This window comes from Salvia miltiorrhiza, chromosome 1 (assembly GCF_028751815.1).
Source record: "Salvia miltiorrhiza cultivar Shanhuang (shh) chromosome 1, IMPLAD_Smil_shh, whole genome shotgun sequence".
NCBI lineage: Eukaryota > Viridiplantae > Streptophyta > Magnoliopsida > Lamiales > Lamiaceae > Salvia > Salvia miltiorrhiza.
In genome coordinates, this window is record NC_080387.1 from 34,442,242 (window position 1) to 34,514,330 (window position 72,089).

A 72,089-nucleotide genomic window follows, 5' to 3' on the forward strand; every position below is an offset into this window, starting at 1 on the left:
CGCCGCCGCTGACTCGAAGCCGAGTCGAGCAGAGCAGTCAGTTGTTTCCTTGGACTCGACTGAACAGGGCGGTCAGCCATTACTCTTCTAACAAGCTAAGTTATCTACTTTCATTCTTCTTCTACTTCAGTTTCTAGTTGTTAAGCGTGGGGGTTCTCATGATTCGCTGTTCTAAGGTGTAGAGTATAACAATGTATGAATCCTCGACTTGTTGAGAAAAGTTATCGATCAAGTATGCATATTTCTCATCCTATGTTTCGAATTTCTTTTATATGAAGTGAGGGAAGTGAAATGCATATATGAAGATAGTGAACTGAAAATACCTTGAGGATATGGATGTGGTGTCTGTTTGCTGATGTGTTGAATGAAGCAGGAATTAACTTGAAGTTTTAGTAGAGAATGAATGGCAGCCCTTCCCCTTCGTTTATGGAGTATTGAATTAAGTGAACTGAAAATGAACGTATCTGTTGTTGCTTAATGATTGCAGGTGAATCAAGGTGGGGGTGGATGAATTAAACACAAGATCTCACCTTGAATGTGGGCAAAGCAATGAATGCAAGGCGAAGGCAGTTTCTCCTGCTCCTTGGTGTTTCTTGTTTCAAAATGGAAGATAATGAAGTTCTTTGCTTGCTGCGATGAAGAGGGTGAATGAGGATGGCTTTATACTGAACTTAAGGAGAGCTGATTAGTGTGAAAAGATGATGAATAGTACGGCTAAATTGTTGAGCGTGGTTGAAGAATTAATGAGGGAGCATTAATTGCTGTTGACATTCTTGAGATTAATGAGCGTGGTTGATGAATAGTACGCTCAACAATCCTAGGAGATTTGCTGAATTCTTTTTGACTATGTAAGAGTGGAAAAGAAAAGCTAAGCACGGGTGAGAATAGAGTGGCTGAGGGAGCATGGCGTGCTAAATTTAAAACGCGGAATAATATCTAAATTAATAACGTAGATTTAATTCTTCACAAGCCGGAATAAATTCACGACTCAAGAAATAATAATAAAAATAGAAAAATAATTCTACTGTGATTAATAAATAACATGACTTAGCTAAGTCAGTTATGAATCTGAAATGAATAATTATTGGTTTACTCAATAATTCTCATCGCGGTTTTATTTACGCGAAGCTACTGACTTGGTAATAAAATAATAATCCTGCTTAATTGAATATAATCCAGTGTCATATGCTGAATTTAAATCATAAATAATTACTGGGCTTGATTTACTGAAAGATGAAATAATAATTATCGTATTACTGGATTTAAATATAATAAAAGAGCGGGTTGTTACATATATTTCACAAGATAAAATAATTTAAGCACAAAATAATCATCAACCACTCAATTTCCTACAAAATTAACATCTTATGAACACTAAAAATCATGGAAACGTGAGTGTTATCATAGAGGAACCCTTCGATAGAGGTTATGGAAAGGAAAGCTATCGTTTTTTTCTAACGCCAAAAGCAATCGTTAATTTCTTTTTGCCCGAAAAAAAAAATGAGAAATTAAATGAAAGTAGAGATTTTTATTATTATTTAATATTATATGTGTAATTTAAAATTCATATATATTCCACGTCAGTGTTACGTGTAAAATTAAATCTATATCACTGCTATGTCATTTTTTCGGTCATCGGAAAAAAAATTATGGGGAAATTAAACAAATGTCAAAGTATTTGATAAAAAATAGAATTTTTAAAGATCGTGAAAAAAATAGATTTCGGGCAAAGTTCGTGATATTATATGCAATTAACCCTTTATTTTATTTTTGTATTACTTTATGTCACAATTACAAGGATATTTTAATTTTTTGAATACAAAATAACTAGTTGTTACTTGTGTAGTTCTCCAATAATTAATTTGGTTGGTTCGATTTGAGAAAAAAAAATTGTAGTTTAGGAGGTGATTGTTAATAGCCAGAAATGTCATAGCCCACGTCATTTTATTAGTAAAATAATAAATGTCGATGACGGAATTTGAACATACATTAAAGGAAGGGTTAATAGTTCTAAATAACCAATTTACTTTACAAAAAGTTAACTGTAACTATAGAATTAAAAATATATTAATTTTAATCAATTTTTGTGTAAATAGACTATATTACCCTTAAAAATATAGTAACAAAAATGAATGATAAAAAAGTGAAAAAAATAAAAAAGAAAAATATCAAAACAAAAATTAGAAAGAAAGTGGTGATGGCAGCGATTGCGGCACGAGCCTGTCCTAGTAGTCTGCTGGAGGTGGAAGGAGGGCAGCGGCTGGTGGCTATTTCTGTTCGGCCGGACTGCGGCAATGATTCTCGTCTCTGACGGACTAACCGAGAAGGGGGAGATGTTGAGCAGCAGCAAACGGCGGCGATGGTGGCTTTGTTACAGTTGCTCGGTGGGGACGAGGGGAAAACAGGTCGATGGTGGCGACTCCACCCGCTACTATTATGCGGAAGAGAAAGAAAGCGGGCGGCGACGTTGTTGCTGTCACAGCGACAATGTTGGCCGGAAATTGCGAGATATGAAAGAAGGAGATGTGAATCAAGATTTGAGAAAAGAGAGAGATGATGTTGCCGTCGAGAGGTAGACGATAGGGAACGACACGACATAGGGCGGTTGAAGGCTGCGGCCTATGACTGTTGTTGTTCACCGGAGTTTCTGAAGAGGAATCGGCAATTTGATGGAGGGGACGAAGTTGAAAAGGGGTGAGACCGTGAGGGGGAAGATTTGATTTTTTTTTCTTTTATTCAAATTTTAGTAAAATGAAATTCAAAATTTCAAAATTTAATATTGTTAAATTCAAATAATAAAAGGGTATATTTGTAAAAATGTACCTAATTAATATATTTTTATTTTTATGATCACTATCAACTTTTACTTAATCAAATTGGCTATTTTAATTTTTGCCACATAAAGGAAACCCATAGGAACAAATAAAATAAAGGAAACGCACCACAACAAAAAAAATTAAGGAGTGCCTCAATGGCCTCAACTTCTCAAAGAAGGTAAGTTCAACATTCCCATTTTTCAATATCAAGTCGAAAACATCTTTCTATAATAACCAAAAATGTCGAATTAATTTCATGCTTCACGTGACAATATATAGGCTCGAAGGAAATGTAGCCCTAATAACCGGCGCCGCCAGTGGCATCGGAGGCCAGATTGTTTTCCCGGCATGGAGCCAAGGTTGTAATAGCGGACATCCAAGACCAATTAGCACGCTATATATGCAAAGATTTGGGACCACCGTCGTCGGCCACGTTCGTCCACTGCGACGTGACCGAAGAATCCAACGTCGAGACCGCCGTGTACGGGAAACTAGACATCATGATCAACGACGCCGACATCATCGAAGGCTCCGACCTGGTCAAGATCCTGGGCTGCCAGCTGTCCGATTTCAAGCGCGTGAACCTCGTCAAGCACGCCGCCCGAGTGAGCGGAGCGGGAGCATCATCACGACAGCAAGCTGGCAGTTCGAAGCACGGGGTGGTGGGGTTGACGAGGAACATCGGTGTCGAAGGGCTACATGAAAATGGGATCCGAGGTATATTCTCCAACCTTAAAGGAGTGAGTCTGATGCCGGAAGACGTGGCAGAATGTTACGCCCCAAGATCAGAGTGCTGGGCTGGATTGTGCGGCCCAACCAGAGGTGTCTCAGGAAGTGAAGAAGCCCAACCGGAGGATCCAGCAGCCCAGTAGGTTTAAGGATTATGTTGTTGATTAGAGAGAGAAGAATGAGTGGTCCCAAGTTGCTAGGAGTCTGAGATTGTTGTCGCTGACTTTCAGCTGTCTTTTTCTGCTTTCCCAGAAGGTCGTTGGCCATATGTAGGACATCTCTTTATTCCATTCAGAATTATGAGAAATGAACTGAGAGTTTTATCCCTTTTTCCTTCAAGTTTTCCTCTGTTTTAGTTGGGAGTCTGTGCTCACTCGAAGAGCTCGTGTTTTGATCTTATCAACTGGCGCTTTCATTGATCTTCCTGCCATGTCCAACGCCGAAATCCTCGCCGCCATTGAATCCTTCGGACCCACCTGGAAAGCCAAATAACCGCCACCAATGCAACAGTAAAGGACTTTATGTCCTCCGTTGATTCTCATTTTGATACCCTCTACCTTCGCCAACCCCCACCTCACCCAGATCCTCCACCTCATTTCACAGACATTTCCCCTTTGCTGCGCTCCATGAAGATGGATGTTCCGCGCTTTGACGGATCTGATCCACATGGTTGGATTTTCCGGATTGAGGAATTTTTCGACTTCCACGGCACCCCCGACGAGATCCGACTGCGGATCGTTTCCTTTCATATGGAAGGTAAGGCGGCAGCTTGGTTTCAGTGGGCTAAGGCCAACAACCTCCTCTCCACATGGCCAGCCTTTCTTGCGGCTATCAAGGAGAGGTTTAGCTCATCCCTTTTCGCCGACCCTCAAGGAGCGCTATCAAAACTCACTCAACAGAGCTCGGTGGCGGATTTCCAAACCGAGTTCGAAGATTTAATGAATCAGGTTCAGGGCTTACCAGAGCACCTCTTAATCAGTTTCTTTGTGACCGGATTGAAGGCAGAGATCCGTCGTGAGTTTAGCATCTCCAAACCCTCATCTCTCATGGAGGCGTTTGCGCTTGCCCGTGCATATGAGGCCCGATTCGAAGAATCCCGACTCAACGTGGCTCCGCCTTCCCGGTGGCCTGTTAAAGCGACGCCGATCAATTATGCTCCACCATCTGCAAGCCCACCATCCCCTGCTCCGCCCACGACTCCGCCACTACTCATTACATCCTCTGCGTCTTCGTCCACCGTCCGACCACCCCGTCCCCCGCAGGTGACTCCCCACCAACTACCCATCAAACGCCTCAGTCCGGCTGAGTTTAAGGACAAACGCGAGCGGGGTTTGTGCTACAATTGCGACCAAAAGTGGTCCGCCAGCCACCGATGTCGCAACAAGTTCCTACTGCTTGTGGGTTCAGAGGAAGAGGACGACATCGACCCACCCGACGACACTTCAGGAGAAGTAGGTGACAATACCACAGTCGGAGACGTCTCAAGTCTACACTCACTCTTTGGCACTTCCTCCCCGCGATCTCTACAACTTCCCGGCGTTATTAGCGGTTCCCCAGTTCGAGTTCTTGTGGATAGTGGGAGTACTCATAATTTTCTACAGCCAACAATCGCTAAATCGCTGAACCTACCAATCCGGGACATTCCTTCTTTCCGAGTGTATGTGGGCAACGGCGATTTTCTAGTTTGCCGTCATATCTGCCCAGCAGTGCCTCTCCAAATTCAAAACCACACGTTTGTGGTAGATCTTCACGTCCTCGATGTTACGGGACCGGCGATTGTCTTGGGCATTCAGTGGTTACGACATCTTGGGCCAGTCACTCATCACTATGAAGAGCAGTTCATGGAGTTCGATCGTGCCGGTCAGCGGATCCAATTGCACGGCGACCCCGCTCCAGAGACTCCGATTCATACCGTCGCGCAATTGCAAACTCTCATAGCAGCCCATATTGACCAAATTTTTGAGATTCATATCCGGCCCATATGCGCCAAAGAGGAGCCCAACTTCCTAATGGGATTTGAGCCCAAGTCAAGTGACGATCCTAACATTGACCCAGGCCCAAATTTTCCGCCTCTTTCATGCCCTACTGAACTTCAGTCACTATTACAACAATATCGTCTGTTATTCCTGCCTCCGACGGGCCTCCCACCATATCGCTTCGTCGACCACCGGATCCACCTTCTTCCGAACTCCGCGCCGATTAACGGCCAAATTAGTGGCGGATATGCTAGCTCAAGGGGCCATTCGACCAAGCCGAAGCTCTTTCTCCTCCCCGATATTATTGGTCAGAAAAAAGGACGGCAGCTACAGGTTCTGCGTCGATTATCGCGCACTAAACGCAGTAACTGTACGCGATCATTTCCCTATCCCCACCATCGATGAACTCTTCGACGGCTTGGGGAGCGCGAGGGTCTTCTCCAAATTGGATCTACATTCGGGTTACCATAAAATCCGTCTACACAGCAGAGATATCCACAAAACGGCGTTCTGAACTGACGACGGCCATTACGAATTTCTGGTAATGCCCTTCGGCCTCTGTAATGCACCCTCCACCTTTCAATCTGCCATGAACCAGATGTACGCCCCATATTTGCACAGATTCGTTGTTGTGTTCTTCGATGACATCTTGGTCTTTAGTGAAACAATGCAGGAGCACCACTCACATCTCCAAGTGGTCTTCGATTGCTTATCTACTAACCAATTTTGTTTGAAGCTCTCCAAGTGTATTTTTGGCCAATCATCTGTCGCTTATTTAGGGCACATATTGGTTGAGGGGTGTATCCAAGCTGACCTGAGCAAGTTGTCCGCTATGGAGACGTGGCCTACTCCCAAGATCGTGCGACACATCAGGGCATTTCTAGGCCTGACCGGGTACTATCGGCGTTTCGTACGAGGATACGCCGCGATTGCAGCCCCACTCACGGACCTCTCCGCAAGGACTCCTTCCAGTGGTCTCCGGCGACGCAAGCGGCCTTCGAGTCTCTCAAGGCAGCCATGACTTCGGTGCCGTTTCTTCGCCTACCAAACTTTGACTTGGACTTTATTGTGGAGACTGATGCTTCCAATGTAACACCCTAATCTAATTAAGGAGTTAAATATAAAATTTAAATAAATATTTAATGCGGAAGTCTTTTAAAATAATTTAAAACTCACTTTTAAAACGATTTATAAGATATCAAGACTTTCAATAATGTATTCAAATATAAATCTTGATTTTTAAATCATAAATTTAACAACTTTATTTTCAAAGCACGACATGAAGATGTCAGAAAAATAATTAACTAATTAATAAAACTTGTACTAAGGAAAAACTCTAAATATAAAATAATATCTTTTTAGCAGCGGAAAATATAACAAAATAAAATCTTTATATAATTAAAAATTATATATGTATCCATGTATATATTTTCGTAAAGATATAAATTCTTAAATAAATATTTGAAATGAATTTAAATATAAATTAAACAAGTCATGACATTAAAATAATATAACAACATTTATTTAAATAAATCACACACAAATCTCAAATAGTATAGAATTTCAGAGTTTACATAACCAAAAGATATCACATGAAATAACATAATATGTTTTAAGAAACATTTATCTTTAAATAGATTCGACGCGCCCATTCGACTCTCCACGCGCCTCCAGTATCAATCACCTAAAACTGTTGAATATGGGATGAGCATACAAGGTACACTCAGTGTGGGAACATGCAATAATTGTCCATGTTAATAAAATGGTAACACATATTGTCATAACGTAACATAAATTCCATACGCACTGTGGCAATCCAAGGACTTTAATGTCCCGGACCCTATATGTGGGCCCCTGGCGACAATATAATGGTTGCAACCCTGTAACATGAAATCGCATTGTGGCATACCAAGGACGGTGAAGTCCTGGACCAATTATGCTGGCCCCTAGCGATAAATATTTTTACAACACATACGGTAAACACATAATATTAAAATGGACAAATATTAACCACGTGCATGTACTGAAATAAATCCCACACCTGAAAATATGGATTTGATAGATAACTTGAATAATTTCAGATCAACAGTTATGTCCTAGTCGCGCCGCACCTAGTCATATAAATTCAAATAATAATACATAAGGGCCTAATTGAATTTACAAAGTACTTTAATATAACTAAACTTGAGAAAATTATTTATAAAAGTTTTTAACAAAAAAATCTGAATTGAAAATGATAATTAAATAAATTATAATTGCTACTTAGAAGAGTAATTAAAATAAAAGCCCAACTTGTTTATTAAAATTAATGCCCAATCATTTAATAAATTAAGCCCATTCAAATGAAACTAACCTAAGCCCAAGCCCAAAGACTAATATCAACCCCTAATATAACACTCATTCACTCACTTACGCACAGCAACTGCTCCACTTCTCTCTCCTTCCCTCTCTCCCTCGGTCTCTTGCCTCTCCTCGCCGCGCCAAGCCGCGGCCGCGTCTCCTTCTCCGGCGACCTTCGCCACCACTACCGCCCTCTCGCGTCGACGGCGGCACAACCCAAGCGCCTCTCCCTCCGCCCTGACCGGAAGTACACAGCAGCGGCAGAGACCACGGTGCCGCTGCCCCTGTTTCCTCTCTCGCCGTACGCCGCCCCTGCCTCCTTCCGCCAGCCGCCGTGGCGCGTAGCGCCGGCGGCGCTGTTCAACAGTCATACACTCACCAACAATTTCCCCTCCCTTCTTCTATTTCTATTTTCTTTTTCATGTATTTAGTAAGATTTATTCTATTTGATTTCCTTATGGAAATTACAGTAAAAGGATGTGTGCATATTTTGATTTGAAAACAAAATTCTGTTGTAAAGTTTTGATTTTTGGCAGAAATGAGAAACCATGAAATAAATAAATAAATAAAAACTTTGCAAAAATAATTAAAATTTACCAGTTGGGATTCGTAGGGAGAATCTGCAGATTTTAGTTAAATGAACAGATGAAGAGGTGAGTTGGGGGTGAGGAATTGAGGTTTAAATAGATTGAATATACTCGTTCGTCAAAGATTTGAATGTGAAAGAAATCAAAAATTTGCTGCTTGTGGAAGAAAATCAAATCTTACGGAAAGGAAATTTAATTCAAGTTTGGCATGCTGTGATGTTTGTCAAATACTGCGAATACTGATATGTGTGGCTAAGGAGGAAATCGAATCGTGTTTTGTGTTTTATAAGTTTCAGAGGAAAAAGGATGGAGAGATTGAATTGAATATTTAAATACAAATGGAATTGAGAATAAAATATGGAATATGGATTGGAGTCTGCACAAGCAATTCTCATTCTTTTAGTTGATAAGTTATAAATATTTTAACTTAATAACTATTTTAGGTGCATCATAAAATTTGGACAATAATAAAAGGCCTAGTATTAAATAAGAATTATATAAATACTTTAAATATAAGGCCCAACAATTTAATAATTTTATGTAAATATTTGTCTATGGCTCAAATTAACTAGAAATACTTAAAACATAAATCTATATAGTATACATTTTTAGAAGATTTATAATTTAAAATCATACATCTAACTAGGAGCGCGATTAGATAATTCATGACATAGACTAAAATTTTAAATAACCTCACAATTTAAATATGAAATGCTTCAAAATAATTTAAATATGAAAAACAAAAATTTAAATGAATTATTTGGTTTCGGGCTGTCACATCCAACGTGGGTGTGGGAGCGGTGCTCATGCAATTGGAGTACCCAATTGCGTTTTTTAGTAAGAAGCTGGGCCCTCGTCTTCAAGCTGCATCAACATATACGAAGGAGCTTTACGCCATCACTGAATCAGTGAGAAAATGGCGACAATATTTGCTGGGAAGATTTTTCGTGGTCCGCACCAACCACAAAAGTATTCGGGAACTATTCCAGCAGACGATCCAGACTCCAGAGCAGCAGTGGTATGTTAGCAAGCTGCTGGGGTTTCATTTCCGAATCGAGTATCGCACGGGTAGTTCCAACCGCGCTGCCGATGCTCTTTCTCGGTTACCAGATGATCAGAGTGAATCTCCACCGCAGCTTCTTGCACTGACTCTTGCCAGCGTGCCTATATCCGAGCTCACGGACGTCCTTCGACTAGAAAACTCCACTCGGCTTGCTCTCGTCGACCTCCATAAATAATTCGAGGACCGAAAGCTGACTGCCGATTACTCAGCCCGCGATGGGATTCTGCTGTTCCGTAACCGTTTCTACATCAGTCCGGAGTCAGCCCTTATCCCTCGACTGCTCCACGAGGCCCATGCGACCCCCACTGCAGGCCACGGCGGTGTCAAACGCACCTTGGTTCGCTTGGCCACCACTTTCTTTTGGCCACGGATGAGAGCGACGGTAGAAAAATATGTCGCTGAGTGCATTACGTGCCAACACACCAAATATTCTACCTAACCACCTGCCGGGCTGCTTCAACCTCTCCCTCCGCCGAATCAAGTGTGGGAGGATATCACAATGGACTTCATCACGGGGTTGCCTCCGAGTCGCCACTACACATCCATTCTTGTGGTGGTTGATCGCCTCACCAAGTCAGCCCGTTTTGGGCCTCTTCCGGCGCACTTTACCGCGACATCCGTTGCCTCTCTCTTCATGGAGATTGTTGTCAAACATCATGGATTCCCGACGTCCATTATTTCAGATCGCGATCCCTTGTTTTTGAGTAAATTTTGGCACAAACTCTTCCAACTCTCCGGCACTACGCTGCACCATAGCACAGCCTACCACCCTCAGACGGATGGTCAAACGGAGGTGATTAATCGTGGTCTCGAACAGTACCTCCGTGCTTTTGCTCATATGAAACCAGCAGCTTGGGCCACATATTTGAGTTGGGCGGAATTCTCCTACAATACCTCCTATTGTACCAGCATTCGCATGACACCTTTTCAGGCGTTATATGGGCGACTTCCGCCGACCATTCCACCATATGTCCGGGGCACTTCCACAATTCAGGCTGTCGAAGACATTCTCCTGGAGCGAGACCAGTTATTGAGGCAGCTGAAAATCACCCTCCGGCAGTCACAAGCCCGAATGAAGCAGAATAGTGACCGTCGACGCCGCGAGTTTGAGTTTAATGTCGGCGATCAGGTCTTGGTGTGCCTCCAGCCCTATCGCCAAACCTCAATCTCTGGCCGGGTGATTCCCAAACTAGCACACCGTTATTATGGCCCTTATACTATATCGGAGCAAGTGGGACCAGTCGCTTATCGCCTCGAACTACCTCCCACCAGCCGCATCCATCCGGTATTTCATGTCTCGGCTCTCAAACCTTACAAAGGGGATAGCTCGGAGAAGCCCTGTGACCTGTCCCCGGATTCACATGACTCTCAGCCCGTCGCCACTCCCCTGGCTATTTGTTCCCAACGCCGCGTTTTGAGCAACGACGGGTTGCGCACTCAAGTTCTAGTTCAATGGATGGGAGAACCCCCCGAAGGTGCCACTTGGGAAGACTTAGAAGATCTCCGCACCGCATATCCTCAGTTCCACCTTGAGGACAAGGTGATTGCCGAAGCAGTGGGGAATATTACGCCCCAAGATTTGAGTGCTGGGCTGGATTGTGCGGCCCAACCAGAGGTGTCTTTGGAAGTGAAGAAGCCCAAGCGGAGGATCCAGCAGCCCAGTAGGTTTAAGGATTATGTTGTTGATTAGAGAGAGAAGAATGAGTGGTCCCAAGTTGTTAGGAGTCTGAGATTGTTGTCGCTGACTTTCAGCTGTCTTTTTCTGCTTTCCCAGAAGGCCGTTGGCCATATGTAGGACATCTCCTTGTTCCATTCAGCATTATGAGAAATGAACTGAGAGTTTTATCCTTTTTTCCTTCAAGTTTTCCTCTGTTTTAGTTGGGAGTCTGTGCTCACTCGAAGAGCTCGTGTTTTGATCTTATCACAGAAGCTTTTCTTTATTTGGGAAGTGATGAATGTAAGTATGTGAGTGGGCATAACCTCATGGTTGATGGACGAATTTCTATCATGAATCAAGCATGCAACATATTTGATTTCATCAATTCCTAATATGACTTGGTTTCCATCGATGGGGAGTCTTCATTTCATATGTCGCTACTGAACCACCCACGCATGCAATGCGTGAAATCTATTTTATAAATTAGGATATTAAATAAATTTAAAATATACTCCCTCCCATCAATTCCATTAGGCTTGTCTCATTTCTTTTGGGCACAATTGTTAATGAGAGTTAAATTAGTGTAATAAAAGTGTGTAAAGGTGATGGGTCATATATATTGTTTGTAGTGTAAAATTATTACGAAAAATAGAAACATTACAATATCAATGGGACAATCCAAAAAAGAAAACATGACAGAATCAATGGGACGAAGGGAGTATATAATAAATATTAGATAAATTTTAATATAATAATTTACTTAAATTAATTTAAATTTAAAATATATAATAAATATAAGATGATTTTTAATATAATAATTTACTTAAATTAATTTTTAAAAACAGAATGGTAAAAAATAAAAAATTGAAGTTACTATTATTTTGACAACTTGTAATCGTTATTACATACTCTCTTCACCCATAATATCGTTTCCACTTTTGCCATTTTGGTCCGTCCACGATATCGTTTCCACTTCGATTTATAGCAGAATGGTTCACAAACTCCACTCACAATAATAATGGGATCCAAAACTTCACTCACGATAATATCCATTACTATTAATTATTTTCTTAAAATTTATGCTGTTGATAAAGTGAAAATAATTTTGTGGACGGAAGGAGAGTATTATATATATAGATATATAAATGTTTCATGATATCAACATATGTGACGTGCATAACGTGTTTGGCATAATGAAGCATGGATATAGATATATCTTTGTTGTTATGTTGTATGTATATATACTCCAATGGATATTCAATTATTCACGTACATATGTATTTTATTTTGATGTTCGATACTAGGATGACACGCGCGTATCATTAATTCGACTATTATACATTATATATTGTTCTATATATATTTTAGATTATTGTTTTTTTATTTCACAAAAAAGAAAAAAGAAGATTTGGTTCGTCTTCAATTTGGTGTTTCTATTTCGTCATATTATATAATTCACAAAATTTCCAGTGCATTCGGGTGTACCGTATACCTGAATTGACTCGTATTCATATCTTGATCCACATATTAATCGAAACTCATATTTAATTTGACCCAAATCGTGTAAATGACAGTATTGTTTCATTTTTATATATCTAAAATCATCCCTAAAATTTAACGCTCCTAATAATTTTAATTTGTTTAAATCCTAGTTAATTAATATAGCTTTAAAGTCAATGCAAACAATTTTACAAAACAACTCTGACTAATTTTTTAGGCGCCTATACTATCAAATTGAGTGGGTTAGTGGAGGAATTGGAGCTAGGGATGGCAACGGCTGGATCCGGACCGGATCTCATTAATATCAGATTCAAATCCATTTTAATATTTTATTGGATCTAGATCCATCTTAGATTCAACGGATCTAAAAATTTGAGATTCAAATTCAGATTCGTGGGTCCACGGGTCCAGATCCATGAATATCTACTGTTTTTAAATAAATTTTTTAAAAAAAGTCGCAAAATCAACAACATTTAGTTTCCATCATAAAAATTATTGCACGAAACATATTTATGCAATAGAAAGTTTCAACATAGAAAAATAAGTCACTAAAAATTCAAAATAAACAAATCTCAATGCTCAAGTCAATGATAACAAGTCTTTCAAATTACATTTCTTAAGAAAAAAAGTCTCCATAGTGTATTGTTTTTAATTTTTAGTATATTTAATATTATTAATAAAATAAATATAAAATATTTCATATATATATCAAATAAAACGGATCCACGGGTCGGATCTGGGTTGAATTCAGATCTAAAAATTTCAAGATCCAGATCCAGATCCATTTTAAAAATTGAGATTCAGATCCGAATTCAGATCTGTTGGATCCAAAAAATTGAGATCCAGACCCTAAAAAACGGATCTGAATCCACGGATCTAAGCGGGCCAGCGTTTGTATATTCCAAGTTTCAACCAAACACCAACCGAAATTAAATATTTACAGTATAATTGAAATACTATGAATTTGGTACGTTAGGTAACTAGCTTAATTGATAGGTTAGGCCATTAGGGTTAGGTTCTAGGACAAGGATCCAAATCAAAAAAATCCAAGAGTGTTGATCTACCGGTGAAGTGATCAATAAAAGAAAACTCACGACAACAAAAAGAGACAAAACAAGCTAACGAAAGGGTGCGCCAATATGGCCTCAACTTCTCTAAGAAGGTAAGATTCACATTTAATTTTCAATAATCAATAATTTAGTCGAAACACAAAAGCATCATTGTATAATAACCAAAAATTAATGTTGTAATTAATTAATTTCATACTTCACGTGAGTTAGGCTTGAAGGGAAAGTAGCCTTAATAACCGGCGCCGCCAGCGGCATCGGAGAGGCCGCCGCCAGAATGTTTTCCCGGCATGGAGCCAAGGTTGTAATAGCGGACATCCAAGACGAATTATCACGCAATGTCTGCAAAGAATTGGGACCGCCGTCGTCGGCCACGTTCGTCCGCTGCGACGTGACTAAAGAATCCGACGTCGAGACCGCCGTGGACACGGCCGTCTCGACATACGGGAGGCTAGACATCATGTTCAACAACGCCGGCATCGCCGGTGCCCCCCAGATCAAGATCCGGGACTGCCAGCTGTCCGAGTTCAAGCGCGTCGTCGACGTGAACCTCGTCGGCGCGTTCCTCGGGACGAAGCACGCCGCCCGAGTGATGATCCCGCAGCGATACGGGAGCGTCATCACGACGGCGAGCGTGTGCTCCGCCGTGGGCGGCTCCTCCTCCCATGCCTACACCAGCTCGAAGCACGGCGTGGTGGGGTTGATGAGGAACGCCGCCGTGGAGCTCGGGAGGCACGGCGTGCGCGTGAACTGCGTGTCGCCGTATATTCTGCCTACGCCGCTGTCGAGGGATTTTGTGAAGGCTAACGACGATGGGATTCGAGGCCTTAATTCCAACCTTAAGGGAGTGAATTTGATGCCAGAAGATGTGGCGGCTGCTGCCCTATATTTGGCGAGCGATGAATCTAAGTATGTGAGTGGGCATAACCTTATGGTTGATGGAGGATTTTGTATCATGAATAAAGGACTCAACGTATTTGATATGATCATATGACTTTACTTTGAATCCATGGGTGGAGTATTTTGTCGGATCTTGTATTTCATGATATTAATAAATAAAATGAAGCATGAGTCAGTGCTTGAAAATTAACGTGTGTTTGGAAAATATCTATATATGCACGATTTCTTAATTTTTTTTAACTATTGTTGGGACAAATCTTTTTCGAGGGAACTCCTAATAGTATATTGTCAATTATGTAGATAAATTAAATTTTTGTTTCGAGGTTCTTTTCCGCCGCTGCGGGGGAGTGGGAGGGGGATAATGATATTTATGACAATTTCCTTTATGAAAAAAGATAGTGTACACAGTATGAGATATATCTGTATAAGAGCATTTGCAACGCTCTACTCGATCTCCCTTATTCGAGTAAGGGCGAGATTGAGTACGACAATGCAGTCGGCCTCTACTCGAGGGCTACGCGAACGATTGGGTGCTACTCGAAGGACGATGTAATTGGCGCGTGTTGTACACACGCTTCATGAAAAAAAAATCAAATTCAAATTTGAAACCAGCGGTTTTGTCCGATTTTTTTTTCCTTTTTTTTTGCCTTCAATGACTATTTTGCCGATTTTTTCCTTTTTCCTCTTTTTTTTTTTTTTAATTTCCTATCTATAAGTACCCCTAAACTCCTTCATTCACACAACAACAATTCTTCTCATTCACTCTTCTAATATTTATCTTTCAGTATTTTTTTTTTCAAAAAATGGCGGAACCGTTGCATGATTCTTCGTCTGATTCATCCGACGACGTAGCTTAAATGATCATGGACGAGATAGAGTTGCACAAACAATTGATGTCTCAAATCTACTCCCAACCGACGCCGGAACGTGTTAGACGTCCCCGGTCTTACGTCCACCATGATCGTGAGGATGCCCATCTACATCTTATGCAAGACTACTTCAATGACAATCCGACGTAAGGGCCTACATTTTTCTGACGTCATTTTCGAATGCAGAAGGAGTTGTTCTTGCGCATCGTGGAAGCTGTTCAAGGTGTCGATAGTTACTTCCAGATGAGCAGTGATGCAATAGGTTGGGACTCTCTCACGCCTTTGGAGTCCTTCAAGCTTGGTGGGGAATCATTCGAAGCCCGTCGTGTAATTGGTATGTGGAGCATCCCAAGGACATCATGATGTGTTGCATCATTATCCACAACATGATTGCGGAGCACGAATGTGAAGCGGCTACCAATTGGAGAGATGACGACGCAGGACACGGGGCGTCTAGCAGTGACTCGACGGAGAGTGCTCGAGCAACCCCGGTTTCCTTCGAGGAATACGTGCAAAGAGATACACTTCTCCGAGATAGACAGATACATGCTCAACTCCAACATGATTTGATGGAGCACGTTTGGGCACGTTTCGAACCTCTAGGGCCGGAATAGTTATTTTAGGAATTGTTTTTATTTTATTAAGTTTTATGTAATTTTTTAATGTAATTTTTAGGATTTTAGAATTAATGCAATTTAAATTTGAATTAAATTGTGTTATTTAAATTTGAGCAATTAAATTTAAATGAAAAACACAACAATGAAAATTAAAAATATCAAGTAAGCTATCAAGTAACCCCACCGTGGCATCCTTTACTCAATGTGGTCCCCTAGTATCAAGTAAGCTATCAAGTACGTTATCAAGTAAGCCCACTGTGGATGCTCTAAGGAAAAAAGTTTTACAACTTATATTGTCATCTTTGGTGTAGATTGAGTTGATATATGAATTATTCTATCCGTCCATAAAAAAAATAGTCTATTTTTATCATTTTAATTAGGATGTCCACAAAAACTAGTTCCTTTTCATTTTTGGAAACTATTTATCATATGGTTGGCCTAATTCTCCACTCAATACAATTAATTATCATTATAAACACTATTTTTAAGTGTTTTATTTTCTCCACTTACAATACAATAACTATTTTTATTAAAACTCGTACCGTCCATCTTTAGAACTATTTTTGGTGGACGGAGGAAGTATTATATCACGAAGATCTACTCAATAAGGAAAGTATATAAAAAAGTCATTATACAAGTTAAAGATCCATTTCAAGAAAATTATTTTCTTTGGCTGCAAGAGAAGATCTAGGGCTTGAAGACTATATAAGAAACAAACTTCCGCTCCAATGTAGTGTTGCGTGTCTTTTGTTCCTGCTAGGTGCTCTCCTAGACGTGTTACCCGTGTCATTCTTTCTAGTACTAATTCTTGTATTTGTTCTAGCAGTAGAATATTTTGAGAGATTAAACACTATTAAGTGCACATTGTTAAACAATTGTACACTCTTGTTTGTTGAGGGGTTAGGTGGTGAGTTCCAGTACACACGTCTAAATTGTGTGTGGTGCATGCACTTCTAGCATTTCATCATGGGTGTAAGGTTTGAAAAATTACTAGGCATAATAAGAAAAAGTCTTATTGTGTAAGTCATTAGTTTTTATATACAGTGAAGTGTTTTCTCTGGCGTGGCTAACGAGCTCTTTTTTTGTGCTCTAGTGCATCATTTAGGTCTAGACCGAGTCTTCTTTTTATGTGTTTTGTGTGTCTCGGCGGACACATTTTGGGAAATAGAACATGTGGACAAGATCTGATAACACTCATGTTTCCATGGTGTTTAGTGTTCATATGATGTTAATTTTATAGGAAATTGAGTGCTGGATGATTGTTTTGTGTTTAATTTGCTTTATCTTGTGAAACATGATTCTTACTCAAACTTTGAAGGAAATTTTAGGTTTATTTAGTTCGAATTTGGAAAACTTGTCTGAAATAGAAGTTGTAGATCGTCTCGATACGAGTTCGTGAGCTTAAACGGATCATAAATCGGAGTTTGGACGAGAAAGTTATGACCAAAACAAGAAAGTCGCGCGCAGCAGAGAAGACGACGGCGATCTGGCGGCGACCGCCGCCTGTAGAAGGATTTTTGGGAAGGAGCCGGCGACCGGGCGGCGACCACCGGGCAGCCCGCTGAGTTTTCGGCGCCAGTGGCGACCGCGCGGTGAGCGCCGTCCAATTGCCGCCAGACCGCCACGCCTCCGTATTTTTACGTTTTTTATGCGTTTTTCAAGTTCTTTTCGAGCTCAAATTCTGTATTTTACCCTGGTACTATAAATAGGTCTTCTTTTGACCTATTTTGAGTTTCGAACTTTATTTTTTTCCCAGACTTAATTTTTCAGTTTTATAGCTTTAGAATTTTATTGCTTTCCAGTTTTCAATGCTTGGATTAAGATTGAAGATTCAAGCCGCTACAATTGTTCTTATTCGGTTTTTATATAATTCAATTTTTCCAATTGCGTTCTTATTAATTATGTTTATGTTTTATTTCATTATGTCTGGCTAGTTTCGTTTAGCTGATTCTAGGGTTTGTAAATAGTTGATTGAATTTATGTGATTTATTTGTTAATATCTTTGTGCCTTTCAGTTTATGATTCATAATTCCTGGTGCTTGTTTTCTTGTGAATTATCTGATCAATAGTTTGCATGTGTAGCTATTCGGTTTGAGACCTAGCGAAGATAACTGTTTAGCGGATTCAGGGTTATATGTATGATATGATTTTAACCTTAAGACCTAGCGGAGATAGGTGGATCATAGAGAGCTATTCTTATGAGCTATTGGGAGTTAGTAGATTTTCTTGAGACCTAGCGGAGATAGAGAATTGACTAATCTACGATCGTTGCTGCTCTAGCGAGAGTGATTGATTAATTAAGTGATCTCTCATCATAACTGGATTAAACATGTACATAGGATTAATAGATTAATTGCGTAGTTTTAGTTAATGAATTTACTACCCTAGGATCAGTTGTCTTTAATATTTGATTTTTCTACGTGTTTTTATTTGTTGCTATTTGAGTTTAGTGTTAATCAAACCTTCTTTATTTTCGTTTGTCTGTCTACTGTTATAGTCTGTTTAGAGGATAGCTAAAGTTATTTCGTTGTGTCAGTCTATGTGGATACAATACTCGATTGTTGTTTATACTACGATTACACCGTGTTAGTTGTGATATTTTTATTGCTAATAAATTAGTGATCAGATCTTGCGCAAAACAGACTGCATTCCGCAAAAGAGACAAGGACTTGAGATCATTCATGGGCACAACAACACTCGTGCACCTTTAGCCTTGACCAAGTATCATGCGGGATTCATTTGTGTTCATTAGCAAAGCGGCGAGTTAGACTTTGAGCAAAAGCTGAGCAGAGACATGATGCTAACTTTGAGCAAAAAACTAGCGTTTAAGGGCAAAGCGCGCACCAATCAGCGAAAGGAAAGAAGAATACGGATATTCACTTACCTTTTTAGGAAGATCCGGCGTGATTACTTGCCAAAGTATAGGATGTGTATTTGATTAGGCTAAGTACACATGACAACAAATCTCAACAATCTTGACTAAACCCAAAAACGCTAGTCGTTGTGTCCAGAAACCCTTATTTGCATAGACCTGGCCCAAGGCTCACTGAAACCTCTATATAAAGATGTGCACCCTCTGCGGCCAGAACATCATCTTGATCATCTTACACTTTAGACACTTTACAATCTTCACATCTTTTACAATGTACTCGTTGGAGTACTTTAGGTAGTGTTGGGAACCTTGTGGAATATCCTAACCCTTGTTTTGATGATACCAAAATTCATAGGACTTAAATGTAATAGACTAGAATCGTTTTTGAACTCAAGTGTTAGAGTTCGTTTCTAGTTTAGTTGCGGTGTCAAAGACTGAAGACTGAAGACTGAAGAACGAAGACTGAAGACTGAAGACTGAAGACTGCAGTTACCAACTGAAGTATCAGTTGAAGAATCAGTTGAAGACTGATTATTTAATGCGCGCCATGGACTGATACTAAAGTCAAGTATCAGTTGAACATTCCTCCTAGGACTGATCTTCCAACGTTCAGAGGAAGCCACGTACGCTCAAGTACAGCCGCATTAAATGCAGAGATATCTCAATATCTTATCTCTGCAGAGGTCATTCCTATCTGGTGGTTACTTTTCAGAGATGTCACATCTCCTGTCCATCAAAGAGAGCCGTTTCCACACAGACAAGGAACCTCGAAGATTGAAGCCTCAGCCCAAATTCGAATTGCTCTCCAACGGAAGAAATCTTGAGGACGATTTACGCCAACGGATCTATTCAAGAGTTCTCCTACAAATAGCGCTCGAGGATCACTTCAATCTTCACCGATTCAACGACATAAGCTGAAGCTCTGCCGAAATAGCTACTCAGCCTAAAGCTTAAACCGCCCAAAGCTTGAATCGAAGAAGAGAATTCCAAAGCCAAAATCAGTCACTGCTGATTACTAGGGGTGAGCATTCGGTTATTCGGTCACCGAACCGAACCGAATAACAAAAACCAAATTAAAACCGAATTATATAATTAATATCCAAATCCGAACCGAACATGCTTAAAACCGAACAAAACCGAACCGAAATATTTCGGTTCGGTTTCGGTTAAAACCAAATAACCGAAATAAATACACAATATATTTTTTAAAGTTTAAATAACTAATTAACATTCAATATACAAGATTCGAAATCCCTAAAAAATAATAATCCAAATTTCAAAACATCTTAACCAAAGATTAAGAGTATAAATTAAGAGTAATTATTGAAAAGTTTATTTTTTTTTTAAATTGACCGAGATTAAGAGTAATTATTGACTATTTTATATAGTAGTAATAATAATCATTTTAATTTTTAAATAATATATATAAATTATTAAATTAATTATTATTTCGGTTCGGTTTTCGGTTAACCAAATATTTTTTCATAAAAACCATAACCGAACCGAAAAATCAAAAATTTCAAAATTCAAAACCAAACCCGAACCGAAAACCAAATTAACCGAACCGAATTAGTATTTCGGTTAGGTTCGGTTCGGATTTTCAGATTTAACCGGATTTTGCTCACTCCTACTGATTACATACATTCTCTTAGACCCTAGGCATATATTCTGTGTACCCAGAAGCCAAAGGTCAAACTTGCTTCAAAGAACTTGTTCTTTGTAAGTATAGTTGGCACTCGTTTAAACCTCTCCCCCATAAGAGTGTTTGAGTGACTCGGAGTTTCAGAAGGTGTTCTGAACTCTGATAGGGAAGTCTGAGCACGAGGTGTGCTTAGCAAGGAAATCCTGCGCGAGCTGTGTAGGTGCTGAAATCCTGCGCGAGGTGTGTAGGTAGGGAAACCCTACGCGAGGTGTGTAGGTGCTGAAGAGAAAGCTATCTTCAGTTCACGGTTTGCAGTGCACCCGGGAAGCACTTGCGGAGTGGATTGTTGGTCTGATCAACCAGCCGTGGATGTAGGAAAGAGTTTTTCCGAACCACGTAAAAGTCTCTGTGTTATTTACAGCTTTCAGTTTTATATTCATAACTGTGTTATTTCAATTGATAAAACTGAATGCTGACTAACTGAAAAGAGAAACCTTAATCCAACTATCTGCTCCACCGAGGCTATTCGAAACTAAGTTTAATTTCCGCTGCGTATGATATCAATCTGACTCACTATCCTCTGATAGTAAGGAAGAGAGATATCATCTTCATCTCTGCAAACACGACTGAAGCCCTTACGTGGATCAGTTAAGTTCCAGTGACTTAACTGATAACTCTTTACTGAAGAGCTTTCAGTATCAGTCGTCAACCCTGTTGGTCAACACTTATTTCGGTTAAACAGGTGTCTTGTTTGCGTGTAAAGTTTCGTTTCTATCTCTGACTGAGATCCCTCTGATTGAGGTTTGTAGATAGTCATAAAAATAGCCTATAGGTGTATTCCCCCCCCCCCATACACCTATTCGAGACCCCCCGGACCCAACAGGTAGCCATGGTTGCTGCCATGGCTTAGTTTAGTTTATCTTTATTTTTATTTTTTGATTTGCCCTGCCTAAAAGTTGGTTTTTGAAAGAGATCGCTCTCCGTTTTAACCTTTAACGTTAAATCCAAGTATGATATTTTATATCATTTTCTTTGCCTTTATTTTATATCATGTCTAGTTAAGTTTTCTTTCATGGTTTGAGCAAAATCGAGTTAAGTATAAGCATGTAAAATTACGAGGTCATATATGGGCATAATAGTTGTTCCTGTCTGTTCTAGAAGCATTAGGTCTGAATTAAAACAACTTGATAAAACTTAGAATATTAAGCGGTCGATAATGTTCTGGGCAAGATCAGGTAACAAACAATAGGCGGGCAAAAGTGTGGAGATCTCCCACTCCGTTTAGTGTGACTGATGTGGGTAGTGGTAGTGTGCATGTGACCATTTGGTTATGTTGGGCATTAATGTGTTCTAGACATACTCACGCGACTCAAGTTTTGACATGAAAAATCTACCAGGGCAGAGGGGAGAAACAAACTAATTCAACCCAAAACGTAGGGCGTGTATGAGGGCTGGATGAGCTTGTGCATGTGACACCATGACAATGAAGGCACGACTCATTGATCAAACGACCCATCACTAAGAGCATCCGCAGCGCAGGCTCACAAGCACCGCGTCGAAGCGACTGTGGGGGCGCACCGCGACGGTGCGTCCTCGGTATTTATCAGCGACCTGTGGCTTAGGGGGGGAGAGGGTATGCATGTTTAGACATAATCGAGAATTAAAAAAAATGAAAATTTACAAAAGAGATGAGAGATAGATTGCAGGCTGGAGTAAGAAGATGGGGGAAGAAGAAGATGAAAGAAAAGGGTAGGTGTGGAGGGGGTAGGTAGGATTGATTTTGACTTTTTTTTAATATTTTTAATATGTTTTGTTTTATTTATTGTTTTTGATTTTTTGAATTTTAAAATTTAGCATTTTTTTAATTTCTTTTAATTTTTTACCTAATTTTTAATTATTGTAATATTTTTATTTATTGTATTGTATTTAAATTAATGTAATATATATTGTTAATTTTAATTAAATATTAAATTTTAAAATTGAATGAGTAATTTTTCGTAATTTTTAGGATTTTTAATTTTTAGTGATTCTTTTAGTTATTTAAATAACAAAATTTTTTAAATTATTTAAATTATGTAATTTTTAATATAATGTTTAATTTTATTTTTAATGAACATTAAATATTTTAACATAGAAGTGTAGAAATTGGGATTTTGTGGAAATGAGGATTTAAACACCTCCATGAGCACCTATGCATTGAAGAGGGGAGGTGCTTAAGGTAGGGACCACCATTTAAGCACCTCCTTGAGCATCTCCCAGTGGGGATGCTCTAATGAGACATGGGCACAACGAATATCCTTGAACCTATGAGCAATGATTTTGCCATACCTAACATGATTGTGCCAGACGAGGTTATCTTTATTTTTTATATTTTTCTTTGTTTTATTTCAGTTTCTCGTTTATAGATAAAGTCTTTAGTTTCCAGTGCTCTGACCACCAACTCCTCGTGAGATCGACCATGTACATACCGCTAGCGGAACCTACCTGTGAATATAGGAAACTATAAATTTATTTGCGCGGAGTCTACAACGACGGACTCCGTCAGAGGCCCTTCAGACGTAAGTGGTTCATCAAATTGGGTTACCAAGTTTTCATGTTGATTTGTTGCTACGTAACATTCGTTGCAGCACACGTCTCACTACATATTCCACATATTATCCAATCATTCAAGAACAATTGTCGCGCAGTTGAATTAGCTAGAAAATAAATTAGAATATAATCAATTGATAGGTTTTTATAGATTTATAAATCTTGATTTCAAAAATCATTGCAAACGAGCACACAAAGCAATTGAATAACCAAGAGCAACACTTGTTAACATGAATCAAAATAAAAATAAACGATGCAAGATTTTACGTAGTTTTATTGCAAGATCTACACCTACGGAAGGTGAGCTTCACTTTCACTAACAATGGTAGAAGTAGAATTACAAGAATAGATCAAATCACATACAAAAGGAATGAAAAACAAACAACTTAATTTTACATTAAATAATTTATATATGTATCTTCCTTTCCAAGTAAAATGGATCTTAATCCCTTTTAATGAGATGGCTGAAAAATGCCACCCGCGAGCAAATGAGATCCCTTGTCCTATAATTTATTGTGTATTATTGTGTTCCACTCTTAATTTCTCGATTTTATAAGTGTTTGTTATAAAAATAAAAACACAAAATCTTGGGTACACCTGGGTGTACCGTACAACCGGGTTGACCCGTATTCATAATAATGTTATTTATATGGGTTGGGTCAGGATATGGATTCAAATCAGGATATGGGTCAAAATTTTAGTGAAGATATAACCCGGTTGTACGGTACACCCGGGTGTACCCAAGATCACCTCAAATAAAAAATATTACACCATCCATCCCTTTAAAAGTGACATGTATTCCATTTTTGGGTCGTCCCATTATAAATGACCTGTTTTCATAAATGAAAAAAATTTAATCCTTAAAAAAGTGTAGGCCCAACCACTTTTAATCAATTTATACATTCTCCTTAATTCTCGTGCTGAAAAGTTTTGAGTCGCTTATGGTGGGACAGAGGGGGTATTATATAATTAACTCTGATTAATATTTATCACTAAAAATTAAAATTTTAAAAATTATACAACTTTGAATTAATTAACCTATATATTTCATTATAAATTCAAATAAATATAAAAAATAATTATAAACCATAATTGGATGAATGAACCCTAGTTAATTATCTTAAAATTATATTAAAACATAATAAAGCAAAATTAAAGAAAAATAATAAAAAAAAATACAAGAAATTAAGAGTATAACACAGTGGTACACAATTAATTGTGGGACAGATAATCTCATCTGACCCACGAATGCGTGCTGGAGCCATAACAGAATTTGCAACTTCATAACTGATTTTGCAACTTAGTCTAGTCCCTCAAGATTATGAGGGTGTTTGGCTATAAGCTTATTTTAAAGAGCTTATAAGCTCCAACAACATATAAGATGTTTCAAGAGCTTATAAGATGTAGTTTCTCAATAGCTTATAAGTTGTCAAAGTGTTTGGATAATTGAGCTATTAAGGTAGAAAGATAATTTTTTTCCTAGAGAGAGAAAATATTTTTTAGAGCGAGAAAATTGAAGAGAAATAAATTGGAATGATGTATGATGAAAATAATAAATTATAGGTGAAAAATGTTTGTAAAATAATTGTTGCATATAAGACTGTGAAAAAATAAGTTAGGGTAGAAGAACTTATTCTTTGAGGAGCTTATAAGTTGTTTAGGAGCTTATTTTGCCAAACACTTTGAAGGAGCTTATAAGCTCATGCCAAACACCCTCTAAGGTAATCTCATATATAAGCACTTCACTCATTCTCTATCTCTTTTTTTTTACTCAAATTCATTGCAGTCAATCAACACTCATTTTCACCGACAACTTTTTAATTGGATAATTAATAATTAATACCATAATATTATGCAAATGAATATTTGATCTAGTGTAAAGTTGCGGGTCATGCTTGTTGTCCTCGGTCAATTGCAAACCTATAATTCCAAAAGACACTTAAGATCACCAAACACCCTTACCCAAACTTTCAACCTCCCGACTTATTTAGATGATGTTCTTTAAGATCCTAATCTAATGTAGATTATCCTCTCCCAATTCAAATCATCATATTAAACATGTTCAAATGGTGAGCAATCATTTAAACAAGATAAAGACATTCAAACAAGAACTATATTAAAATAATCATCAATTCATTCAAACTCATCCAATCTAATTCATAAAATAAGGGATTTTAGCCAAGCATATTCACAATCAAAATAAATCACAAGTCATAAGAAGACATAAACAAAGATAGAGATTTATAGACAAATCTTACAATCTTGATTTTTAATCATATAGTCTTGATGTGCTCATTTCCAAGTCTTCCCCTTATTTTCTTGGTTAAGATGTTGTTTTTATGTGTGAAATGGAATGAAATAAAAAAATGGTAGAGAAAGATGATGAGTTGGAGAATAAGAATGAAGTCTGGGATTTTGTTGATGATGAATGAGTTGATTTTGACCCCCAAATTTGAAGGTTTACATGGTGCGGGGGTGAAATTCACGTCTGGGGCTCACAATCCCTCAAAATACATCTTTTTTCGACTTTCATGCTCGTGACCGTGGCTTAGGCCGTGGGAAAACTTTGGAGGTGTCCCGTGGACTCATCTGGCACGAGCACCCCGTTCAGTTGACTCGCTTGGCTTCGCTATCCCTCGTTCGAGTTCTGATTAGAATGTTGCTCGCACTCACGAATTCCTATCGAATTGTACTATGATCCCATTCATTTATCTTTCTCCAATTTTTCGTTGATTTTCCCTGCAATCACATCAAAATTACCATTAAACATCATACTAATGAATAAGTCAGTGTATAATGATGAATATGGCAATATATGGTGTTAAATAACGATATTAAAAAAATAGTAAAATTTTCGCTAGCTCCCTCCAGGATTAGAACCCAGGTAAAAAAAAATTCCATCCAGATAAATATTAGTCACAGGATACATTAAATCAACACTTACAAATCAATCTAAGATCTCACCACATATGAAGGATTTCATTGGAACTATTTCCTCTCTCTCTCTCTCTCTATATATATATATATATATATATATATATATATATGTGTGTGTGTGCGTGTGTGTGTTGCCAGCACAATTTTGCATATTTATTAATTGTGCATTGCACGAATACAATAATAGTTCTCAGGCATTTAAAGGTTGCGGCTTGCCCACGTCCAATCCCACGATCTTTGGAAGTTCGCTGGATCCCTCCGTTAGAGACCTGGTTCAAACTGAATATTGATGGGTCGGTGCGTGAAGGAGTGATGCATGTAGGAGGTGTTTGTCGTGATGCCTTAAACAATGTTGTTGGTTGTTTTCACTTCATAGGAGGCAACAGAATAGCTTTTGAAGCCGAGCGGTTTGCGTTGATGATTGCTTTGGAGAGAGCTATCGCCTATGATTGGCGTAAAATTTGGATTGAATCATATTCCATGTACGTTGTTAACATTATGCAACACGGTTCTTTGGTGGTGCCTTGGCGTTTCAAAAATAGATAACGGAGTATCTTGTTGAATATTACGGGGTATGAGGTTCGTTGTTCTCATATTTATAGAGAAAGAAATAAAGTCGCTGATTTTCTCGCTTCTAGTTTGGTGCGGGAAGGCTTTTGGACACATCCGATTCAGGAGATTGAACAACTCGTTCTTGACGATGCGCATCGGACTTTTGTTCGGGTGGTTGCGTAGTGGCGCTGGTTTGGATGTCGCGAGGTATCTGCTGGCTTTTGGCTTCTCTCTCGAGCTTGGTTGCTCGGTTTTGCTCCTGCTGCTATCATGTTTTCGTGGAGCTTTCTTTCATCTATTTTGAGCATTGATTGCTGGCTGATGGGGTGTTCTTTGGTGTTTGGCAGCTGCTTTTACCCTTGCCATTTGGTGTTCTATTTTGTTTTTTAGTTGCTTAGCTGGTGGTGGTGGGTTCTCGGTTTTGATTGCTCGTTTTCTTTCTATTTTTTTTTTGGTTTTTTTCCTTATTTTTCGGTGCATGGAGGTGGGTTTCATGGCGGGGCGATGGTCAGGCCGGAGTTCTACTCGTGTTTCCTCCTTCATGTGCCGGGTTCATTTTTGTTCTCTTCCTTTCCGGAATTTTTCCCACTGAATTTTTTTCGGAAAAATTTAATGAGGCCCGACCCTCAGTCTACATCTCTGTGTATTCGATGGATTTCTCGTAGGTTTTCCTTTTGTTTTCCAATAAAATTCTATTTCAGCATAATACAATAATAGTAATTATAAAAACAATTTAACTAAGAAGTGTATAAAAGGCATTCCCTCCGTTCTTCTTCACTTTGGCTAGTTTATTTTTACACGATTATTTAGGAGTGCAAGATTATAATTTTTTTCTAGTGTTAATGAATAAAAATGACCATATTTATAACTTTTAATTAAAAATATCAACTTTTATAAAAAAATGATTCTATGCTCAAATTAAAGTGAAGGGTCGAATTTTCCTTTAAATGTTGATGACTTTACATCATTTTTTGTGTAAAGTATTACACTTTTTTGACATAAGTACAATTTTGTAAAAAAAGTATAAGAAAAAATAGCTTGCTGTCGGAAAAGTAGGTTGTCGCCCGGGCGGCAACCTACTTAGTGAGGTAGTCATCTACTTTTTCAATCGACAAGCTACTTTTTTGTAGTAAAAATTGAAAAAGTAGCTTGCCGACCAGAAAAGTAGGTTGCCGCTCCGACGGCAACTTCGCTAAGTAGGTTGTCGTCTGGGCGACAACCTACTTTTTCGACAACAAACTATTTTTGTCTTGTAAGTACATTGATTAAGACATTAAGGGTAGTATAGTCAATTTGAGCATAAACATAATAGTTTTATAAAAGTGAGTATTTTTCATTACAACCTAACAAAATGTGACACTTTTAATTTTTACTCTCTTTTTTACATGTTTATTTAGAAGAATAAGATTATAGTATAAATGTGTGTAAAGGTAAGTGAGTCCATATATATTGCAGTGAAAATTGATTTTCCAAAAAAAATAGATTAAATCAAATGGGAGAACTAAAAAAAAAGAGTAGACCAGCCACGTGGAACTGGAATAGAGAGATTATCATTACTCACTTTGTGCTATTACAATTATCCCAATTTTTATAATGAAATGTCTCATTACAAATGTCTTATTTCTTTTTTGCAAATAATTAAGAGATTAATTAATTAATGGGTCAACCACCAATTTTATCTCTCTATACTTATTTTTATAAATTTTAATTTTTTTTTCAACCATAGTACTCTCTTTGTCTCATTAATCTTGTCATGTTTTTCTTTTTTTGGATTGTCTCATTGATTTTGTCATATTTTTATATTTTCGATAATGATTTTATACTACAAATAATATAATTTCACATTTTTACATATTTTTACTATATTAATTATACTTTTTTTAATAATCGTGCTCAAAAGATATGGGACAAACTCTTATTAGACGGAAGACGTCGGCTCTCGCTTAGAGCAACTCCAACAATCCCTCTTAAATAGCGGCCAACTCTAGAATAGCGTGTAGAGCATCTCCAACAATTCCCTGTCCGCCACGCTAAAATCCAGTTTGTGAACAGTGTCCCGATATATCAAGCGGGCACTGTTCATTCCGCTATTTTGTTTTTTTTTTTGTTTTTCATTTTATTTATTTGTTGTTTTATTATATTTGCTTTTTCGTTTATCTTTAGAAAATGCTTATATTTGCTTGATTTAATTTGTAAAATCTATATTATTTATATTTTTAAATTATCATAAATATATATAATATTTAAAATATATTATATAAAATTTAAAAATACAATAACATGAAATATAATATAAAAGCACATTAACATAAAATTACGACAACATAAATTACAACATAAAAACACAATAGCATAAAATTACAACCACATAAAAATACAAGAACATTAAACTAATAATACAATAAATGCTAGTAAGGTCCAAGATCACTTCCAGATCCTCCAACATCGCTTCCAGATCCTCCAATGTCGCTTCCTGATCCTCCAAAATCATGAAAATTTCCTCCAAACATATTGAAAGCATCATATGGACTTGAATGTTGTTGTCTTTTAAAAATGATTTTTGCTTGTTCACTTTTGAAATAATCTCGTCGAACAGGCTCAGAAATATTGTCGGTGTCCATCATTAGAATTTTATTATCTGATTCCCACATTTGGAATGCAATAGCTTGTTTTTTTGCTTCAGTAGCTTTGTTTTTTGCTTCAATCTTCTGCATTTGTAGTTGCAAAATTTGCTCTTTTGTGGTTGATGAGTTTTCCATTAAATCTCCAATTCGTTTATTTCCTTGTTCAATTACTTTCAAAAAATTAGACATATCTTCACCTTTTTTTCTTTTGTTTTTGGTCTTTTTCACACCATCTGGACGGTGTGACGATCCAGAACCACTGCCACTACCATCGCTTAAATTGATAGAAAAATTAGACAATCCATCAGGTGAGATAGGAGATTGTGGTAGTGAATCTGACTGAGATGCAGACATTTGTTGTCGAGAGTTTTGTGAAGGACAATCAAACTTTTGATAATCTTTCATAATAGACCACACATGCTCGAACTTGAAGCATTTCTTATATTTTGTGTCTAGCATCATCAATTCTTTTGCACGAGTGAACTGCATAATGAATAAAAATGTTATAATGAGTAAGACAAATAATAATTACAAAAAATGTATAGATAACTACTACTTACAATATCACTTTCAGAACAACCACTTGGATTTAGATATTCCACTTGTTGTATACACCCTTTGAGTTTTGAAACCGAACTCAAAATAACATGCATGCGAGTTTCAAGTGATCTTGAACTTCGAGTATACATATTTGGATTGGGTTTCTCCTCGTTGTAAACCTCCCTAATACGATCCCAAAAATTTTCTTTTCTTTGTTGTATTCCCGTTTCTGAATCTTGAGATATCTCCAAATACACACGACAAAGATGTTTATCTTCATCAATTGTGTAATTAGGCTGTCGAGAAGAAGCCATGGAAAATGAAATAACAGCTAAAGAAAGACAAGTTGGTAAAAGAAGGAAGAGGGTTATTGTGTGCTAAAATAGAAAAAATAGCTCATATATATAGAGGACGATGGTGATTGAATTGAAGCTGCATTATTTTTCTGCATTATTTGACCAAATGCTTTATCTTTTTCTGCATGAGATTGATTGATGCTTTATCTTTTTTTGCATGACACAGCTGTAGATTGATATGTAGGACACAAGCTGCATTATTTGATATCATGTAGGACCAAATGGTGTTGTCAAATCAATCATTTCGTATAGCAGGGGAGTAATAAGGTGGATGATGAAGATTTAATGAAATCTGAATGGACGGTGGCGATTCAATATTTAAGATTTTCAGATAAGATAGTATTGGAATTTTTTTTCTTATTTAAGACATACACACGATTTCAATAACCACCACATCTATTTCTTCTCTTCCACTCATAAAATAGTGCTTTAAAAAATATGAATCATCATAATATTGGTTCTTCTTCACTACTTTCTCATTCAAGTTCAAGCTCATCTGATGATGAGCTTGAACAATTAATCAACGAGTGTGATGTTGAACATCAATTGATGGGTCAACATATTTTGAATAACAATCTTATTGTAGCTCAACTGGCTGAATATCAAAATGCTACAAAAATTCATGGAGGTTCAGTTCTTGGTCACAAGGTAATCCATCGTGACCGAGAAGCAGCAGCTCATCGTCTCTTCAACGACTATTTTTCTGAAAATCCAACATTCAACGAAGGAATGTTTCGTAGACGCTTTCGAATGTCTCGAAGTCTATTCCTCCGTATTGTTGATGCTGTCAAAAATCATAATGGTTTTTTCGAGCAACGCATGGATTGCACAGGAAGATGGGGCTTGTCCACAGTGCAAAAAATAACAGCTGCCTTTCGAATATTGGCATACGGGGTACCAGCAGATGCTACTGACGAGTACATAAATATTGGTGAGTCCACTGCAATTAAATGTGTCAAGAAATTCTGTCGTGCAATTGTGGAAATATTTTCTGATCAATATCTAAGATCTCCTAATGCTAGTGATGTTGCTAGACTACTTTATATTGGTAAACAACGTGGATTCCAGGAATGTTAGGTAGTCTTGATTGTATGCATTGGAAGTGGAAAAATTGTCCAACAGGTTGGGCAGGCTCATATGCCGGTCGTAGTGGCTCTCCAACAATTATTCTTGAAATAGTTGCTGATTATGACCTTTGGATATGGCATGCATTCTTTGGTATGCCAGGATCCAATAATGATATTAATGTGTTGGAAAGATCTCATCTTTTCAGTGACCTTGCTAGAGGTATCACTCCACCCGCACATTATGTCATACAAGGAAAAGAGTATAATGTGGGCTATTATTTAGCAGATGGTATATATCCCAAGTGGTCCACACTTGTACAAACTTTTCATGAGTCACGCTCTGTGAAAAAAAAGTTTTTTGCAATGAGACAGGAATCGTGTAGGAAAAATGTGGAGCGTGCATTCGGAGTTCTTCAAAGTCGATTTGCAATTGTTGCAAATCCAGCTCGCTACTGGCAAAAGAAACATTTGGATAATATAATGAAAATTTGTATTATTATGCACAATATGATTGTTGAGGATGAACGTGACCTGTCTGCACCAATTGAAATTGCAAGAGAAGTGCCAATTCCAGATGTTGAAACAATGCCTAATGAAACAAACCATTTCCAAGATTTTCTTGGACGCTATAAAAAAATCAAAGATAGAGTTGCTCACTTTGCGCTTCGTGATGCATTAGTCGATCATATATGGGATGAGTTTTCTAATTTAGAAAATTAGTTAGTTTTATCATGTAATTGATGCTTTGTTAAGTATTGTGTAATGTTTAATTCTAAGAGTATTATGTAATGGTGAGAATCTATTACCTGCCGATGGAGTTCTGGCACCCGGAGGTTCTTTCGGGCATAGGTCGATGGTTGGGACAACCGTTGAAGATTGATGGTACGTCCATTGATGATGAAGTAGCTCACTTTGCTCGTATTTTAGTGGAAATTGATCTCTCTCGACCTCTCCCGGAATTCATGACGATCGATGGAGGCGAGTATTTTTTTAACATTGAATTCAGTTATGAATATATTCCTTTATATTGCACTAAATGTAAGATAACTGGTCACTCGCCGGATAAGTGTCGGCGAGGAAAAGCAGGGAAAATTGTTGAACCTGAGGCGAAGATCTTTAGAGGCCCGAAATGGCAGGCTGTTGTGGAGGCCAAGAGTAAGCAGCTTCTCGATGGAGAGGTGGCATCTGATTCGGAGTCCGAAGATGGAGCTAAGGAAGCGAGTGTTACTTCGCCTAAGGAGTTTACAGGGCCGGATCTTTTGGAAAATTTGTGTAACAGGAGTTCGGGGTCTAAGCACAATCCACGGGGGTCTCAGGATGTTAACAGATTCGCCATCCTTGAAAATTCCTCGATTCATGAGGATTTGGAGATTAACAAGCAGGATACCATTCTTAAGAACACAGCTGGGGACATCGACATGAACACTGCTTCGGATGAAAATAATAATAATCAAGGATTGAGGTCTCAACAGCAAGAGAAGGGTCCGGAAATCGCTGCCACTAAACATACTTCTCTGGAGCATAGCATTGACCAGATGGGAGAGGCTACTGATAACCTTGCTCAGCAGCCTCTTTCGGTGGAACATTTCAACAAACAGCTGGGGGACGTCAATTTAATGACGGCAGAAGGCTCTATTATGCAGGTTGATGGGGAACAAAGGATAGAACAGTTGGGGGACGTCTCGAAGAAGGTGGCAGCAGGCTCGTACCACCCTTCTCTTCAGGTGGAGCAAACTAACGAACCATGGGGGGACGTTACGGAGAATGCGGCAGCAGGCTTGACTCAAGTTTCTCTTCAGGAGGAGAGACAGGGGAGGGATCGAGAGACCATTATTCAGCAGACTGCGCAGAGCACTCATGCTCATCTTTCGGCTGACCAAACAAGCAAGGAAAAGAAAATTCTCGCTATAGACAATGATATTAAAGTGGAGAGGTTTAAGCATGAGGTCTCGGGATCAAGCTTACCTAAACGTGGCAGAGGGCGTCCTCCCAAGAATGATCAAAATGCGCGCAATCATAATAAAGCTCTTCTTCTTCAGCAAGAAAGTATCAAAAATCGTCTCCGGAAGGCAGCTGATGCTTGATAAACATGCATTTTTACCTCTTGGTGTGTCATTTTTGATGTTTAGTTATGAGGATTTTGTGTGTTTGTTGATTTATTTGAGCTTATATTGGTTTATGGTCAAGAACTTGTCACTTGCTCGTTGTTTGAACGAATTTTCAGAAATAATGAAGCCGAATTTGGAAGATTTGGCTGAAATACAAGTTGTAGTTCATCTCGAGAGGAGTTCGTGAGCGCAAACGGTTCGTAAATCGGAGTTCGGACGAGGGAGAACGAGCCAAAACAAAATCACTGCGCAAGGCGCGCGAGATCGCGCGGTCCAGGCGCGCGGCCGCGCGACTGGGCCGCGCGACGGAGCAGAGCTTGCTGGAGGAGCGCGCGGGCACGGCGCGCGGGCGCGCGGGCAGGCCGCGCGAGGTCATGCGGTCTCTTCGCGCGGCCGCGCGACCCGGCCGCGCGAGACGCCGTTTTCTCGCCCAGTTTCCGGATTTTTCACTTAAAGCGCGATTTTGGAGTATTTTTGAGAGCTACAAGACCTAGGGCATATAAATACTCTCCAAGAACTTATTCTCTAAGACCTTTTATCATCTTTTATCATATTCTGACTTTTCCTGAGAGCTGTGAGACATGGAGCAAGAGCAAGACTGAAGAATCTCGACTTCTCTACGGTTTTTCATTGTTTAATGTTCATTAATTTTATTGAGATTGTGATTGTTAGTCATATGTCTATGTGTGGCTAAATCCCTTTTTCCCAGGGTTTAGGGAGTAAACATGATTCAAATTTCTGACTGTTGATTTAATTAATTGAGATTTATATTCCTTTCTATGTTCTTGTTATAATTGCTTGCTTTATTGCTTGATCACCAATTTAGCATTATCATAGGTTTTAATTTGAGATCGAGAGATGATAATTAATACCTGAACTAAGAACATAGAACACATTTATCTTAATTCTAAAGGGAATTAATAATTGTGAAGGCTTTAATCCTAGGAACTTTTAGGAGTTACATGTTAGAAGTGTGATCCAGGGATGGTAACCTTGCATGTAATCAACGATTTGTATGCCACGGGAGTGGGTATGAATTAGCTTTGAGATTGCTTTAGGAATTATCTCATTAATTGAATCAATCGTGTTAGTTAGGAGAATCTGTTGAAACCTTTGCCTTGGGAAATTCTCTTTCTTCTGTTACTTCGCATTTTCACAGCTTGATTTCTTTTTAGTGTTTCTTTATTTAAATTTTGAAATTGTTTTCCAAAAATCAAACCTTTACAATTCGGTTTTCCAGATAGAGTAAAGTAATTAAGAATAGGCATTGATAACAATTAGTCCCTGTGGATTCGACCTTGTCACTGCTATACACAATTGCACCCGTACACTTGCGGCGTGTAAATAAAATAGCGAACAATGCTGGGCATCAACCACGTGATTATATTGTTGATTATCAAGAGTCAGAGAGTTTGCAGGCTATGGACAACGTAGCAAACAAACGGTGGGATAAGGAAGCGGAGCTAGGGTCTTCTCAGCCCAGAATCAATCAATAATTCTTATGAATTTTTTGGTTTGGAATGTCCGAGGCTTTTCGGACAATTCTAAGTCTCTTCTTAAGGAGCATTGTCGTTCCTTTTTGCCTTTACTTGTAGGCATTATTGAGCCTAACAAAAGCCTTCAGAAAGTTCGCCAGAGCTATTGGCGATCGATTAATTTGGTCCCTTATCATCAAAATTGTCGACAACCTCGGAGATCGAACATCTGGTTGCTCACTAGTCCGGCTGTTCAGACCACGATTCTGCTCTCCTCGGATCAAGTCATTATTGCCGATTGTGTTTGGCAAACCTACTTTTTCAGAGTTGCTGTTGTGCATGGTGCGAATGATCACATTTCTCGACGTGCCTTGTGGACGGATCTTTTTTCTTTTGTAGATGGGAACACGGTGTTTATTGGAGACTTCAATGCCGTTAAGAGAGCTCATGAGCGACGTAGCTTGGCGGCGCCTTTGAGAAGTTCTTGCAGCGAGTTTTGCGACTTCATAGAGGCTTCGGATATGATTGAATCGCCTTCTTCTGGCATTCGTTTGACGTGGTCTGGTCGGAGATTACTTCCTCGGCATGTTGAGTCTAGATTGGACAGGGCGTTTTTCTCTCTTGGTTTTGCGAATTTGTGGGCTTCGGTTAACACCCATGCGCTCCCAAGGCTTACCTCTGATCACTCTCCCTTGATTTTCCAATGCAGCGATGAGATGGGTAAGGGGAGACGTTTCAAATTCTTGAATATGTGGACTTCTCACCCTAACTTTCTTGAGCGAGTGGCGTCTTCTTGGGATGCTGCGACTGACGTTCGTTGTCCTATTTTTAAAATCATGTTCAAGCTCCATCGTCTCAGAAATGATCTCAGGGCGTGGAATAAAGATGTGTTTGGGCAGGTGGACATGCAGATTAATTCGGAGCAAGTCTCGTTGCTCGACGTGCAGAACAGGATTTCTGACCAGGGTTACACGGACATTCTTTTTGAGGAGGAGGTCAGTCATCAAGCTCGGTTGTCTTCTTTGCTTGCCAGGAAGAACAGTCTTTTGCAACAAAAAAGTCGTGCGCACTGGCTTTCTGATGGAGACCAGAATACTACTTTTTTCCATCGTGCTATTCGCTTTCGAAAGCAAAGTCACAGGATTGAGCACTTGAAGATTGGCGATGTTGTCTCGTATGATAGGGGGAATATTCAGCAGCATATTATTGATTTCTTTTCCTCTCTTTTTAAAGAAGAAAGCCCCAGTAACGTGAATTGGGATATGCTGGAAGGTATTATTGATCAATTTGTGTCTGAGGATCAGAATGGGAAGCTCACGCATATACCTGATGATGAGGAGATTATGGCTGCGGTTTTTAGCTTGGATGCGAATAGCTCGCCAGGTCCGGATGGGTTTTCTGGGAAGTTTTTTCAGAGCTATTGGAGCATTATACGACTGGATATTCTTTCTGCGGTGCGTGCTTTCTTCCTCAACTCTTATCTGCCTGCAGGTTGCAATGCTAGCATCTTAATTTTGATCCCAAAAAAGGATGTGGTGGAGACGGTGGCTGATTTGAGACCTATCATTCTGTCAAATTTCTTCTTTAAAATTATTTCCAAAATCCTCGCTACCAGATTGGGGGAAGTGGCGGCTGTTGGGGTGTCGCCAAACCAATTTGGGTTTATTGGAGGTCGCTCGATTCATGACTGTATCATGCTTGGCTCTGAAGGTTTTAGCTGCATGAATCGCACGGGCAAACGCTCGAATATGGCGTGCAAAGTGGATATTCGCAAAGCCTTTGATACTTTGCGCTGGGACTTGTTCTGAACGTGCTCAGGGTTAACGGTTTTCATGGAAAGTTCATTGAATGGATTTCCATTATCTTCAGCTCTGCCCGGATTTCCATTCTTTACAACGGGCAGTTGAGTGGCTATTTCGCTTGTTCTAGGGGGGTTAAGCAGGGTGATCCTCTCTCTCCTATTCTTTTTGGAATTGTTGAGGATGTTTTGAGTCACTTATTTCTCAATTGTGTGACTTCTCGTCACATTACTTCCATGGATTTCAGCAGAAAGACCACTTTTCCTACTCATTTGCTTTATGCTGATGACATCTTGATTTTCTGTAAGGCGTCGATGAAAAACGCTCGCAAAATCAAAGAAATCTTGGATTTCTATGGTGATATTTCGGGACAAATTTGTAACCCTGCTAAGTCTCACGTTTTCTTCGGGAGGGGCGTTTCTTGCGTTATGAAGAATCGTGTGATTAGTGAGCTTGGCTTTGCGATGGGATCTTTGTCGGTTACCTATTTGGGAGTCCCGATTTTCTCTGGTCGCATGCGTGCTTCTTACTTGATTGGTATTTATGATAAGATTGTCAATAAGTTTTCCAGTTGGAAGGGGCTACACTTATCCATGGCTGGCAGAAGTTGCTTGGTTCGTTCTGTGATCCAAAGCTCGGTAACGCACTCTATGATGATATATAGATGGCCTAAATCCCTCATCTATAACCTGGATAGGAAGTGCCGCAACTTTATTTAGTCGGGACATGTGGACAAAAAGCCTTCGTGCCCGGTGAGCTGGTCTAGGGTTTGCGCTTCTCGGTCGGAGGGTGGCCTCGGGGTTAGGTCTTTCTCGGCTATGAATAGAAGCTTCTTGATGAAGATGGCCTGGAGGTTTGTGCAAGGCCGTGATTTCGCCCCTTCGGTCCTGGCTACTCGCTACTTGTCGAATTTTGGCTATGCCAAGATGTTCTTGGCTTCTTCGCCTTTCTGGACTGGTGTGAGGGAGCATGTGAACTCCTTGGTGATGGATTCTTATTCCTATATTGGCACTGGAGAACACATTTATTTCTGGCATGACGATTGGCTGGGTTACAAGTTGGCGGACAAGCTTCATATTCCGCCTTTTATGAGAGACTTCCTGCAGCAAGCTGTGAGTGATTACTTCTATGATGGTGTCTGGCATTTCACTCCGGATTTTATTATTCAGTTTCCTGATCTTGTGGTGGATATTTTGTTGCTTCCGATTGGGGAGGAAAGTGACACTCGCTTCTGGAAACCTTCTGTTAGTGGGGAGGTTTCGGCCTCTCTTGCCTATGTTTCGCAGTCTCCGCATTTTCCCAAAGTCCTTTGGGGAACTTGGATCTGGGAGCGTTTTATTCCGGACAGAAGATCTCTTATCACCTGGCGAATTCTGCATTTGAAAATGCCGACTATGGATGGTCTGATCAAAAGGGGCATACACGGCCCCAATAGATGTGTGATGTGTGGGTTGGCTGAGGAGTCTATTGACCACTTGTTCTGGAATTGCAGTGTTATTCGACAGATTTGGGTGGTTTTCTTTGATTGGTTTGCCAAATCGCACTTGCTGGACTGCTTGGATATTCATAGCATGTTGGCTGCTGCATGGAACACGGATTTCAGTCCGTTGGTTTGGTCCTATTGGAAAGCTGGGGTGATTAATTTTATTTGGAAAATTTGGGATTGCCGCAATCAAGTGACTTTTAATGATGCCAGTTTCCACTCGAATATGATTCTTGGGTTCCTTAAAGTTGCGTTTAAGGAAATGGATTCCAATTTCCCTAAGCTTGGGCGTTCTCATAACTCCTGGCAGGATTATTTGGTGCTTAGGCGGATTGGCGTTGCTATGCGCGCTGTTCCGCCCCCTATGATGATTGAGGTTCACTGGTGGCCACCGGCGGGGCAGTGGATTAAAGTCAATACTGACGGTTCGGCGCTTGGGAAACCTGGGAGCATTGCCGCGGGCGGTGTTTTTCGTGATAACTGGGGTGCGGTTCGCGGTTGTTATCACTATAAAGGGGGTTCGGGGTTTGCTTTTGAAGCGGAGCTTTTGGCGGTCATGCATGCCGTTCGAATTGCGAATTCTCGTGGTTGGCACTGGCTTTGGATTGAAGCTGACTCGTCTTACGTTGTCTAGCTTCTGCACTCACGTTCTCTGAATGTCCCCTGGCGTTTTCTACCGCTCTGGAAACAGACTTTAAATTGGCTTTCAAATTTTCGACTTCAGATCTCGCATATTTATAGAGAAGGAAACAGTGCGGCGGATATTATGGCTAATCATGCCCGGATCGAAGGGTGGTGGCCCTTTGCTATTGAGGATATTAAGATAGCGGGTTCTTTAGATATGGCGACTCATAGTCGCATTCGTATGAGGACTTGATGACTTGGGGCGGTTTGATTGGTCTCTTGGAGTGGTTGTTGCTCGGTGGGGGTGTCTTCGGTCTTCGTTTGGTTGGTGTTTGGATGTATCTTCATGGAGGGCTTCGGTCTTGGCTTTCTTTCTTGGGTTCTCTTTGGGCGAGGGAATGAGCTTTGGCGACGGCGCATAACCGGCCAATTTCTCTTCTCTTCTGCCGTCTTCCGAGACAGGGGCGACGGCGTCTTACCGGCCTCTGTCTCGTATGTCTTATGATCTGTTGGGTTGGCTCTAAGTTGATTTCCAGCAGGCTGCTGTTCGGTCTCGTGTGTAGTCTCTGGCGGTCGGCGACTCCTCGGCTTTCTGGCTTGAGGTTTCTTTGGATGAGGGTGAGAGATTTGGCGACGGCGTATAACCGGCCAAATTCTCTTCTCACTTGGTGTTTTTGGGGACATGGGCGACGGCGTCTTACCGGCCTTTGTCTCACTTTTTTGTGGTCTTTTTTGGTTTACTCAACGACGGCGTCTAACCGGCTGAGGTTCACCTTTTTTTTTCTTTTTGTTAGATGATAGCGACGGCGTCTTACCGGCCATCGTCTTTGTTGTTTTGCGTTTTCTTGTTTCGGTTGTGACTGGTTTGAGCCGGGATTGTTTTGGGACGATGGTTAGGCCGGAGTTTCAGAAACTTTCCTTTCCGCTCTTCTGGTCGTGGTCTTTGTCTTTTGACGAGCACTCTTTTTCCTTTTCTGGTTTTTCCCACGGGGTTTTTCATGAGAAGGTTTTAATGAGGCTCGACCCTTAGTCTGTTTTTTTGTGCTTTCAAGGGTTTCTTTGTTCTTTTTTCCTTTTTCCCTTTTTAATAAAATCGCATTTTAATAAGTATTATGTAATTTCAGTTTTTATGTTGTTGAAATAAATTAATCGTTCTATAATATTTAAATATAGCACTTTATTAATTAATTTTTCTAAAAAAAATTTAAATTATTTTATATTTCAATTTTAATTTTAATTACATTTAATTGAATATAAATATATTTATTTATAAATATATATGATATATAATAATTGAATTGATAAAATAATTTAATACTAAAGAGCATAAAAAAGGAATATTCTATTGTAGAGGAAAATGTAGAGTTGATTGTTGGAGATGAAAATTTAAAAACTGTATATTTCAACTGTATAATAGAGTGAAGGGCCCTCTAAAACAGAGGAAGCCTTGGAGATGCTCTTAACCCGCTATGGCGCTATCTCTCTCAAAATCTTCTGCCATTACTGGCTTTGTTTTAGTGCCATAATTAATTAATATCGTTATCAACTTTAGTAATCAGTAGTATTCTTGATGACTTGCTTCCCTTTTCAGTTTTCTCATCACAAAACCCTAAAACCACAAATTTAGCTGTAGCTCGACCGTCTTCAACTTTTCCAGAAGCGGGCTTCGTGATTTTACGATTCGACCTTTTTCTTGGATGCTATTTATGTCAAAGTTGAGCCCTGATCTGTAAGTTATTTGTTCCTTATGATTCTATGATTTCTATATATGCATTTCCTTTTTCTCTTTAGCGTTTGATGCATTTTCCTTAAAACTAAGGGGAAATTGATCAATATGGAAGTATTCTATTTCCAAACAAGGTGTTAATTTCTCGTTGATTTTGCACTCATTTAGATTTGAGCTTGGGAAGAACGCAGAATTGGGCATTTATGATTTGCTGATTGCTTTAGGTTTTTTGATGGCTCTTAGTCGGTTGAGTAGTAAATTAGGGATAAGAAGTTCAATAATTAGGTATTTTGAAGTTCTCTTTGGGCAATTGGGGAGTGACAAGAAATGGAATTAAATATGTGGGATGTTTGTTTCGAAGCTCTGTTTTGCTTGAGACTTGAGAGATCATGTATATATCTTTCAATATTTAAAGATCTAATTGTGTTAGCTTGTCACCATTTTGATTGTTGATGGGTGCTTTTTCATGTTCTTTGCTAGATAGAAAAAATGTCAAGGCCAGTGCTGCTTGTTTGCGTGCTGCTTATATTGATTATCACGTCTCAATTTGAATGGAGGCAACAACTAGTGAGCGATGTCGATGCAATTGCAACCCCGAGGGAATCTCAGAAGCAACAGAGGATACAGCAACGAGAAGAAAGTATCAAAGAGAAGGTAACTGGATGCTTCTGCTGATCTTATTATACTGTCCGTCTTTTGCTACAAACCATCGTAACCAATTATGTTGATATCTTGGTTCTCATGCGAGATCTATTCATATATGTGCTATTTGCAAAGGCCAGGGAAAATACACTACCACATTTGTTGTTTTACATGTTAATACATCGACACTTTAGTTTCAATAGTTTTATTGAGGTACAGTCGCACTCGAAGAAGAAATCTTCTTGAAGGATGATGGAAGATACACATTGATGCTTGTTGTCCTCATCCTGACTTTACTCGTGCTGATGTTTTTGTGTTTCGTTGCTGTAAAAGAGCAACTTGTTTCTGTAATTTGGCATTGATGGAAAAACTTATAAGATGGCGGAACTGACATAATTTGAGATGGGAGTTGGAGCAATAGCACAAGCTGATATTTTGCTCATGAGATTTGAAAATGGCATATTAAGAGTTTGAGTAAAATTTGGCATAAAATCTGGCTTCCGATGTGTAAAGAAACCCAATGATCATAGAAATCATGAACTATCTTTTAAAGAGTTGTTCGGCCACGGGCCACCTTGTAGGCGGGCTGCACGTTCAAAACTTGCAGAGTAACAATATATGTTGTTGATTATATGTGCCAAAGTGGAGATTGGTTTGCAGTCATGACTTTGTGAAGTATCTTCAACTATGAAATGTAGATGCAAATGTGTATCTATGAGCTGTATTCATGGACTTGTGCAGATTATTCTGTCCCAAGAGAAGAATATCCAAAGCCTGAATGAGCTTGTTCGTAGTCTTAAAGAACAGCTGAGACAGTGTCGTGGTAACAATGAAACATCTAACGGCGCTTTCAGCTCGTAGATGACAATGTTTTGACTTTGAGCTTCAGCTGACTTTTCATGGAAGATTAGCTGCTGCTGCTACAAGCCTGAATCTTCTCGTTCCGATATTCCACCATTGTTCTTCTTTAGCTATATTTTTCTTTTTTGTAATAATTAAATGTAAAGCCCTAATTACTTGTGCTAGCTCTTTATATTTATAGCTCTGTAAGTATAGTTACATTGTTTCTTACACTTGTGCACCAATTTTACTTGGTCTGTATTTACTATTTTTATTATAATCCTTTGGCATTATGGGACTCTTGATTTTCTTGCAAGATTTTGAGTCGACACTCTCCTAGGCATGTTTTTACAAACTTAATTATCATTATTGAAAATAAAACAAGACAAAAATTTGTGTGATCGTTTTCACTATGCGCGCACTCTAACCAATGTTTGACCCACTACTTGTATATAGAGAGACTTGTCGACGGGTTGGGAATTGCCGATTTCGAGAATGAATTGACGATTCACGGTTCACTAAAAGGGTAAACTATAATCTATCCATTTGAGGAGGGGGGCGGCTTTGGGCTGTGTCTTGAATCGGCTGTTCCCGGTTAAAAATAGTTGGTTCAAGAGAGTATCTTTGATTTTTTCAAAAATAAAAATAAAAATACGATATATATTTAGTTTGAGTGTTGTATAAGTTTTTATTTTCATTTACATGAGTTAATACATATATTTAATTTAATTGTTGAAAATTATAAATGAAATAAAATTATAACACTAAACTACTATAACAAAATTTGTATTTATATTGAATTCGAAGTAAACCTGTTACAATTTATATATAGTGTTAATAGGCAAAAATGCCCTTTTCTTATATATATACAATTGGAGTGAGTATTTTGGTGGGAGAGGGGATATTGGAAAAAAAAATTGGTGGGGGATATTTATGGATGAAAATAGGAAAAAAAATTGAAACAAAAAATATTTAAAAAGTCAGAAAATTATCGATTTTGGGCAGTTAACCGCCGATTTTGCATGATTAACTGCCACCCCTACGAAATCGACAATTAACCGACGATGTGCCCTGCCGATTTCACAGTTTGCAATTTTTTGGATCCGTAATCGGCCCTTAATTTCGATGGTTTCGATTTTGGGTCGGCCCATGGTCAACAGTTCTTGGCCAAATTGTTGATCGATGGTCCGACTTCGGGTCGACACAACCGGTTCCGATTAGTTTGGACATCTCTATATGCAGATCTTAACTTGACTCGGTGTTCGACCCACGACTTGTCATATATATACAATTGTTTAAATAAAAGTGAAATTCCTTAGAGCATCTCCGACGCGAGTCTTAAGACCCACGTTGATCCAGGACGAAGGAGGGGCGGCCGCGCTGGAGACCCGACCTGTTTCGAAGCCGGGACGAAGGGGAGACTCGGGGCGATGGGGGGAGACGTTTGGCGCGTCCCGCGGATGCACCATATTAAAAAAAATATAAAATTCGATTTTTTCAAATATTTTACCGTTTGAATTTTACTTTTTTTAAAAAAAAATTGACCGTTTCTTCCCCAAACGGCTAGTTTGAATTTTAGTTTTTCTTTCTTTTCTTTCCCTTCTATAAATACCACACTTCCCCAATCTCAAATTCACTACTTTTTCATCATCTCAACTACAATTCTCATTTCAAAATTTTTCTTGCAATGGATCGCGAGTTAGACGAATACCTCGATCAACAAGGCGGAGATTCGAGACTTCCTCATAATGTACTGATGATGGGGTTTGCTCCGTTTTCGCAAGCCTCCAATGTCTTGGCTACGAAAAATTTTCCCACGCCCACCAACGTCCAAGAAGTGCCGGAGGTGGAGAAGCCGAAAGCCAAGTCCACCCGCACCCAATACTCTAGCGAAGAGACCGAGCTCGTGGCAATCTTATGAGCGGAGGCTACCCACAATCCTATTTTGGGAACCTCCCAAAAGTTTCTCCAATATTGGGGAGCAATCGCGGAGAAGTTCAACGCTCTCAAACCGCCGGGAATGCCGACGCGTAAGCCGGATCATCTCAAATCCCACTTCGCACGTGTCCAAAAGGACACGAAATATTTTGAGGGTTTCTACAACACTTGCAAGGACAATTGGGGCAGCGGTATGAGCGACGACCAAATCACCCAATAAGCCCAGACGATGTTCGAAGCGAATTTCAAGAAGCAATTCTCCTACATCAAAGCTAGGAAAATCATGCGCGAGTGTGAAAGATTTATGTCGCAAGCCGGGGATGCCCACTCCGCGAAGAAGTCGAAGGGCTCCGATGGCCAAACAACCACCACTTCTTCGGAGCCGAGTATCACGACGAGGCCCCAAGGCCAAAAAGCGGCAAAGCGAGACAGGGGCAAGAGAAAGAAGGGAGAAGAGTCTTCGGGAAACTCGGCGTACTCCGACGCCCTTGAGAAGGTCGCCGAAAGCATGAAGGAGCATGCTCTCCAAATGGGGCAAATCGCCGAAGCCAGAAACAAGCAAGCCGAGTTGAAAAGGGAGGAGCTCGATATGAAGCTCTTCAGCATGGATACTACTAACATGACGGATGCACAAAGGACATTGCACAACCACATGGTCCAAGAAGTGCTCAAACGTCGTGGACTTATCTACAATAGGATTTTAATTTATGCAATTTTTTTTTCTTTAGTTTAAATTAATTTTAGTTTAATTATTGTAATGTTGAATTTTAATTTTAATAAAATTTGGAATTTAAAAATAAAAATATAGAAATGTGAATTTTGTGGAAATTGAAATCTAAGACCCACTCTAAAACCCAATGCATTGGAGAGAGGTATGTCTTAGGTATGGACCATTATCTAAGATCCCCTCTAAGACACAATGCATTGGAGATGCTCTTATGAAGACAGGGATAATTTCTATAAATAAGAATGAAAATGGCAATTATATGAGAAAAATGTTGCCGATTTTTCTTGTTTGTTTTTTATTTTTCGCTTATTCTTCTTTTCTTCTTCTTCTTACTGGGCACGATTCCATATTTTTCAATTTAACATGTAGATATAATAACCGTACCCTTTTTGACATTCATGAACAGAGTAACGAGTTGACTCGCTACTTCCTCGCTCTATAGTTCTTCCGTTTAATCCATAACACGTGCATGACATTTAATTAATTTATTTATTTATGGCCGATCAAGTTGAATGCGTGTTTAGAAGGATTTCTGCTCCGTACTCACTTTCACTGTGTTTAGATATCTATTAGCAACTCATAAATTGCAAAATTCCTATCTTTAGCAGCTTCTCTCTCTACCCTCTTTATGTATCATGATTAACTCAGTGCAGTTTTACTGGTTTTTTATGACACAGCAGACTGTTAAAAATCAACATACTTGGAAACAGGCCTGTTTCCAAGTCGTATTAATTTTTTTTTTTTTTTTTTCCTTTTTGAATTTATGGAAATAGGGTCCTTTTTACGCTAATCCATGATTGGAATATGCTTAATTTGGAACTCTTGCAGCATCCCATTTTGTGGCATTAGCCATAATATGAATATCAAGTTAAGAGAGGCAGGAACTTGTTGATGCAGACAATATTGCCCTTTTTGTATATACTAAGCATGAAAGATCTGATGTGTGTGGGGGACAGATTTGTTTGTGATTTATCGAAGAGACAAGAAGTAGGGAACATAGATATGATTTGGGAGAATAAATGCATCCATCTTTAGTAGATAAGAGAGAATTTACGGCTGCCCATGTTTGTAGCAACATTGGTTGGAGCAAGCTTGGCCTTAAATATGGTGGTTGGGTTTCTTGAGAGTCTTGATTCAAGTTAGGACATAAATCTTGTTACTTACAATTCCAAGCATCTCCTAACCTTAACTAACTCGAAACGTAACCATAAGTCCAGTGTGGCAAGGAAGAGGAACGACGCCGTTAGATGCCATGTTACTGTTTCATGTGAAAAAAACTGTGGTCCTAAAATGCTACTTGGTTGCACCAACTGTGGAACATAAAGAAAAGCTGCAGTGCTTCGGTGGAATATTAGTTAGTGCTTCCAACTTAGAAAGATTATTACAATTGAGGAAAGAAAGAAACTTGGTGCTGTTGTTACAGTCATAAATAAGGTTAGTTGAAGGGGAGACCCCTCCATTTTTGATGAAGCTCATCAATGGCTAAGTAAATGCTCTAAACTGTAGAAATAATCTACTCACTTCTGCTGCAGATGAGAAATAGTTGGAGGGCATAATAGCTGAATTTCCAACACACATCTAACTTCTGCATACGAAATTTAAGTCTATTTTTGATTCTTCTGTACGTGTAGGATGTGCGTTGCACCTAATAAAACCTCAGCAAAAACTGCAGTTATTTCTTGTGTTGGGGATGGAGATAGGAACCGGGCGGGCCTGAAATTAAAACCGGGTTTGAGCTAGAGATTTATGCAACCTAGCTACATACATAGTGAAGGTTTTATTAGTTATTAATCTCCTCATAATTTAGAGGGGGCTGTGTGTAGCTGTAATATTGCATTTTCTGATGGCAGTTAGCTCTTTTTTAATGGCAATTTAATTGCTCTTTGAATAGCATGGTGTTAACCAACAATGGCAGCCTTGAATTAATGAAGCCTATTAGACACATTGTGGTTGCAAATATTTACTCTAATTTTCAATCTGCCAGCAAACTTCTTGTGATCTTTTCACCTATAATTAATACCAATCTTTTCCTCTCCTGGCTTGGGATTTTAATCCCTCATTTTCTACCTCTCCACTCTCCTCTTTATTACAATTCATTTCTCCCTCCCTCTCTCAAATGCATTTCAATTTTCATTGCACTCGACTTCTGTTGGTAATTAATTATTGTAATAAAAGAAAACCTGTCCTTTTTTTTCTCCAATATTTCTATTCGTGTTCTATATATAGCCCCCCCGAAGAGAGTCACATCATCACAGATTCAAGACTAATCCATTTCTCATCTCTCTCTCTCTCACTAGCTAGGAACAAGATTATCTAACATATTTGATTCTCCTGTTCCATTGATAAGCAAGAATGAACTACAAGGACTCAAGTCCGAAGCTCGAGCTCAAACTCAACTTGTCCCCGCCCCATAGGCAAGTGGTGGGGTCCCCCCACGAGTCGGTGTCCTCAGGGGAGGTCTCCCCTCGGAGCTCCTGTGTGTCACGGGAGACAAGCCCCGAGGGGGCCTCCCGTTACTCGAGCAGCCCAGAGAGCAGCAGCAGCATGATGCTCGTGGGCTGCCCGCGCTGCCTCATGTATGTGATGCTGCTTGAAGATGATCCCAAATGCCCCAAATGCAAGAGCACTGTTTTGCTTGATTTCATGCATGAAGATCAGAGGGCCAGAGAATTCAAGAAGTGATGCAACCATAATTAGCTCTTCTACTTACATGTTCCATTTTGTTTTATTCTGTTTCCTCTTTCAATTTCTTTGTTTTTCAATTTCAGTTGTAGTTTTTTCTTGGATTTTTGTGGAAATCTGAAGAAACAATTTATCAAAACTGTGTTGAATGTGATGTGGTGCAGTTGCAACGAACACTTAGGCGATAATTGTTAGGCATAAATATTATTTATGTGAGTGTGATTTAAAGTTGCTATTTTCACATGCTTCTTGGAATCAAGCAATATAGCCCATTATTAAATAAAATATTTAATGAAGTGGTTAGACTATAATCAAGATTGTTATTGAATCCGATCGAGTGCCATATTAACCGCTGGCGCATTATAATTGTTAATTAAAGAATCGGTGATGTTATTTTGGATTAGTTTGATCCGGATGAAATACACTAAATATTCGATTTTCAACATAAAAAGACATTCTTGCCCTCTATATATTTTTCATTCCATAATTTTAATATAATAATTATATATATATTGGAATGAAAATTCCATTAAATATTTGTATTTTCAACAAGAATTTTGAATGAATTTATGGTGTAAATTCTATTAAATGTTTATATATATATATATATATATATATATATAGGGAGAGGTTCAAGAAATAACCACTAAATAAAAGAAAAACGGAGAACCATTTTCAGCCATTCGATCATCAAGATCTACGGTGGATGCATCATCTTGTTGGATGAATACAGATCCTGGGTTCGAATCATGAAGGGAGCAATTTTTATTTTATTTTTTTGAGTGCATTAATTTGCTTAAAAAGGAAGGAGGGGGTGTCTTTTCTGGAAACACTTATTGGAAAGGAGGCTGTGAGTACTCGAGGCAAAGATATTGAAGTGTTCGATGAGGAGTTCCATTACGACCCCTCAACCGATGATAAGGCGTGGCTCCGGGGAGCCCATACTGGTTTCATTAAGCAAGAACACCTGTGGGAAGAAGTAAAAGAGGAGGTGAATAGCGAGTGCATTGGAAAACTGAAGATTAGGTCCATTGGAGGTAATTTGGTCATCATCCAACAAGTCGGTCCCCAGTCTGTCGAAGAGACAATGAACGAACTCTCCGAATGGAAAGAGTTCTGGTTCCAGTGGTGCCGGCCATGGAAGAATATCGATACTTGTCAAGAGAGGGTTATTTGGACGAGGTGGATTGGAGTTCCACTTCATGCATGGAATTCTACGTTCTTTGCGGCAGCATGCTCAAAATTCGGCATTCTCCTGAAAATCGACGAAGGAACAAAACTTCGGGAGAAACTTGACGAAGCCTTCGTCCAGATCTCGACTGGACTTCAATCGGTTGAAGGGATTCTCAAATGCAAAATTGAAGGAGTTTCCTTTCGAATTAGAGTGGAAGAACTGGGCTTTTCAATGAATCCCCCGGTGAAAGCCCGATGCAGTTGTGAGACATCAAGTTCGGAATCAGAGGACATGTGGGAGGAGGATTCAATGGCGCCGGCAGAGGCCCTTGTTGCCGATCTCGGCGAATCTGATTCCAATGGGGATGACGTTTCGTGTGCCCAAGGCGGAGACGGTTCGTTTCCTGTGCAGAACAATGATGTTTGTTCTCTTACCAATGTCTCTAAAGATTCAAAAACGGCGGAAAGGGGCTTGGAGGGACCCACAACAAAACGGCAGCCTACAGATCATACACAAGAGGGTGATGGGCCTACCGATTTTGGGCCTATTGGGCTGGGAGAAAATGCAGAATTCGACCCACATCTTTCCTTGGTCACGAGGGTACCAGATTCTCAGGTTGGGCCCTCTTCTCCGAGGCCCCAAAATTTTAATCACTCCTATGCCGTTCAGTACACCCATATCGCCGAAACTCCACCAGATTGGGAACTACAATTTCAAGTTTCTCAAGGGCAACGAAATGAGTCTACAATCCCAAGAGGGCCTTCGAAGGGAGGAAAGGAAGATCTCCAATCTTCGGCGAGCGATGTCGGCATTCAAGAACCGGTCTTTAGCAAGAAGGGGGCGAGTTTACCAGAAAATTTTTCTTTGGGCAAAAGAAACAAGAAAATTTCAAAGAAAATGGCCAAGGAAAAGGAAAGAGAGACGTGGGGCACCTTCATTGCCCAAATCGAAGACGCTCCGGAACCAATTTCAATGGACGAAGAAAGAAGCGTGGGGGGGGCAGATTTCCAGAGAGGATGATGGTAGAGAGATGGCTCAGAAAATTTGGGCCTTTGGTAAAACCCTTGGGCTATCCTGTGGAGACAAGGAAGAAGAGCTTGTGGAACAACTTGCAAACCAGAGAGGTGTCAACAGAGAGCTTGGCGGAAAACCCAATTCTCAATGATTAGTGCTCTTTCTTACAATATCATAGGCCTGGGAAGCTCCACTAAGGAAAATGATATCAGAGAAATGGTGAGGAAAGAAAAAATTGATTTTTGTTTCATTCAGGAGACGAAGGCGGAAAACCATTCAAAGATTGAGAAGCTTTCCTTATGGGGTGTTGACTGCTCGGAGATGGCAGTTCGTTGTGCCAAAGGAAGATCCGGAGGAATTTTGAGCACCTGGAATAAAGATCGCTTCGCGGCCTCCAGTTCATGGGACATCCCAGGAGCGGTTATCGTGAATGGCATCTGGAAGTCGGGTAATCTCCTCTGTTGTTTCGTAAATGTTTATGCCCCTATTGATTGTTCTGATAAGGTCTCCTTATGGGAGACGCTTAAGGAAGTTGTGGCCCAAAATAAAGAAAAATGTTTGGTATTAGCTGGGGACTTTAACTCTGTCAGAAAGGAGGATGAAAGGGCTGGTAGAGGAGGCAGCTATGGTAGAAAGGATATGAGACGTTTTGATGAATTCATTAGAGAAAGTATGCTGGTTGAAATTCCGACCCCAGGTAGAAAATTCACTTGGTATCAGGCTAGCAGAGGGTGTAAGAGCAGATTAGACAGAATTCTCGTCCATGACCAATGGCTTCGCTACTGGCCAGCCACGGCCGCAAAGTGTCTTCCAAGAACCATTTTCGATCACTGCCCAATCATCTTCTCTACAAAAAAGGTGGATTGGGGGCCAAGACCATTCCGCTTCATCAATGCGTGGATGAGTCACCCGGATTTCAAACAGCTCATTCAAAGTTCGTGGAATGAAAAGGAGATCAACGGATGGAGCTATTTTGTGTTCAAAGAAAAACTGAAATTTTTGAAGCAGGTGTTAAAAGGGTGGAACAAGACTTCGTTCGGGGACATCGATCATAATATCCAAGTTCTCAAAGATGAAATCCTTCACTGGGACACAATGGATGACGTCTTTGGTCTTGAAGATCATGAGAACATTTGCAGGAACGAAGCCAGAGCAAAACTTTTGTGCCAGACAAGAAACAAAAATGACCTGCTGAGACAAAAGGCTAGGATCAGGTGGCTTCAAGAGGGAGATCTAAACACAAAGTTCTATCATAGGTGTGTGGTGGGAATGAGATGAAATCAACGGTCTGATGTTCGACAATTGCTGGGTTGAGGATCCGGTGGTGATCAAAGAAAGGACAAGAGACCATTTCACCAAGTTTTTTAAGAAAAGGAACAGAATCTTGCCGTTACTACCAGGTGATTTCACAGCAAAATCCCTGGGTTTTGAGGAAAGCCGATCTCTGACCAGACCATTTTCCGAAGAAGAAATTAAATCGGCCGTGTGGAGTTGCGATGGAATCAAAAGTCCGGGCCCGGACGGGTTTAACTTTAGCTTCTGGAAGGCTTCGTGGGAGGTGATAAAGGGCGATTTCATGAAACTTATGAATGAATTCCATGCAAAGGGGAAAATTCCAACAGGTGGAAATTCTTCGTTCATTGTTCTTATCCCCAAAAAAGGACAAGCGAGCAGTTTGGAGGATTTCAAACCCATTTCGCTGATCGAGAGCATATATAAGATTATTGCGAAGACGCTGGCATGTAGATTGAGTCAAGTCATGGATTCTATCATTTCAGAAAATCAGAGTGCCTTCATTAAAGGAAGGTTTATTCTGGACGGGGTTGTTATTCTGAACGAGGTGTTGGAGGAGGCAAAGAAGAGCAAACAAGGTAGATTGATCTTCAAGATTGACTTTGCTAAGGTTTATGACTTCGTTGAGTGGGATTTCTTGGATGCAATGTTGGAACGCCTCAACTTCAACCCTATTTGGAGGAAATGGATTCGAGGTTGTGTCTCTTCTGCTTCAGCAAATGTTCTCATTAACGGCTCCCCGTCTGGGGAGTTCAAGCTGGAGCGCGGCCTTCGGCAAGGCGACCCTTTATCCCCCTTTCTCTTCCTCATTGTGGCCGAAGGACTTCAATCCCTGGTGGACAGAGCCGTGGAAAGGAACTTACTTCAGCCAGCTCTGATTGGGAATGAAAAGATCAAAGTCACACACTTACAGTATGCAGACGATACAATCTTCATCCTTGACGATGACGAGAAGAAGGCAGAGGGAGTTAAGAACATTCTGTGTTTGTTTGAATTTATGGCAGGTCTCAAAGTCAACTACAGTAAAATCAGCCTGATGAGGACAAGAATGGAAGAGAGCAAGCTCCAGAGAATGGCAAATGAATTGAATTGCGTGGTGAGTTCGATACCTTTCAAATACCTCGGAGTCAAGGTTGGCGGAAGAGGTAAGAGCATTGTTGACTGGAACTATGTGGTTGATAAAGTTAAAAAGAAAGTCTCAAACTGGAAGAATAGGAAATTATCGATGGCGGGCCGTGTTACCTTGATCAAATCGGTGCTGCAGTCAATTCCAACTTTTCAACTTTCTTTCTCTCTTATCCCGAAATCCACTGTGAGAAACTTGGCTTCCTTATGTGGAAAATTTCTGTGGGGTGGTAATGGGGAAAGTGGTTCGATTGCTTGGGTTAAATGGCAAGATGTGTGTCTTGATAAAAAAGAAAGCGGTCTTGGGTTCAGGAACTTAGAAGTTTTCAACCTTGCTCTGGTGGGAAAATGGTTATGGAGATACTTAGGAAATAGGGAGTCTTTTTGGGCCAAGATTGTGAAATTGATTTACGGCAATATTGAGTGGGGAGAGGAAGGTTTTAGATTGGCTAGAAAAAGCAAGAGGGGGACGGGATGGTGGGGGAAAATTATTGCTCTGGGGGATGCTAGTCATAGGGGTGGACTGATGTTTAATCTGGAAAGAAAGGTGGGGGACGGCCGTAACACTTCCTTTTGGTGCCATAAGTGGGTCGGGGGTACACAGCTCAAATTTGCTTTTCCAAGACTTTTCCAACTTAGTCTTAATAAGGAGAGTCCCATTAGCGATTGCGGGAAGTGGGTCGATGGATCGTGGACGTGGGATTTACAGTGTAGAAGGGCTCTTAGGGGGAGTGAAAGTGAGATGGTGCAGAATTTTACCAATGTTTTTTCCAATGTTTCCCTTGTTGCAGATAAAGAGGATAAGTGGGTGTGGACGGCCTCCCCAGATGGCGTCTACACTACAAGAGCAGCGTACTCTCACATCCTACAAGAAAGAAGAGAGCATCCTCCTCTCGCCAGATTTTCGACTGATTTTTCGAAAATTTGGAAGGCAAAAGCACCGCAGAAAGCTATTATCACGTCGTGGAGAATTCTCAAAAACAGAATTGCCACTTGTGAAAATCTTGAAAAAAGACGGATACCTTCGGGTGAAGAAGAAAAGATCTCTAAGTCTTGTGGTTCCCAACTGGAGACGACGGATCACCTGTTTGTTCGGTGCAGGAAAGCTGTGGAGATTTGGGACGACCTCCAGATTTGGCTTGGACTCTCAATGGTGAGACCGAATAATGTTGAAGCACACTTCCTTTCCTTCGTACACTTGAGTGAGGAGAAAAAGAACATGAAACTTTTGATGACAATTTGGGTGTGTACTGTTTGGTTAATCTGGCGAAGGAGAAACGAAGACAGGTTCGAGATCGAGGAAAAGGAAAAGAAAAGTTTGCTTGCGGAGATTCAAAGTAGAGTTTGGAGTTGGAACAAATGTTTTGATATTCTTTCAAAAGAGCTTCCTTTCCCGGATTGGTGCTCTAACGATCTTGTGAACTCTCTCCTGTAATTCGTTTCGGTACCTCTGGTACTTCTGTTTCTCTCTAATAAAATTCCCTTTTTCTGATAAAAAAAAATGCTTAAAAATTCATTATTTAGTGAATATTTGCATTAAAAAAACATTTTAATTAAAATATGTAATTTTTCATTCCATTTTTAGAAATATTATTTAAATAAAATTATAATATACATAATTCAAAATTTGAACTTAATTTAATATACCAAATTGGAAAAGGAGAAAATTAATTTATTTTAAATTTTATTATTTCTAAAATCCTAAACTTTTAATAAGGGTATTTACGGTAAACATATTTTCATTTTTGAAATTATGACTTTTTTTTCTCATTAATACAGATCAATTTGATCCAAATTAAGTTGCCCTTAAAGAATAATGAAAAAGTGGATTCAATAGGAGATTAATGCAGCAGTAAGTATATACCGCTGTTAGTAAAAATTTAATGGGGTGGCATTTACCTTGTAGTATGCATATATTTTTATATATGTACGAGGTGATAAATACAATTATTTGCAATTTTTAGTAAAGAGCAATAAATTAACGTTGGCTTGTGAAGTAGAGGAGGAATACCTCGTCTAGCCACGTTGGAGTTTGAACACAAATTTAATTTGGCATTAATGATATGGCAGATCAACCAGTTAAATATGACATATGACATTTTGATTCCGTCAAAAGAAAAAACATATGGCATTTTGATTAAGTTTTCAGGAAATTATATTACATTACTTGCTAACAGCACATCATGTCTAGGGATGTCAAAAAAGTTCAAATAAATCGAAATAGACCGATAAAAAAGAGGATTAGGGTTAAAAAAAATTAGCTCGAATGACCCGAATCAAAAATAGCCCGGACCCAAAAATCGAGTGGATTGGTCCGATTAACCGAACACTTTCTTAATAATTGATTTTTAAATTTTACTACTTTACTTTTTAATTTGATAATAATATTTTGATACTTGTAGAATATATTTTGATTTTTTCCAACACTTAATAACAAACATCTATGATATAAAAGTCAAAGAAAGATAGCTATTTATGTTAAATCTATATACAATTGTTATCGGAAACGAAGTTAAAATTAGATATTATGTAAACTTACGTTAAAATAACACTAATTTTTTTTTTTTTTATCTAAAACAAGGCGAAATGTATTGATTTTAAAAGGGAAAATTGCACCTAAATACACAAACTTTGCCAAAAATTCATCTTTGACGCGAAATTAGGATTTTACATTTTAATACACCAACTTTCGTTATTGTCCAAATTTGACACGACTTAATTCTGAAAAATTCAAAAAACAACCCATTTTTGTAAACAATTATACAAAGACCCACTTATGTTATAATTTGGGACATTTAAACCAAAACAAGATATTTCCCTTATGATGTTTTCTTTTAAACCATTTTAGGTGCGGATCAAATATTAAAAGAAAACATCATAAGGAAATATCTTATTTTGGTTTAAATGTCCCAAGTAATAACATAAGTGGGTCTTTGTATAATTATTTACAAAAAGGGGTTGTTTTTTGAATTTTTAAGAATTAAGTCGTGTCAAATTTGGACAACAACGAAAGTTGGTGTATTAAAATGTAAAATCCTAACTTTGCGTCAAATATAGATTTTTGGCAAAGTTTGTGTATTTTCACGCAATTATCCCATTTTAAAAATACGACATATTTTTGTTACAAAAATATGATTATCTATAAAAAAAATTAAACATATAAAAAATCGTAAACTTGCAGGTCCGAACGGGCTAGTCCGAAATCGAGTGGGTAAGGATTAGGGTCGAAAAATTTTAACCCGAAAAATAAAAAAATCGACTAGTTCGAACCGAAAATAACTCGAAACCGAATGGATTAACCAGAAACTGAATGGGCTGATCCGATTGACATCCCTACACATGTCTATATATGTTACAATAATTTAATTTTATGGATACAAAATATCTACCAGAAAGAGAAATAATAACTCCAAACTTTGAATATTGTTAATCTGTAAATCAATTTATAATTTCTTTTAATGGTGTTGAAGGACAATTATATTGGAGTTTTAATACAACATACAAATCAAATTCTAAGAGCATCAGCAGTGGGGGTAACCTAATACCTGACCTGATAGAGGGGGGACCACATTGGATCAGTGAAGGTGCAGTGGGATGATATGATAGCTTACCTGATCTTTTTAGTTTTGATTATTGTATTTTTCATTTAATTTTAATTGCAGAAATTTAAATAACACAATTTACTTCAAATTAACTTCATTAATTTTAAAAATCCTAAAAATTACATTAATTTTAAAATCAATTAAATAAAAAAATTCATAAACTTTTCGATCAAAAAAAAGTGAAGAAATTGTGGGAAAAAAATGAAAAACGCATAGATTTTTATATATCTATGACATTGGCTTAAAAAACGAGCCATAAATTGGAAGGAAGAAGGGAATTTTATTTAAAGCCGTTGGGGTGCAATTTTCGAAAATGGGGGAACGGCTTTGAAGCCGAATTTTTTTTTTTTTTTTTTTTTTTTTTTTTTTTTAAATAGGAGCGTGTAAAACACGCGCCCGAATTTTTGCCCATCGTGTCTGCCCCGACGTATCAAGCCAACCTCGTGTCGCTCCTCGCTGCAGTGGGCGACCCGACTTGAGACCCCTTATCAGGGCGCCCACTGCGGATGCTCTAAGTCGTGATATCTTTCAACGAGTGCATACTCCTAAATTTTTTAATGGTATAAAATATTTTAGCGTTCCTAATCATAAATTGTAGTTGAAGGTAAGAAATTAATCATGTTATGTTGTTGAGAATGGACTATATATAATGATTCTCAATTAATAATAACAAGGCATGGTAATAATGTTTAAAAAATAAAGATCTTAATAGGAGATAATTTACAAGAAGAATATTGATATTAAGGATGACTCTTATTCCATTAATTGTGTCAATTTTCTCTTATTGTTTCTTATACAGTGATTATCAATAAAGTCAGTGCTAATCTATTTCACACGTTACTTTTATTTTTATTTTTATATATGATCAATTGTACGCTGTTAATTATTTCTAGAGTTCGTAGTCGTAGTGATTTGAAAATCATCATTTTCAATAAGGATACTAGTCACTATACTACCAATGTTACATACAAAGAAGTCTTTTAGAATTTATAAAATTCAAGTGCAATGATTTTATAACATTGTTTTGTTTTTATTATGATTTAATATTTACATGAAAATACTCTACAAAATAAAAAAAATATGGCCAACTTCATAAATATTATGAAAGCTACACATTTTATACTATAAATGTTTTATTTGTAAGAAAGTATTTACTTTTTTATAAAATTTCAATAATTTTTTACTATTACAACTAATTAATATTTATAATAAATATTATATCAATTATATACATACATATATATATATATATATATATATATATATAGGGAAGAGCTAAAATAAGAGCATTTCTTAAGATATAAAATAAGAATCATTTTCAACCCTTAGATCATCAAGATCTACGGTTTATTCGTAATCCTGTTGGATGAATTTATGGTCCTGAGTTCGAATCCCAAAGGTAGCAAAAATTTATTTTTCACAATTCATACCTTTATACAGCGAATTCATATGTGTTCTACATAAAATTCATACATTAAAAATTGCTCTTATTTCTTATTTTAAGTTGTGCTCTCACGGTAGTCCACCCATATATATACGAAATTATTCTGGTGTAATGATGCACGAGACAAATACTAGTTGTTAATTAAAGAATAAAGAAAACGTGGATTCAATAACGTGAGGAGATTAAGAGGGTGTTTGGCTAAGCTTATTTTAAAGAGCTTAGAGCATCCGTATTGGGGTTACATGATAGTTTACATGATAGTTTTAGTTTTGATTTTTATGCTTTTTACTTAAATTTAATTGCTCAAATTTAAATAACACATTTTACTAATAATTAAAATTTCATTAAAATAAAAAACCTAAAAATTACATTTAAAAAAAATTAAAAACATAATTTAAATTACATAAATTAAAATCCTAGTCTAGATAAGTCCACGACGCTTGAGCATTTCTTGGACCATGTGCTCGTGGGCCATATGCGTCGTATCCAGATTGAGGAGTTGCATATCGAGCTCCCTCTCCTTGAGCTCGTTCTTTTTGGCATACTCGGCGGTGATTTTTTTCAAGTTGTGGTCGGACCGCTCCAATGTCTCTTTGTACTCCGATGATTGCTCGGAGCTTGCCGCCTTCCTCTTCCCTTTCGCTTCCGCCGCCCTCGCCGCCGCCTTCGCCGCCTTGTTCCCAATCGGCCGGGCAGACGAGATCTCCTCGCCCGACGCCGAGGTGGTGAAGGCGCCCTCCTCTGTAGTCTTTGTCCTCTTGGAGGAATGCACGTCTCCCTCGAGGTATATCGACTTGAACTTGTGATTGTTCCGGAGAATTTTCCACGCATTCCAGTAGTTGAAGGAGGCGTTATTTGCGCTCCGACTTTTGAAAAGAGTTTGGGCCTTGTCTCGGAGCATATCGTCAGAATGGCCGGACGGCCACCGGCTGCGCGCCTCCACCCAAATACTCTCCCACAACCGCACCTCTTGGGCCACTCGGGTCCAGTGCCCTTGAATCTGGCGGTGCTTGAGGTTGGCGCCGATGATGGGGTTGACACGGGCGACAATCCTCTTCCAGTAATCGTACCCCTTTTGATTTGTCCCACGGATGGCGTCGTTTGTCTCCTCCATCCAAATTTGGACGATGATGTTCATCTCCTCAGGGGTGTAGGTATGACGGACAGTCTTTTCTCCGTCATCCTCCGCCCCCTCCTTCGCCACCGGCGCCTACCTGTCATGCCGGATCTTGTGGGCGACTTCTTTCCTCCGACTGCCTTTCTTCGGTTTGGTGGCACTATGGGCTGCCGAAGGCATCTCCTTGCCGGATGGAGGAGCATCCCCCAAGTTACATCCTGACAAATCGGGATGATATTCGTCGGATAGATCGGGACACCAATTTAGGTCATAGTAAGCTGGGTTGTGTGGATCCATGGAAGGTGTAGAAAGATGATGAAAAAAGAAGTGAGGAAGATGAAGAAAATGGTGGAAGAAAGAAAGTGAGGAAGAAGAAGAAGAAAAATAGAAGAAAAAGAAGAGGAAAAAGGGGGGGGGGGAAATCGGTCAACAAAACACGCAAAACGAGGCAATCAAATTCGAATTTCCCATTTTTTTTAAATGGCGCGTGTAAAAACACGCGCCAATACTAACGGTTGAAAAGGGCTACACGATAGAACGTGTAGCCCTCGTGTAACAGTGGGCTGCATCGGTTACACGATAGCAGCCTTATACGAGTAAGCCGCTATCGTGTAACCGATGCGGATGCGCTTATAAGATATAATTTTTAAGAGCTTGTCAAAGTGTTTGGATAATTGAGCTTATAAGCTAGAGAGATAATTTTTTTGCTAGAGAGAGAAAATCGAAGAAAAATGAACTTGAATGATATATGATGAAAATAATAAATTATAATTGAAAAATATTTGTAAAAAGATTGTTGCATATGAGATTATAAAAAAATAAGTTGGGTAGAGGAACTTATTTTTTGGGGAGTTTATAAACTCTTGGAGCTTATTTTTGGAGCTTATAAGCTGTTTAGGAGCTTATTTTGCCAAACACTTTAAAGGATCTTATAAGCTCCTAAACAACTTATAAGCTGTTTTGAGGAGCTTATAAGCTCAGCCAAACACCCTCTAAGTATATACTGTTGCTATTAAAAGTTGAATGGGGTGGCATCTACAATAATATTTACTATTAAAATAAGAGCCGTTCTCCCATGAGATCCACTTGCATATACTTTAGAGGGTGTTTCGCTGAGCTTATAAGCTCCTCAAAACAGCTTATAAGTTGTTTAGGAGCTTATATGCTCATTGAAAGTGTTTGGCAAAATAAGCTTCTAAACAGCTTATAAGCTTCAAAAATAAGATTCCCAAAAAATAAGTTCATCTGCCCAAACTTATTTTGTTTATAATCTCATATACAACAATCATTTTACAAATATTTTTCAACTATAATTTATTATTTTTATCATATATCATTCAAATTTATTTTTCTTCGATTTTTTTTCTTTAAAAAAATATTTTCTCTCTCTAGCTTATAAGTTCAATTATCCAAATGCTTTGACAACTTATAAACTCTTAAAAATTATATTTTATAAGCTCTTGAAATATCTTATAAGCTATAAGAGCTTATAAGTTTAGCCAAACTTGATGATGGCTCAGCTTAAAGTAAATGACGCCTAAACATGCATGTCGACGACTACTAGCCAAGTATATACTACCACTCTCTCTCTCTTAAGTTTTTTGTTCCAATGTTTAATGGTTGTTAATTTGTTTCTAGACTTTTCGTGGGGTGTCCAACTGAGAATGATGGGAAGTTGTTTGGTCTCTTTGTATTTCGTGTGTGTGAGAAAGAGATGTCTCAGAGTGTGTGGGGTGTGTGATTGGTGGAGCTAGGAATTTATATTGGGGGGACTGAATTTGTACGAGGAATTTATATTAGGGGGGACTAAATTTGTACGAAAAGGGTTCAATTTTTTTTGGGACATTCAATATATACATTTTAGACATTTTATTTTTAAAAAACAAATACTAATATTAGCGAATAACATTGTTATAGATTATATAGTTTCAATATTTTTTTTTTCTGAATATTCCGTATATTTTAGGCCTTTTTTCTTAAAAAATAAGTATAATAGAAATACTAATGAACAATATTGTCATAGATTATATAATTCCAATATATTACAAATAACAATAACATGTTAAGAAGTCTTCAGAATACCAATTAATAAAATGCGTAAATTGATCAATATCGAATTGAGAGAAAACAAATTCTCGAATCAAGGCATGCCATGCACCTAAATAGGCATGTGGTAGTGTAGGTAAAAAATTTTGGGGTTAGCAACGCAAGGGCAAAATGTTTTTACGTTTAATTGTTCAGTTCAATTCATTTCTATATTTACATTTTAATGATTTGTTTTTTTATATATTTTATTTAAAAAAAAAATCAAAATATCATTTATTTTTATAAGAAGTATAATTTGATTTTATAAAAACTATCATTTATTTTTATAAGTAAGTATAATTTGATTTTATAAAAAATATCATTTACATACATTAAAACTATCATTTTTTGTTATTAAAAATATCATTAGTAATGTGCCATTTGCAAATTATCATTTATTATTTCATTCGAAATTATCATTTACATGCACTAAAAGAAAAGTGTTATTTGTGTGTAATAAAAGGAATTACATACAATAACTTTATGTCATGAAATTTGTAGGGACAAAACTAAGGTGAGGCAAGTAATTGCTCTGCACCAAAATCATGTAATGCTTTAAGTGATGAAGATCACATTCATTTGCACCTAACTCTTCCTTCAATAGCTCTCCACGTCCGTTGCCATCCTAATCAAGTGCACAGGCATCAATGGTTGTCGACTGATTAAGATGCACACCAATTTTACATAAAACCCAAAATTCTACATTTTTCTGTGCATGTAAGTCTCTCTACTTTGAGAACTTGTAGGAAGAAACAGAAACATTGTCTTCATGGAAAGCATGATAAATCAGTAGTTTTCATCAGTAAATAAATAAATAAATTTGGTAAGCACCACTGCACCAATGCACCCATTGGACCCATCAATTTCCATCACACATGTTAGTGGGGACTGTTGGAAACTTAATGAAATATCCTAATCTTTGTTTTGATACCAAAATCAATAGATTTCTTTTGTAATAGACTAGTGTTGGAATAAATGGCTTAATTAGTCCATAATTACTTTGTAATTAATGGAATTAAATGGCATATTTGGAATCTACATTTTGAGTAGATTAATTTGGTATATTTACTTGTTCAAATCTATTAAGAATTGAATGAGTGATTAAATGCCAAAAGATAGTCATTGAAAATGGAAATGTGAAGTGTCATCCCACATTGGAAAAATAAGGAAGTTGAAAGCTATTTATAAAGTGTTCTCCACTGATAAACATGCATTTTTACCTCTTGGTGTGTCATATTTGATGGTTAGTTATGAGGTTTTTGTGTGTTTGATGGTTTATTTTGAGCTTATATTGGTTTTTGGTCAAAGAACTTGTCACTCGCTTGTGTTTGAACGTATTTTCAGAAATAAAGAAGCAGAATTTGGAAGATTTGGCTGAAATACAAGTTATATTTCATCTCGAGAGGAGTTCGTGAGCGCAAACGGTTCGTAAATCGGAGTTCGGACGAGGGAGAACGAGCCAAAACAAAATCACTGCGCAAAGCCGCGCGAGGTCGCGCGGTCCAGGCGCGCGGCCGCGCGACCCAGCCGCGCGACGGAGCAGAGCATGCTGGAGGAGCGCGCGGGCTCGGCGCGCGGGCGCACGAGCAGGCCGCGCGAGGTCATGCGGTCTCGGCGCGCGGTCGCGCGACCCGGCCGCGCGAGACGCCGTTTTCTCGCCCAGTTTCCGGATTTTTCACTTAAAGCGCGTTTTTGGAGTATTTTCGGGCTTAGACGACCTAGGGCTTATAAATACCATCTTTTAGCTTATCCCAAAGATCTTTTATCATATTCTGACTTTTCCTGAGAGCTGTGAGACACGGAGCAAGAGCAAGACTGAAGATTATCGACTTCTCTACGGTTTTTCATAGTTTAATGTTTATTTGTTTTATTGAAGATTATATTCTAGTTCATATGTCTATGTGTGGCTAGAATCCCTTTTCCCAGGGTTTAGGGAGTAAACATGATTCGAATTTCTACATGTTGATTTAATTGATTGAGATTTATATTCCTTTCTTTGTTCTTGTTATAATTGTTTGCTTTATTGCTTGATCACCAATTTAGCATTATCATAGGTTTTAATTTGAGATCGGGAGATGATAATTAATACCTGAACTAAGAACATAGAACACATTTATCTTAATTCTAAAGGGAATTAATAATTGTGAAGGCTTTAATCCTAGGAACTTTTAGGAGTTACATGTTAGAAGTGTGATCCAGGGATGGTAACCTTGCATGTAATCAACGATTTGTATGCCACGTGAGTGGGTATGAATTAGCTTTGAGATTGCTTTAGGAATTATCTCGTTAATTGAATCAAACGTGTTAGTTAGGAGAATCTGTTGAAACCTTTGCCTTGGGAAACTCTCTTTCTTCTGTTACTTCGCATTTTCACAGCTTGAATTCTTTTAGTATTTCTTAATTTTGATTTAATTTCGTTTTTCAAAATAATCAAACCTTTACAATTCGGTTTTCCAGATAGAGTAAAGTGATTAAGAATAGGCATTGATAACAATTAGTCCCTGTGGATTCGACCTTGTCACTGCTATACTCAATTGCACCCGTACACTTGCGGCGTGTAAAGAAATTAGCGAACATCCACCATAAAGGAACAATCAAGTGTGCTTCTCTATGGTGGACCATATGGAGCACCCAAGTGGGTTTTGACTTAGCCTTTTAAGGCTAAAACGCAAATTCCTACGAGGAAGGTGCGACGCACCTTCCGAGTCCGAGGCCGAGCACGTGCACGGCGCTTTGTAGGCGCACTTCGCTCGTTCGCGTCGTCGCGAGGAGCTTTGAGGAGCCTTTAGTTTTGACAAACTAAACGGTGGCTCGTGTGACGTGGCAGTGACGTGGAACATGTGGCTCGGTGACGTGGCACCGCGTGGCGGATAAGGATTCAAACAAGCTCCCAAACAGTAGCATGAGAAATTTGACCAAGCAATGATGGCAAACGGATTCAAAATCAATGAATGTGATAAATGTGTATACATTAAAGGAACATCCGAAAATTTTGTCAAACGGATTCAAAATCAATGAATGTGATAAATGTGTATACATTAAAGGAACATCCGAAAATTTTGTCATTGTTTGTCTCTACGTTGATGATATGCTAATTATGGGTAGCAACAATAAAATAATCATAGAAACCAAGGAGATGTTAAAGAGAAACTTTGACATGAAAGATATGGGATTAGCTGACGTGATTCTAGGAATTAAAATCCTTAGAACACCCGAGGGAATAGTCTTATCACAATCTCACTATGTTGAGAATGTACTTAAGAAATTCAAAGCTTTTGATCTGCCTCCGGCTAAAACACCTGTTGACTTAAGTATACACTTAGCCAAAAATAGAGGAGAACCCGTATCACAATCGGACTATGCTAGAGTTATTGGAAGCCTAATGTACTTATCAAATTGTACAAGGCCGGACATAGCATATTCTATTAGCAAATTGAGTCGATTTACAAGTAATCCTGTAAAGGATCATTGGACCGCATTAATAAGAGTGTTGAGATACTTAAAACACACAATATCTCATAGTATACACTATTCGAGATATCCCGCTGTTTTGGAAGGGTATTGTGATGCCAATTGGATATCCGACACTAAAGACTCTAAATCCACAAGTGGGTTTGTTTTTACCATTGGTGGAGGAGCAATATCATGGAAATCTTCTAAGCAAACATGTATAGCCCGATCTACCATGGAATCGGAATTTATTGCTTTAAACAAAGCCGGCGAAGAAGCCGAATGGTTAAGAAACTTCTTAGAAGATATTCCCTGTTGGGAAAAACCTTTGCCTACTGTTATGATACATTGCGATAGCATGGCTGCCATAGGGAGAGCAAAGAATAGTTTGTATAACGGTAAATCTCGACACATTCGTCGAAGACATAATACCGTTAGACAATTGATCACTACAGGAATAATGTGCATTGACTATGTAAAGTCAAAAGACAATATTGCGGATCCGTTTACTAAAGGTATTAATCGTGATCAATTGTATAACGCAGTGAGGGGAATGAGATTAAAATCCACACGTTAAGAACTTTCATAGTGGTAACTCAACCATGATGACTGGAGATCCCAAGAACATGGTTCAATGAGACAACTAAATTATGAAAGTTCAAGTTGAGCACTTGCAACTTTCAAAAATCCATTCTCATAGCTGCTCAAGTGCAAAGCCTGCAGCTTGTGGTAAAGGATAAGCCATCAAAAGCTTTTAATGATTCCTATAGCCTTATTAGGTGGAGTATGGCAGGATACTCTTTATAGGAGATCACCTATACAAGTGAAGAAGTGGGGCCGCTTCAAATTATCAATAACACTTGTGAATCCAAGAAATGGTCCAAGGCCGAAATGGACACAACGTGAGAACGAAAGATATTAGATCTATTATTGTGTGTATGTTGTTGACTAGGTTTACACAAAAGTTGACCGGTTCAAGACATCATGTTCACCGAGCAACGAGTAAATCCGATGGCATTACACTAAGGAAGGTTCAAAGCTAACAACTACCTATCCTAATGCAATAATGGATCGTCGGGACTTAGTTTTTTGCATTTGCATTAATCATCATTCATGTGGGGGATTGTTGGAATAAATGGCTTAATTAGTCCATAATTACTTTGTAATTAATGGAATTAAATGGCATATTTGGAATCTACATTTTGAGTATATTAATTTGGTATATTAATTGTTCAAATCTATTAAGAATTGAATGAGTGATTAAATGCCAAAAGATAGCCATTGAAAATGGAAATGTGGAGTGTCATCCCACATTGGAAAAATAAGGAAGTTGAAAGCTATTTATAAAGTGCTCTTCACCATAAAGGAACAATCAAGTGTGCTTCTCTATGGTGGACCATATGGTGCACCCAAGTGGGTTTTGACTTAGCCTTTTAAGGCTAAAACTCAAATTCCTACGAGGAAGGTGCGAAGCACCTTCCGAGTCCGAGGCCGAGCACGTGCACGTCGCACTTGTCGCAATGGGCGCTTTGTAGGCGCACTTTGCACTTCGCTCGTTCGCGTCGTCGCGAGGAGCTTTGAGGAGCCTTTAGTTTTGACAAACTAAACGGTGGCTCGGTGACGTGGCACCGCATGGCGGATAAGGAATCTGGGTGGATGAGGTTGCTGATGTGGCAGCGGTTGGATCAGACTGGTGAGGTGGGGGTGGTTGGCTCGCACCCCTTTGACCGAACTAGTGCGATGGTTCGGACCATTGGTTGGTTCGAACAGCCACCTCCTGGCAGACACCTCTTCATCGCACCCTTCCTTCTCCTATAAATACAGCCCTGCAAAATGAGATTAGACACACCAAAATTAATTCAGATAATTAATTTTACTCATTCTCTCTTCTAGTTCATACTCAAGTCCCGAGTATTCTGTAGTTCGCTGGAAGTTCGAGTTCCTAGTACAAGGTCTCGTAATCGTTGTATCTTGGGGACATTTGCCATCGAACCGTGTGTACTGTGCGGGGCAATTTTGTCTTACGAAGAAAGAGTCCAACTCTTGCCTCGGTTCCTACATTCACGTCGTTATTCTGTCCGCATTTCTACACCTTTCATTAACAATCGTAAGACAAAATTTGTGTAGAAGATGACGACACCACCCAACAACAATGCTCTACCAGTTCCGACCAACATTCCACATGCTCCAGCACCTGCTGCTGCCGAAAAGCCGGAAAAATTCGCAGGTTCTGAGTTTAAACGTTGGCAGTCTAAGATGTTTTTTTATCTTACTACTTTGAATATGGCTCGGTTTGTGACTGAATCTCCTCCAACTGTGGGGGAAGACGACACTGATTCACAATTGCGGATCGCATATGATGCATGGCATCATAGTGACTTTCTATGTCGTAACTATATACTGAATGGGCTAGACAACACTCTCTATAATGTCTACTCTAGCGCCAAGACGTCCAAGGAACTATGGGACTCCTTGGAGACGAAGTACAAGGCAGAAGATGCCGGCTTAAAGAAATTTATAGTCGGTCATTTTCTAGACTTCAAAATGGTTGATAGCAAAACTGTTGTGGAGCAAGTGCAAGAATTTCAACTGATCTTGCACGACATTCTTGCCGAAGGTATGGAACTGTCTGAATCTTTTCAGGTGGCCGCGGTGATAGAGAAATTACCACCACATTGGAAGGACTTCAAGAACTATCTCAAACACAAACGCAAGGAGATGGGACTTGAAGACTTGATCGTTCGCTTGAGAATCAAAGAGGACAATAGAATCTCCGAAAACAAGACGAACAAAACTTCCATGGAGGCAAAAGCAAATCTAGCTGAGTCTAGCAACAAGAAGAAACGCAAGTTCAAAGGCAAAAATCCAGACTCAAAAGGTCAGAAGAGGATCAAAGGAGATTGCTTCAACTGCGGCAAACCCGGTCACATGGCAAAAGATTGTCGCAAACCGAAGAAAGACAAGCACAATGGTCACCATCAAGCCCACGTGACGGAGACAAAGTCTGTGCCCCTCGACTTAGGCGAACTTGACTTGTGTGCCGTCGTAGACGAGGTCAATATGGTCGACAGTCCAAGAGGATGGTGGATCGACACCGGTGCTACCCGGCATATCTGCGCCGACAAAACAATGTTCTCCTCGTATGAAGCTCTCTCCGGCGACAGAAAACTGTATATGGGCAACTCTACCGCATCCTCTATCATCAGAGTTGGAACCATTGTGCTCAAGATGACGTCGGAACTCAAGATAACCCTACAGAAGGTGTTGCATGTTCCCGATATTCGCAAGAACTTGATCTCAGGATCCGCTTTGTGCAACGCCGGATTTAGACTAGTGTTTGAAGAAGGCAAAGTTGTAATGACCAAGAATGGTCGCTATATAGGAAAAAGCTACCTAGATAATGGCCTTTTCAAGCTTAATGCTATCCCTGTACTTGTACGTGATAATGAAATAAAGAAAAATGTTACTTACTTGGTTGAGTCTCCCAGTTTATGGCATGATAGATTAGGACATGCAAATCTAAACACACTACGTCGTTTAGTAAATTTAGACTTATTGCCAAAGATGTCCTTCAATCAACACCAAAGATGTGAAATTTGTGTTGAAGCAAAAATGACAAAATCTCCTTTTCATTCAGTGGAAAGATCAACGAAACCTCTTGAATTGATTCACACCGATCTATGTGATTTAAAACTTGTGCAAACAAGAGGTGGAAAGAATTACTTTATAACATTTATAGATGATTGCACAAGATTTTGCTATGTGTATCTTTTGAGAAGCAAAGACGAAGCATTCGAAGCTTTCAAAACATACAAAAATGAAGTTGAGAATCAACTTAACACCAAGATCAAAATGATTCGAAGTGATCGAGGTGGCGAGTACGTTGCACCTTTTGAGGAATTTTGTCGTGAAAATGGCATTATTCATCAAACGACTGCACCTTATTCTCCACAATCAAATGGTGTTGCAGAACGAAAGAATAGAACATTGAAAGAAATGATGAATGCTATGTTGATAAGCTCAGGCCTATCACATAACATGTGGGGGGAAGCTATTCTTTCGGCTAATAAAATTTTGAATAAATTACCCCAAAAGAAACAAGAAAAAACTCCATATGAATTATGGAAAGGAAGGAAGCCGTCCTATAAATATACAAAAGTGTGAGGGTGCTTAGCAAAAGTCGAAGTACCTAAACCCAAACAAATAAAAATAGGACCAAAAACTGTTGATTGCATCTTCATTGGATATGCAAACAATAGTAGTGCGTACCGATTCTTGGTACACAAATCGGAAGTACCCGATATGAATGAGGGAATGATTATAGAATCAAGAAATGCCATATTTTTTGAAACTATATTCCCTAAGAAAGAGAAGAATGATACAAGTTCGAAAAAGAGAACTTATGATGAAATTTCGGTTAAAGATAACGGACCAACACGTGAACTAACACCGCAACCAAGACGCGAAAAGTGAACAAAAATAGCAAAAACTTTTGGTCCGAATTTCGTAGTTTATACTTTAGAAGACGAACCAAAGACAATCAAGGAAGCATTGTCTGGTCCTGATGTCGATCTATGGCGTGAAGCTATCAATAGTGAAATCGAGTCAATCTTATCCAATCACACTTGACATATTGTTGATCTTCCTCCGGGAAATAAACCTTTGGGTTGCAAGTGGATTCTTAAGAAGAAATATAAAGCCGATGGATCTATTGATAAGTATAAAGCACGTTTGGTAGTTAAAGGCTACAAACAAAAGGAAGGGTATGATTACTTTGATACATACTCTCCAGTCACTAGAATTACATCCATTAGAATGCTACTTGCTATAGCCGCATTATATAATCTTGAGATACACCAAATGGATGTAAAAACAGCATTTCTAAATGGAGATTTAGAAGATGAGGTATATATGGAACAACCCGAAGAGTTTGTGATTCCCAGTCAAGAAAAGAAAGTTTGTAAACTTGTAAAGTCTTTGTATGGACTCAAACAAGCTCCCAAACAGTGGCATGAGAAATTTGACCAAGCAATGATGGCAAACGGATTCAAAATCAATGAATGTGATAAATGTTTATACATTAAAGGAACATCCGACAATTTTGTCATTGTTTGTCTCTACGTTGATGATATGCTAATTATGGGCAGCAACAATAAAATAATCATAGAAACCAAGGAGATGTTAAAGAGAAACTTTGACATGAAAGATATGGGATTAGCTGACGTGATTCTAGGAATTAAAATCCTTAGAACACCCGAGGGAATAGTCTTATCACAATCTCACTATGTTGAGAATGTACTTAAGAAATTCAAAGCTTTTGATCTGCCTCTGGCTAAAACACCTGTTGACTTAAGTATACACTTAGACAAAAATCGAGGAGAACCCGTATCACAATCGGACTATGCTAGAGTTATTGGAAGCCTAATGTACTTATCAAATTGTACAAGGCCGGACATAGCATATTCTATTAGCAAATTGAGTCGATTTACCAGTAATCCTGGAAAGGATCATTGGACCGCATTAATAAGAGTGTTGAGATACTTAAAACACATAATATCTCATAGTATACACTATTCGAGATATCCCGCTGTTTTGAAAGGGTATTGTGATGCCAATTGGATATCCGACACTAAAGACTCTAAATCCACAAGTGGGTTTGTTTTTACCATTGGTGGAGGAGCAATATCATGGAAATCTTCTAAGCAAACATGTATAGCCCGATCTACCATGGAATCAGAATTTATTGCTTTAGACAAAGCCGGCGAAGAAGCCGAATGGTTAAGAAACTTCTTAGAAGATATTCCCTGTTGGGAAAAACCTTTGCCTACTGTTATGATACATTGCGATAGCATGGCTGCCATAGGGAGAGCAAAGAATAGTTTGTATAACGGTAAATCTCGACACATTCGTCGAAGACATAATACCGTTAGACAATTGATCACTACAGGAATAATGTGCATTGACTATGTAAAGTCAAAAGACAATATTGCGGATCCGTTTACTAAAGGTATTAATCGTGATCAATTGTATAACGCAGTGAGGGGAATGAGATTAAAATCCACACGTTAAGAACTTTCATAGTGGTAACTCAACCATGATGACTGGAGATCCCAAGAACATGGTTCAATGAGACAACTAAATTATGAAAGTTCAAGTTGAGCACTTGCAACTTTCAAAAATCCATTCTCATAGCTGCTCAAGTGCAAAGCCTGCAGCTTGTGGTAAAGGATAAGCCATCAAAAGCTTTTAATGATTCCTATAGCCTTATTAGGTGGAGTATGGCAGGATACTCTTTATAGGAGATCACCTATACAAGTGAAGAAGTGGGGCCGCTTCAAATTATCAATAACACTTGTGAATCCAAGAAATGGTCCAAGGCCGAAATGGACACAACGTGAGAACGAAAGATATTAGATCTATTATTGTGTGTATGTTGTTGACTAGGTTTACACAAAAGTTGACCGGTTCAAGACATCATGTTCACCGAGCAACGAGTAAATCCGATGGCATTACACTAAGGAAGGTTCAAAGCTAACAACTACCTATCCTAATGCAATAATGGATCGTCGGGACTTAGTTTTTTGCATTTGCATTAATCATCATTCATGTGGGGGATTGTTGGAATAAATGGCTTAATTAGTCCATAATTAATTTGTAATTAATGGAATTAAATGGCATATTTGGAATCTACATTTTGAGTAGATTAATTTGGTATATTTACTTGTTCAAATCTATTAAGAATTGAATGAGTGATTAAATGCCAAAAGATAGCCATTGAAAATGGAAATGTGGAGTGTCATCCCACATTGGAAAAATAAGGAAGTTGAAAGCTATTTATAAAGTGCTCTCCACCATAAAGGAACAATCAAGTGTGCTTCTCTATGGTGGACCATATGGTGCACCCAAGTGGGTTTTGACTTAGCCTTTTAAGGCTAAAACTCAAATTCCTACGAGGAAGGTGCGAAGCACCTTCCGAGTCCGAGTCCGAGGCCGAGGCCGAGCACGTGCACGTCGCATTTGTCGCAATGGGCGCTTTGTAGGCGCACTTTGCACTTCGCTCGTTCGCGTCGTCGCGAGGAGCTTTGAGGAGCCTTTAGTTTTGACAAACTAAACGGTGGCTCGTGTGACGTGGCAGTGACGTGGCACCGCGTGGCGGATAAGGAATCTGGGTGGATGAGGTTGCTGACGTGGCAGTGGTTGGATCAGACTGGTGAGGTGGGGGTGGTTGGCTCGCACCCCTTTGACCGAACCAGTGCGATGGTTCGGACCGTTGGTTGGTTCGAACAGCCACCTCCTGGCAGACACCTCTTCATCGCACCCTTCATTCTCCTATAAATACAGCCCTGCAAAATGAGATTAGACACACCAAAATTAATTCAGATAATTAATTTTACTCATTCTCTCTTCTAGTTCATACTCAAGTCCCGAGTATTCTGTAGTTCGCTGGAAGTTCGAGTTCCTAGTACAAGGTCTCGTACTCATTAAAACCGTTGTATCTTGGGGACATTTGCCATCGAACCGTGTGTACTGTGCGGGGCAATTTTGTCTTACGAAGAAAGAGTCCAACTCTTGCCTCGGTTCCTACATTCACGTCGTTATTCTGTCCGCATTTCTACACCCTTCATTAACAACTAGAACTGCTCGAACTCAAGTGTTAGAGTTCTTTTTCTAGTTTAGTTGTTGTTCTGAAGACTGAAGACTGAAGAACGAATGACTAAAGACTGAAGACTGAAGTTGCCGACTGAAGCATCAGTCGAAGAATCAGTTTTGACTGATTACTTAATGCGTGGCACGTGGAATCAGCGGACTGATACTAAAGTCAAATATCAGTTGAACATTCTTCCTCGGACTGAACCTCCAACGTTCAAAGGAAGCTACACACTCCAGAAGTACAGCCGCATTAAATGCAGAGATCTCAGGATCGTCCTTTCTCTGCAGAGGTCATTCCTCTTTGGTGATTACCTTTTCAGAGATGTCGCATCTCCTGCTTTTCAAGATAGTCGTTCTCACCAAACAAGGAACCTCGAAGATTGAAGCCTCAGCCCAAGTTCAAATTACTCTCTAACGGAAGAAATCTTGAAGACCTTCTCTGCCAACGGATCTATTCAAGACTTCTCCTATAAATAGCGCTCGAGGATCACTTCAATCTTCACCGATTCAACGACATAAGCTGAAACTCTGCCAAAATTGTTTCTCAGCTAAAGCCCAGACTCTCCAAAGTTTGAATCGAAGAAGAGAATCCCAAAGCTAAAAATCAGTCACTGCTGATTACATAAATTCTCTTAGACCTTAGGCAAACCTCGTTTACCTAAAGCCTAGGTCAAACTAACTGCAAAGAACTTGTTCTTTGAAGTTTAGTTGGCAAGTTTTCAAACCTCCCTTCAACCGACTGAATCGAGTGTTTGTGTTGTAAAGGAGTTCAAAAAGGCGTTCTGTCTCCG

The 72,089-nt window shown here is 38.9% G+C and overlaps 5 protein-coding genes, 1 long non-coding RNA gene and 1 pseudogene across 7 annotated transcripts; 5 read left to right on the plus strand and 2 right to left on the minus strand.

The window, feature by feature from the left end:
• The first annotated feature begins 2,971 nt into the window (after positions 1–2,971).
• On the plus strand, positions 2,972–3,688 carry LOC131006912 (borneol dehydrogenase, mitochondrial-like; annotated as a pseudogene).
• A 3,291-nt stretch (positions 3,689–6,979) lies between these two features.
• On the minus strand, positions 6,980–9,109 carry LOC131021906 (uncharacterized). Its single transcript, XR_009101090.1, has 2 exons — positions 8,459–9,109; positions 6,980–7,632 (listed from the first exon to the last, which is right to left on the minus strand). It is a non-coding gene; the product is annotated as an uncharacterized LOC131021906 (long non-coding RNA).
• Positions 9,110–13,655: 4,546 nt separating this feature from the next.
• On the plus strand, positions 13,656–14,825 carry LOC131021886 (borneol dehydrogenase, mitochondrial-like). The gene is made up of 2 exons (XM_057951215.1): positions 13,656–13,830; positions 13,949–14,825. The coding sequence occupies exons 1-2, from the start codon at positions 13,808–13,810 to the stop codon at positions 14,727–14,729; spliced, it is 804 nt and encodes a 267-aa protein (XP_057807198.1). The 5' UTR covers positions 13,656–13,807; the 3' UTR covers positions 14,730–14,825.
• A 14,296-nt stretch (positions 14,826–29,121) lies between these two features.
• LOC131006921 (uncharacterized) lies at positions 29,122–30,191 on the minus strand. The gene is made up of 2 exons (XM_057934065.1): positions 29,898–30,191; positions 29,122–29,820 (listed from the first exon to the last, which is right to left on the minus strand). The coding sequence occupies exons 1-2, from the start codon at positions 30,189–30,191 to the stop codon at positions 29,122–29,124; spliced, it is 993 nt and encodes a 330-aa protein (XP_057790048.1).
• Positions 30,192–30,671: 480 nt separating this feature from the next.
• Positions 30,672–32,020, plus strand: LOC131006930 (uncharacterized). The gene is made up of 2 exons (XM_057934070.1): positions 30,672–31,281; positions 31,356–32,020. The coding sequence occupies exons 1-2, from the start codon at positions 30,672–30,674 to the stop codon at positions 32,018–32,020; spliced, it is 1,275 nt and encodes a 424-aa protein (XP_057790053.1).
• An 8,228-nt stretch (positions 32,021–40,248) lies between these two features.
• On the plus strand, positions 40,249–42,297 carry LOC131021897 (uncharacterized). 2 transcript variants are annotated; one of them, XM_057951224.1, is made up of 3 exons: positions 40,249–40,518; positions 40,996–41,169; positions 41,899–42,297. In XM_057951224.1, exons 2-3 carry the CDS (start codon positions 41,005–41,007, stop codon positions 42,016–42,018), a joined length of 285 nt encoding a protein of 94 aa, XP_057807207.1. In that variant the 5' UTR covers positions 40,249–40,518; positions 40,996–41,004; the 3' UTR covers positions 42,019–42,297. The 2 variants fall into 2 exon arrangements, with proteins under 2 accessions (XP_057807207.1, XP_057807216.1); XM_057951233.1 differs by having other exon boundaries at positions 41,000–41,169.
• Positions 42,298–49,679: 7,382 nt separating this feature from the next.
• Positions 49,680–50,810, plus strand: LOC131006954 (uncharacterized). The gene has a single exon (XM_057934098.1). It carries the CDS (start codon positions 49,680–49,682, stop codon positions 50,808–50,810), a length of 1,131 nt encoding a protein of 376 aa, XP_057790081.1.
• The last annotated feature ends 21,279 nt before the right edge of the window (positions 50,811–72,089 follow it).

Coding starts and splice junctions, on each gene's coding strand:
- LOC131006921 (XM_057934065.1), bottom strand. CDS start 30,191: ATGGCTTCTTCTCGACAGCCTAATTACACAATTGATGAAGATAAACAT. Junction 29,821..29,897: donor GTTGTTCTGAAAGTGATATT/GTAAGTAGTAGT, acceptor TTCATTATGCAG/TTCACTCGTGCAAAAGAATT.
- LOC131006930 (XM_057934070.1), top strand. CDS start 30,672: ATGAATCATCATAATATTGGTTCTTCTTCACTACTTTCTCATTCAAGT. Junction 31,282..31,355: donor TGCTAGACTACTTTATATTG/GTAAACAACGTG, acceptor ATTGTCCAACAG/GTTGGGCAGGCTCATATGCC.
- LOC131006954 (XM_057934098.1), top strand. CDS start 49,680: ATGATTAGTGCTCTTTCTTACAATATCATAGGCCTGGGAAGCTCCACT.
- LOC131021886 (XM_057951215.1), top strand. CDS start 13,808: ATGGCCTCAACTTCTCTAAGAAG. Junction 13,831..13,948: donor GCCTCAACTTCTCTAAGAAG/GTAAGATTCACA, acceptor CACGTGAGTTAG/GCTTGAAGGGAAAGTAGCCT.
- LOC131021897 (XM_057951224.1), top strand. CDS start 41,005: ATGTCAAGGCCAGTGCTGCTTGTTTGCGTGCTGCTTATATTGATTATC. Junction 41,170..41,898: donor AAGAAAGTATCAAAGAGAAG/GTAACTGGATGC, acceptor GGACTTGTGCAG/ATTATTCTGTCCCAAGAGAA.